Raw genomic sequence first — 72089 nt, 5'->3', positions numbered from 1 at the left:
GGTTTGGTCACAACTCACTTTAATTACCTCCAATTTCCCAGCACATTTAATTAGTCACACCACACTCCCATTTTTCAATCTGCCTCTGGCCCGCTATATACATCAAAGTTTCAATCCACAATAATTTTTGTCAATCTTTTAAGAACATTTTGATATGAAGGAATTTGGTTTCATTGCTGCAATTTGGCCTAGATGACTAATGCTCTAGTCGAGTAGCTTCCAACTGCTCTGCAACTAGGTCACTAATCAACTTGAAGTGAATCATGCCGATCCATTATTGTTCTTTTCTTTAAAGAGAAAAAATGAGGGCACAATCAGGACAACTGATGTTGAGGTCAAAAAGAGACATTAACATTATTATCTGTGTAACTCAGTCACTTCCAGAATAAGAAAGTCATTATAAACTTAATAGTATTATATATGAAGATAGCCCATTGTTATTAAGTAATGATATAAAATTAGTCATATATCATATAATATTGTCATATATGTGGGTATATGCATAATTTTGTATTTACTTATTTTGTCATGTTTATGTAGTGTATATTGGAGGTAGTATATTCAGAGCTGCATGCAACAAAATTTCGTGTCTGTGTGTACGTGTGTACGTGTGTGTGTGTGTATGTATGTATGTATGTGTATACACACACACACACACACACACAAACACACACCCAGTGTCACTGAGATAGGTTTATATTTGGACTTACTATATTTTTGGAGTATACGATGCACCTTTTTTTCCCCTCAAAAAAGAGGCTAAAAATCTGGGTGTGTCTTACACACTGAATACAGCATTTTTTTGCTTTCCGAAACCCCACCCCCTTCACCAATGGTGGTGCAGAGCCTTTAGGAGGCTGGGGAGGGCAGAAATGAGCGGAAAACGGCTCATTTTTTGCACAATTTTGCTGCCGCAGCCCCCAGGAACACTCTATAAGCCTCCTAAAGGCTCTGCATGCCCCTTTTTTTGATAAAAAACCCGGGCCCGTTTTCATGAAAAATGGGCCATTTTTTGCTCGTTTTTGCCCCCTACCCCGCAGGAGCACTCTACAAGCCTCCTAAAGGCTATTCATGCCCTTTTTTAAAAAAAACAAATGCACCCATTTTGGTGAAAAACGGGCTGTTTTGGAGAGGTCTGCAGAGTGCAAATTTTTTTTTTAATTTGCCTCTTCAAAATCTTGGTGCATCTTATACGGTAATTCAGCCAAACAATTTCATCCATGTGATGTGGAAAACCCTGCATTGGGAGGTGGGGGGGGGGGGGGGTTCAGCATCAAAATTTCAAAATCTTTCTCTGATCAGAAGTTACCCAACCACAAAAGTTTGGAGCCATTGTTTACTCTTGACTTTAAACAGAATATTCAGAAACCATGTGCATTGTCGGGACGAAACCAACAACACAGGAAGGTTTAATTCAACTGATTTATTGCTAAAAGTCTATGCACATGAATCTTCTCAACTAACAGTCAACGCCTGGTCAGGATTAGATAAGGGTACCAGAAATCAAGGGAGACTGGACTTAGTTCGTTGGTGGCTTCTAATGACTCTAAACTGACCCCACTCTTTATCCCTGCCCTGCCTTTGCCAGTCCTTCTACAATATTCCTGCATTGGGGCAAATTCAAGATCTACCTTATTATATCAACATTCGGGTTTTAATTTTAAGAGGCCTCTTTCCAGATCTCTTAAGAGGTAGATGATTACTTAGAAAATCACACCATTTCCTTCAAATTAAACCACTGTCAGAAGAATGAGGAAGTCAAGCAGTCAAGCACTGGATATCCTTGTCCCATAAGGGAGAAGTTATCTACTCATATTTTGGTATTTCTTTTAAAATTTTATGAAGCTTTTAAAATGAGAGGAAGTAAATATGCAATATTGGTGCCTGCAGATTATTGAACTATAATCGTTATCATTCCAGGCATCCTAGCCCATGTTCACCACCAAGATGGGAAAAGTTGGCTTGTACTGCTCTATGCTTCTTTCATTGCTTCCCAAATCTCTGCTTACATTTGTAAATAAGCTTTCCCAACAACCCAGCCCCATTTTTGCTACAAGAGCTGATTAGTTATATATCTAATAAAAAATGTGGATAACTGCGAAAAGTCACTGGGTGTTGAACAGCATATTTAAATTATAGTTCATCGTCTAGTAAGCCAGAGGTTTAGAATGATTTGGCATTTCTTTCCATCTATCTAGTCTTTCCGAAGGGTCTGGGCTAAGTAGATGTTATTCTTTTGATGATGTTAAAGATACTGTCACAGGATGTAAACTGTTGCAAGTAAAGCTGCCTTTTGCAATTGACTGATGGTGATTTTGTCCCTGCCCAGTGGTGTTTTGAGATTGCACCCAAGGTGCCTGTCACTATTGCTACTATCGTTGCTTTCTTTTGCCAGTAATCATTCTACTTCTATTTGCAGGCCTTTTATTTTGTATTTTTCTCCAGTAATTTCTCTTCTATTTTGCTGTCTCCAGGTACAGCCACATCCGCTCTCCAGACTTTTTCGTCTTTCTTATTGACAATTGTGAAGTCTGTAGTGTTTTTAGTTCTATATTTTTTTATTTGACATTTTCCAAAAATTAAAATCGCAATTACACGTTTACAGCTTTCTGTTATTGGTATTTCCTTTTTCTGATTTTGGGTTTTCCATTTTCTCATTTTTACAATATATACATCTATATACAATATTTCCATCTCCATTGCTTTCTAAATATATGCCATCTCTTTTCATTGTGTTTGCTATGTGTTCCTTATGCATTGATTTTACATCTCTTTTCAAGCCAGTTATACCACTTGTTCCATATTTTGTAGTACTCTGTTTCCTCTCTATCTCTTAGTTCCATCATTAGCTTGTCCAGTCTGTAGTGTTATGTGGCAAGTGTTTGCATGTTGGAATTCTTAAGAAGCACCTTAGATTCTTCGTTTTCTATTGCTTTCTCTATTTTGTGTTCCCACCAGTTCATGCTTGAAGGCAGGTGGTATTTCTTGTAGATATTTCAATGCACCATTGTTGCTACTTTGTCATGCTATTGTTTGTAGTCAGCCTGTGCAATCTTCTTGCAGTAGATAATTAGGTTGCTCACTGTTTCTTCAGCTCCTTTGAAGGGAAGTATTTGCTGTCTCTTGCCGTCCTCTTAATTCTGGCTTTGTATGCATTTATTTTTAAAATTGGTCTTTTGAAGCCAGAATTGGCTTCCGTATCTCTTTCTCCAACTTTCCTGCCCTTAACCATTATCAGGTCTTATTATCTGCTTTGCCTGCTTTTTTATTTACTGGCCATGTAATGTTTTGCCTTGCCAGGTCTTTTTTTCCCTTTCATTTTCTTCATTGGCCATTTTTGTAGGCGAATTTGGTTTCTCCAGTACTCGGTAAGCCTTTATGGTATACAAGCTTTAGTACATCGTCTTCCAACGCCCTTTGTACTCCTTCATCTGTCTGGTGTACTTGTAACATTCCCCACCCACTTATGTTCCTTGATAAGTAATATGTCAACATTACCGCATGGATGAAGGGCATGATTCATTGTCATGATTTCTCTGATCTTCTATCATCATCATCATTATTATTATGCCCATTAATATATTTAGAGAAATCCTCACAACAAACTTATAAGGTATCTGCATTGTAAAACCTGGAGAGGCCAGTGCACATATTCACTAACTGATATATGATTTGTTTGCAGTTTAGCATAATATAGACCAAGCCATTACTGTAACTTAGCAGAGCGGCCTTATCCATATAGAATAGGAGTGTGATGTGACAACAATTCAACTGTGCTTGTGCAAGCCAGACTTGTGCACACAGTGCTAAGTCAACATCAGAATTCAATTTTGGGGCCCTGAGCTCCCTGTGAGTTGCTGTGCTCATCACACAACAGCTCCACCCTGCATCTGAACTGTTGCCACTTTTCCCACAAAATCAAATATTATGAGTCTCTATGTACTGAGCTATACATTGGATCAAGATGGTAATGAAATGTTTCAAACAAGAGGATTTAATAGAAAAATACCTGTTCCCTATTCTAGTTATGTCTCTCCTGATATATCTGCTATATTGTTAAAAAAACATTTCCTCAACCTGATGTACAAAATATGTATTTAAAGTATATTTGAAACAAAAAATGGAATTTAATTGTATGCTTCCGTTAACACAGGGGTGTCCAAACTTGAGAACTTTAAGACTTGTGGACTTCAACTCCCAGAATTCCCCAGCCAGCATGGCTGGCTGGGGAATTCTGGGAGTTGAAGTCCACAAGTCTTAAAGTTCCCAAGTTTGGACACCCCTGCATTAACAGAAGCATTTTGTACTTACTGGATGTGAAAGGATTCTCACCCTTCTGCAGCTTCCTTTACTTTCTTAAAATCTGCTGTTTTGAATCCTAATCCCTTTGAAAGACTGGGGGGAGGGGGAGACTCTACAGCAGAGGAGAGATTATTCTAAGTATAAAAAGTTGGATACTAACCAATATATCCAAATAAGTCCTCATCTTACAAACACAATTGGGACTGGAACTTCAACTGGTAAACAATGTAATCATTAATTGATTTAGTAGCCGATTTTATGACCTTTGGGTGTTAGTTGTTAGTTGAATCATACAATAGTTAAGCAAATCTGGCTTTGCCCATTGACTTTGCTTTTTGTAAACTCCCTGAGAAAGTTGCAAATAGTGGTTATGTCATCCAGGAGGCTGTAACTGCTGTAAATACATGCCAATTGCCAAAGACCCAAATTTTGATCACATGACCATGGAGAAACTGTAATGGCTGTAAATGACATGACCCTTGGTAAATTCCTTTTTTCAGCACAGTTGTAACTTTGAATGGTCTTAAGTCAAGGACTATCTGTACCGCATATGTACCTACTCAAATTTTAATGTTCTGCTTTGCTTATTTAAAGAAGAAAATCATACTCTGTTTGGAACACCAACTTTCTAAGACTTTATCTTGAAGGCCTGCAAACCTCTGTATATGCCTCTTGGGAAATGGGGGATAGGACTTCAAAATGTATTCTTTTGTCAACTACTCTGAGACGATCTTAAAAGAATTGCTACTCACTGCTGTGCCTGCAAACTTCTCACTGTCAATCAAAACACTCCTGATACGAGGAAACATTTGCATATGTATAAATGTATTTTTCCGCAATGTACTTAAGATGTCATTGAATACAGATGCTAAAACTGCCACTTCAGAGCACACATACTGTGTCCATAACAACTTAGTTTGAAATCCTATAAATGCCTTTGAAGAGAAATTATTTTAAAAATATCCACCTGATCTTGTTATGCAGAAAAGTCACATAGAATATAGCAAATTGTACATCCATTTTAATGTCTGACACTTGACGCTCAGAAAGCAGAGTGTCCAACACTCCTAGAGAAAAGTAGTAAAATATGTTGGCTTACATCCAGATAATTCCTTCCCACACAAGTGGCCAAGAAATAGAAGGATCTATGCTCACACACATGAGCAGATTATAACAAAGCTTAGGGAATCTATTGTCTGCTGTGCAAATTATTCTAATAGTATGCTGTGATGGAAACAGAGAGCTGATTCACTGAACCCTTTTTAGCAAAGAGAGGCAGACATATTTAAGCCATATCACCTAACACTTCACAGACTTCTTAGAGGTAGTATAAAAAGATACAATACAAGAAATATAAATAGATATTGTTCCCATGAAACAGGGTATGTGAAAAAGCTTTGCACCTGAGTCTTAGTCCTCATACGCAGAGAATATTTACTTCTGGCAAAATATAAAATCTAACTAAGGCAGAACATACATCCATAAACATAATTCTTAATATCCTGATGAATAAAAAAGTAATCTTTGGCACATATTTATAACACAGAAGTTTACTTATTCCTGAATGAATGAATAATGCAAAGTTGAAATTTAGCAAAATGTCTTGTCTGAGACAGTCCTTAGGTCCATCTAGTTCAGTGCTGAAGTAATTCTCCAGAGTTCTATATGGGAACTAAACTTCAATTCTCAATCACTGAGTTATGGCCTTGAACCTAGCATTAACTGAAAATAGGATTATACAATAGCAGATTTGGAAGGGACCTTGGAGGTCTTCTAGTCCAAACCCCTGCCTAAGCAGGAAGCCCTATACCATTTCAGACAGATGGCTATCCAACATCTTCTTAAAGACTTCTATTGTTGGGGCTTTCACAACTTCTGAAGGCAAGCTGTTACACTGATTGATTGTTCTGTCAGGATGAGAGCAAAGGATGTTGTTCAAACTGGTTCTATAATGATACTTGCTTCAGATTTCTAGCAGACTCTCAATCAAATACTAACAAATCTCAAACTTGTTTAGTTTTAGGAAGAATGTTGCCCAAAACATTTCTCACATATTATGATTATGTTCCAACCAACCTAGGCACTGTATATCTAATGGGATTTGCACATTGATCTCATTGGCCATGATTTTTCTTACTTTTTATTCAGCTGTATTTAGTAGGAGACATGGATATGTGTAGAATAGAATAGAATACAATAGAAAAAAATTCTTTATTGGCCAAGTGTGATTGGACATACAAGGAATTTGTCTTTGGTGCATATGCTCTCAATGTACATAAAAACCCAGGATATTGTAGACCAGTGATGGTGAACCTATGGCACGCGTGCCACAGGTGGCACGTGGAGCCATTTGTCAGGGCACGCAAGGCGCTGTCCTGTCAGCTGGCCAGCGAGCATGCACGCGCTGGCCAGCTGAGTTCACCGTTTTTAAAAGCCATTTTTCGCCCTCCCCAGGCTCCAGAGGCTTTATAGGAGCCTGGGGAGGGCAAAAAGAGCCCCCCCCCCGGAGGCCCTCCGGAGGCTTCAGGGACCATCCGGAGGCTTCCATGAAGCCTTCGGAATGCTCAAAACAACCCTCCGAGCAAACCAGAAGTCACTTCCGGTTTGCTTGGAGGGTCGTTTTGAACATTCAGGGAAGCCTCCGGACAGTCCCTGAAGCCTCCGGAGGGCCTCCGAGGGGGCGGGGGGCTCTTTTCACCCTCCCCAGGCTCCAGAGGCTTTATAGGAGTCTGGGGAGGGTGAAAAAAGCATGTAAAAATGGGGGGTCTCGCCTGTTATGCACGCATGCGCACTGGGGGAGGTCGCGCATTGCATTATGGGTGCAGCACGCCCACACACGACCCCCCTGCACTCCCCCCACTTGTGGCACGCGAGCCAAAAAAGGTTCGCCATCGCTGTTGTACACATTGCATGTTGTGATTTAATTTATACCAATTTTTTTTCATTCAAATGTTCAAGATAGTTCACAAAAGACAGTGATTAATACACACGCATTAATCCCCAAAGAAACTATCAGTCCCAGGGTTTTCAACAGCTGCATCAAAATGTTGTATTTGGCAGAGGGAGAACATCAAAACTCCCTGCAGCTATTCTTTTCTGCCAACGAGTGGGGCTAGGCTTAGTTTAATTTTATGTTTTACTTTTCTGCTACATCATCTTCAGCCCTCTCTATTATTCAGAAATATTTTAATATGGCTTTTAAAAGGCAGACTATTTAAATAAACATACTAGCAATAAAGAAGTAAGTAGGTTCATAGGATTGTGCAATAGAGTGGATTCTGATGCTTCAGTAAAATGATCTCTGTCCTACTCTGACAAAGGCTACATGGGGTAAATAATATCACATATCTTCAATGTAAGAAAAGTCATCTGAATAGATTCAAATTCTCCTGCCTTTTTGTTTCAAAAACTGTGTGGTTTTTAAAATATTAATATTTACATACTTTAGGACAGGCAGAATACAGATTTGGGAACTCTATTATGTTATTTTTTTAAAAAATACTCTTCGGTTTAGTATATTAGTAAAATCTTGAAATCCAGTTGTTTAAACCAGATCAATAGAAACGGCTTAAGCAATCCAATATAGACCAAGGATTAATAACATGCATGAACATGTGATTGGTAAAAAAATACAAATTCATAACTGCTTATTCTTTTAAAATTCTTTTTCATCAACTTAAAGGAAACATACTTTATATCTGTTACCTCTTTTATACAAAATCAGATAGAAAACTACCATCAATGACTTGGGAAGAAAGCTGTATGCAGCCAGCATTTGCCTTGCGAAGGGCCAGGTCAGGCATGCTTAATCAGCAATGGAAGAAAAAGACCGTGAAGGTCAGCTTGGGTGTCAGGGGTCATGAACTGCAGGGGGGGAAAAGGGCATGGACGTGGGGAGATAGGTGGATGGAGGGAATGGCAGCACCCCTCTAGTCTGATGCGCTCTCTAGTACCTGAAGCTTGATCACATGACTGTGTTGGCACTGTAACAACCATAACTTTGGGGACCAGACAGCCAAGTGCCTTTGCAACTCACTAATGTCACTTTCAGCAGTTGTTGAGTCAATATTCATAAGTCAAGGGCTACCTGTCACCCTTTCAATGATAACACCAAATATAGATACATCATATATGGCAGCCCAATCCAAACAGTAACTGGGTTCACAAATCATACCAGGTCAAAACCAAACAAAATATACCATAGCAAGCTATATGAACCCGGATCATGTATTCTCCTCAGTGTGTTGGCAATATGTAATTAGCCTTCCATAACCTGGTATCCTCCAGAAAACTGATTTAGGACAATTTCCTTCTGGAAATTCCTCCTAGAAAACACAACATCCTGAGGAAATTACATTGATGGCATACCTTCCTTTTCTTTATCTAATGCCAACGTTAATTTTTGCCTTTGCATCTCAAGAAACAATACAATTGAAAAAGCTAAAGTGCCAAGCAGTTTCTCAACTCCAGAACCATCCAGCTTAACATAGGGTGTGGTGGTTTGATAGCCTACAGGGGTAGCTTAGGCAAGTTACCACAGATGTTTTAGTAACATCAGTATTTTCAGAGAATCTAGCAAAGAATTGCTAATATTTCCACAAAGCAGTTAAGAGTAGCTTTATGTAACGATTCATCACCAAGCTAGTTTTTCACTGAAAGAAAGCATACGCTGGTTACTGAGAAATTACGCTACTTATATTCCACAAATATCATTGAATAAAGAAAGTCCAGAAAATAAGTTAGATATGAATGAGGTAGGAGAAATTTTCAAAAGTATTTTCTTGGGGCCTCATGTAAATAAATATCAAGAGTCAACAATCCAGTCTTGCTGAATTAGTTGGGTAAATTCAAATAACTTTAATTTGGTAAATTCAGTCAAAGTGGTTTTCTTAGTAACAATATGGAACTGGTTTATTTCAGCATTTTAAAAAATATTCTTACTCTAGCCTGCAGCCTTGAGATTCTTTGTGAAATCCAGAACCAGAACTAGTTTAAATCCTGCTTTTTGAGATCACCCAAGGTCAGTTAGTATTCGGCTATGACAGAATATGTAAATCTAGCCTTCAGGTGCATTCAAATTGCCCTATATTGTTGTATACATACATGAATTAATGGTAGATGTGTTAGTACATGCAGGACCTGGAAGTGGAAGAACAGATGCCAGAAACCTTTACTGGCGCTAAGTAACAGCATTGTTCTTTCAAGTTTAACTTTTATTAAGGTACTTTCAGTAAGCCATTTTTTTTACATATCCTCATAAATGTTTCCTCTAATTGAAGGTATCATGCAAATCTTATGCATAAAAGCTGCCAATTTCCTTTTGTCTTTCCATCATATAAAGCACTTGTATTTTTTTTTTTGCCTTCTCCAGTCAAAATTCTGTTGTATAAATTGTTCACCTTTTCCCACTCACAAATTAAGTCCACCCTGAAATCATATATCATTTCACCCAAGAAATACCTTCTTTATCTAAGCTAAATATAGCATCATAAAATCATAGAGCTAGCACAGACTTGGGAGGTCTTGAAGTCTAACCTCCTGCTCAAAGGAGGAGTCATTATACCACCTCAAATTGTTGTCCAATCTTTTCTTGAAAACTTCCAGTGATGTAGCGCCCACAACTCTGTGAGGCAAACTGTTCCATTGATTAATCATTCTCACTATCAGGAAATTCCTCCTTATTTCCAGGCTGGCTCTCCCTCCAACAAGCTTCCACCCATTGCTTCCCTGTGACAGTACTTCAAGTATTGGAAGACTGATATCATGTCTTCCTTAAGTCTTCTTTTTGTTAGGCTAAGCAAGGGGGGCGTTCCACCAGGTTCGCCTGGTGTGCCAATTGCGCCCCAGTCACTCATGCGCTGGTGACGTCTCGCCTGGACTACTGTAACGCTCTCTACATGGGGCTTCCCTTGAAATGCACTCGTAGACTACAGTTGGTCCAGAACGTGGCCGCGCGGGTAATTATGGGAGTACAAGGTACTCCCATGTGACACCTTTCCTGCGCGAGCTGCACTGGCTCCCTGTGGTCTACCGGGTGCGTTTCAAGGTCTTGATAACGATCTTTAAAGCGCTCCATGGCTCAGGACCTAGCTACTTGCGGGATCGTATCCTGCCACATACATCCCTGCGACCAATTCGCTCGCACAGAGAGGGACTCCTCCAGGTGCCGTCCACCAGACAATGTCGGGGGGCGGCGTCTAGGAGTAGAGCCTTCTCTGTTGCGGGCCCAGCCCTGTGGAATGACCTTCCCCCGGATATTAGGACTACCTCTGACCTCCGCTCCTTCCGGATTAAGCTCAAGACCCACCTATTTCAAGTAGCTGGCCTGGCTCAATCATAGTTCGTTCACACTGCTCCTGACGGGTTTTTTTTAATTCTGTGACTTTGGGAATTTTATTAGGGGATTTTAAATTGTGTTTTAACTGTTTTTACTCATCTTCCTTCCTCCTCTATGTATATGTATTTGTTTAGTTGTTTGTGTATTTTTCGTATTGTTCCTATGTGTTTTGTTGTACGCCGCCCCGAGTCCTTCGGGAGAGGGTGCGGCTTAGAAATAAATATTATTATTATTATTATTATTATTATTATTATTATTATTATTATTATTATTATTATTATTATTATTATTATTATTATTATTATTATTATATCTAGTTCCTTTAGTTATTCATCATAAGATTTAGCCTCCAGACCCATTATCATCTTTGTTGTTTTTCCCTGCACTCTTTCCAGAGCCTCAGTGTCTTTTCTATATTATGATGACCAGAACTGTATCCAGTATTCCAAACGTGGCCTCATAAGTGTAATAATAGAATGGTACTATCATTTCCAGTGATCTTGATGCTATCCTTCTGTTGATGAAGCCTAGGACTGCATTGGCTTTTTTAGCAGCTGTAAAATATTGCTGAGTCATACTTACAGGGGGAGTGATGGTTCAGTGGTTAGAGATGCTAAGTTTGTTAGCTGGAAAACTAACAGCCTGGGTTTGAGACCCAAACGCTGCATGACAAAATGAGCCAACTCCTTGCCCACTTAGGACTGCATGACAAAATGAGCCAAATCCTTGCCCACTTTGAAAGCATGAAAATGAGAGTAGATAAACAGATACCATTTCAGTGGGAAGTTAACAGGGTTCCAAGCTCCTTGGCATATAGTCATGCTGGTCACATGACCACAGAAAGGTCTTCATACAATGCTGGCTCCCTCAACTAAGAAACTGAGATGTCATCCACCTCCTAGAGTCAGACATGACTGGACAGGGGAAACCTTTACTTTTACTTACTTACTGTAAACAATGGTCTACCAGGACACCTTGAACCCTCTCATGGGCACTACTGTTGGGCTTGGTACTGCCTATTTGGTATTTGTGCATTTGGTTTTTCCTGCCTAAATGAAGGACCTTCCTTTTTTTCATTGCTGAACTACATCTTTTTACATAGGGCTCAATGTTCAAGTCTCTCAAGATCCTTCTGAATCTTTGGTCTATCTTCCAAAGTGTTTGTAATTCCCCCCACTTGGCATCATCCACAAATCTGATAAGCACCTCTTCAATCTCATCTAAATCATTTATGAAGATGCTGAAGAGCACTGGGCCCAAGACAGATGTACCCTACTGTAAGTTTCCCTCCATTTAGATGTAGTTGCAGGACCACAGGCTAAATGCAGTTGGTCAGTCAACTTCAAATCAATCTGGTGGTGATTATTTTCTATCCCATATTATTCTAACTTACTAAGAAGTGGGCTGTGTTCTACTTTGTCAAATGCCTTACTGAAGTCTAAGTAAATTATGTGCACAGCATTTCTCTGGTCCACTGATTTAGTCACTTTATCACAGAAAGCAATATGGTTTGTTTAGCATGATCTCTTTTTAATAAATCTATGTTACTTCTAATAATCACCTTGTTCATTTCTAGGTGCTCACAAATCTACTGCCTGATTATCTTTTCCAGGATTTCCCCAGGTATCGATGTCAAGCTGATTGTTTGTAATTTCCTGGACCTTGTTTTTTTCCCTTTTTGAAGAAAGGAACCACATTGGCTCTTTTCCAGTCCTCTGAAGTTCCCCCATGCTTCAGGAGTTCTGAAAAAATTCATTTAGGGATTCCAAGATCACATCTGCCAGCATGCCTACACATGCTTCACTATGGAATCTTTGGCATTTTTTGAGCTTGGTTGTTGCTTACAGATGTTTCATTACCCAACTAGGTAATATCACCTGTGTCACTGATGATGTTACCTAGTTGGGTATTGAAATTCTTGCAAACAACTAAGCTCAGAGAGTACTAAGAACTCCACAGTTCAGCCATAATCTACATATATTTCTTTTTATTGGATGCATGCTTTACCTTTGAAACTCTCCACAATTTCTATTTTAAAATACTGAAGCAGACAAATCTCTGTCATTTGACCATTTCCACTAATAACTTCCCAGTACCATTCCCAGAAATATCCAGTAATCCCAGTAAATCAAGTGATCCCAGTTATGTCTTCTCTTTGCTTGCCTCAATCTTGTCAAGCATAATTTGTTATAATCCATCCTCTGCTTGTATCACATGCCCAAATAATACTAATGCTTGCTCAGAGACTTATTGATTTGTTATTTATTCCCACACTTTGCATTATCTTAATTCAAGAAAGATCTCTGAAGGAAGAAAAACTGGTTATACGCATTTTACTTTAGTCAAATGTTTTCCTTCTTAATTTCTGTATGAAAGTTGACATTAAGATCAACATGATTAATTCATTATTGCTTTTGTCTTGACCATTTCTTCCCACCATCCTGTGAGGAAGTATTCCATATTTCTTATGTAAGTACTTATTTACTATTCATTTTGGATACATCTTCCATGCCTCTGACATAGATCTTAATAATGCTGAAATGTGTTATCAGAGCTTCAGGGTATAGAATACTTTAGGGACAAACTTCATTTTCCTCCCCAATTACCAAATTAAAATCCATTGCCTTTACAGTTAAAGGCATAGAATGCAAATGTATTCAATAATGATATCTACCAACAAAGAATAAGTAAACTGCTGGAGCAAGCAACTTTTCTTGCTGGAGGGTCATAGCTGCAGACTAAAGACAGTTGCAATCATCCTGGTCAAACCATCCCGTTCAAGTCATTGGAGGCACTTTAAACAAGCCTATTGTAAACCAGCATAGGAAAACATATAGGAAGTTTTTCATTCTAAATTACCCATACAGGTAGTCCTTGTGTTACAATGGCAACTGGGATTAGGATTGCCATTACTAAGCAATGCAGTCATAAAACATGATATCATATGACCACATCGCTTAGCAATAGGAACCCCAGCATCCTGGTTGACATTATAACCCCAAGATGTGTAGGTTATTAAAAAGGAATCAGGTTATTAAAAAGGAATCCCAGTTAAGAAACACCAGAGTGCCACCGGAGGCTAGTGTAGTGCTGCAGGAAATGGAGTAGGCAAGAAGATGCACTAGCAAAGCCAGCATAGGCTACAGATGAGTCAAGGGATGCAAGGTGGGGGGAGGCTTACTGTGGGTAGGACAGGGGTGTCCAAACTTGGGAACTTTAAGACTTGTGGACTTCAACTCCCAGAATTCCCTAGCTGGCTGGGGAATTCTGGGAGTTGAAGTCCACAAGTCTTAAAGTTCCCAAGTTTGGACACCCCTGGGGTAGGGGGTGCTACAGGTGCAATTAGGTTTAGTGACATCATACTATTGGATCACAGTGAAAAATCTGCAAATGTTTAATAGGAGGATGAAATAAATATCTTGGTTCGACAAGCTAATACTTGTACTACATTTCAATATATTATTCCTGTAAAACTGTGTTTTTTTAAAAATTTGATATTTTCCATTTCAGTTGTTTTTTGTTGGTAATTGTCTGATTCAATTGTCTTTACAAAGTTATTATTAGGAGTAGGTGCTTTTTACTTTTTAAAAAATCTGTCGGTTGAATGCAAATCGAAAGTAATTCTCTATTGCCAATGTATAAAATTTTGAAATGTGAATGTAATTCTGAATTACATAGCAAAGATTTCAAATTGTTATAGGTTAGTTGAACGTAGGACACTGCAGAAAAAAAAGTACTTTCTTACAATGGAAAAATGATGCCACCCCAGCTTTGCAATCTTTGACTGATAATACAGTTCACCCTCTGCTTATCAACTCTTTCTATTGATGTAATGGAAAGACTGATCAATATTAGTATGTGGTGAAAGTTTAATGCTATTTTTAAAAAATCGAGCTACTTACATGCTTTTTACAGTTTTTACAGTTCTTTTTCATTTTTTTATCCTTTCTTTCCGAGTCTTAATATAAAAACATTTATAAGACATACTGAGAATCGCCTCAGAACACTAAGCCTTGATACAGCATTGGCTTGGAAATAAAATTAGTGGGATTTTATTTCCAAAGAAATGGAGCAAAAGGACAGGTTTTTTACTTAATGAATCTAATACTAAGCCACATACAAGGATCAATCCTTGATGTAATCCTTAAATCCACTGAAAGACTCTAGAGCCTAAACATCTGAATTCATGTAGTTACCCCCTAGACATCAATCTCTTCAAAGGCCAGAAAGCAAACATAAAATAAAAAATATAGGGGTTAGACTATTTCTGTGGAAGCTCCACTCCATGAAAACTCAATGGTTTGAACAGATATTTTTGAACAAATTTCAAAAGGTTGTGGGTGAAATATTAAAAAATGGAATTCTGGCTTGTTATTCAATATGCCCAACACAAATCGCATGTCATATGCCCACATACCTACTAGTCTATTATTAAATTATTAGCTCAAAGGCCTCCAAGCAAGATGGTACAGATAAAATACAGAGAAATATATAAAATAAATAAAACTCTTTGGAAATCAGTTCACTCTCTAAAAATAGAGTACCTAAAAGTATTTAAATATATTCCTTATTCCACTGATAATTGCAGTGTCAAACTTTAAAACACAGAAGAAAAATTCATATTACACAAAAATGCCAACAATTTTAACACTAATATTATTCAGAGGTACTCATTCTGCTAAATATTGAATTCCAAAGCCAATAAGAAAGAAAAGGTAACCTGTGTTTCTTTAGACTACAAACAATTCATTTATTAATCTAGTAATTGAAAGGTCGAACACAAAAATGTCTCCACATAAAAGATGTAGCTAAAAGCATTTGGCAGTGATGTGAATAAGCATCACTAGGTGGAACAATAATGTTTTACAGCCAACCAAGGGAAAAATTAATTTTGATTAAAATTCAGACTGCCATCAACTGAGCCCCAGCAGGTCAGTTCTCACTGCTACTCTGTACTCATCTCCACAAAGTGGAGCTACTTCCCATGGCATCTTCTATCCCAAAGTACACCTATGCAAGGTAATAAATTAAAATTGGCAAGATCTCAGGAGAAGGTAACTTGTTTTTGCAGATGATAATATCTTAATGCAACATCAGAGTGTAGGTTGTCTAAATGTTTATGGAAAAACAAGACCACATTAGAAACAGGAAGAGAAAAAGTTTTAAATGAAAGGTCAATACTATTTCACAAAGATACATCCATTGGGGTTTATATTAAATGTGCTAGAAGAAACACAGGTTTGATTAAGTCCTGTACTTGTGTTAATTAAACAGAACTATATATTACGAGAAGTTGGTGGCTATGAGATAGACTTTCATATAAGCATGCATAAAACAGGTGAAGCAAGATCCATTTTTTACCATAAAAAATGCAGGGTTTTTTTATAGACAAAAAAGTATGAATAAAGTCAAACTTCCACTGACGGGTCAACCTCAGCAAGAAAGATGTCTGGAAGCCAACTTACTCTTTATACAGAAACAAAATGCATGAATTAGAAACCAGGACTTACCATTGAGACCATTTGGGATGCTCCGGTGGTGAAGAGGAGCAGAAAGGTCATCCATAGATCTCCGGATGGCTCCAGCTTTGTTTTCAACAACTTTATGATGGTGAAGGAGATGATGGTGGTGATCTGGACTTCCTGCACTGCCAGCACTGGATGTACTACTCCCATCTCCAACATCCCTGGTTCCAGAACCCCCATTGAGGTTGGTGAGACTAGCTTGGCTATCTATGGAGCTTCGGGAGCCTGCTCCATTCCTCTCTTCATCCAGCATTAGCACAATTTCCTTCAGCTCAACATTTTCTCTCATAAGGGATTCTTGCTTGGCTTCTAATTCTTTCAGCTTCTGCTGGTACATTCCAACCTCCTTCCACATTACACCTGCAGTGTGTCTCCCAAACCTCTGCCATTCCCTGGACAGCTTTTTCCCCTTTTGCCTGTCATCATCCAAGAAGCAGCAGAGCTCCCTCAGTTCCTGGTTATCATCCTGTAGCTTCTGATTAACTTCTTTCAAACCCCTGATCTCGTGCAGGTGAACTTGGAGTCTTCTGTTCACATCTTTCATCAAGTTGCTGTGCTCCACCATCAAGTTCATTTTTTCATTCTCTACTTTCTTCAGCTTTTTCACCAATTCTTCCTTATTCCATCTCAACATATCTTCTTCTGTCATTTTGGTCAGGTCTTCCTTTGACCCTTCCACAGAATTTTTTGACATATTTATTATTCTACTTCCCCTTTGGAAGGAGAGGAGACACAAACTGTTCTTTTCAAGGAATATATTTTTAAATTCTCTGCAAGTTCAACATTCACTGCAACATTGTGGAATGTAATTTTGTATTTTAAAAATCCTACAATTCTTCAGGGAGCACAAGAACACAAAAAACTGTAAACCCACTCATTTCTGTAAAATGTTTCCTCTGCCTTAACAACTCCCATGCCTAAATAAAATAAAAATGAAAAAGAATGAGCACCCGAAGCTTCTTCATATATGTATATTTTAAAAGGCTTTCAAAAGTGAAGCAAGTCAACTTACCCAAGGCTAACACAGCCGCAGCAATAAGAATAGAATATGTTAGCTTAAAAATCAACCTGCTTGGGGTTCAGTATCCACGCCGCCGCGTAGATTTCCAATAGATAAAAGCTGTATGAGGCTGAGAAACGGTCAGGTTCCAAGCTTAAATGACCCAACCCCTCCGTCTGCAGCAATTAGAGTTGGAAAGAATAAAATAAAATGCAATTTTTTTAAAAAAACCGATCCCTTCCTCCGCTTTTTTTATGCTTTTAGTTCTAAGACAGCACACCGGATGATGTCAGTCTCTTTGTAGAACTGCATTTAAATTTTCAGAACCACCATCGGATAGGAACCCAGAGAGCTTAGAACAAGGCATCGCCTATTTCAAGCCAGAGGGAGGAAGGGAGGAAGACGGGAAAGGACATTCCAGGATGAGAATCTGCAACACACCTTGAAGAAGCAAGGCGAAAAATAAAAGCAAGGACCTAAAATATAAGAGAAATCCAATAAGCACAGCGGCTTATCTCCCCGTACCGCTCCACTCGCTCCTCCGGCACTGCTCGCTTTTATGGGAGGGAGGGGATTTACGGATTTGGCTCCTCCTCCTGACTCCTGATTGGCCAATCAGATGGTCCGGGCTCGGTTCTTCTCCATGCCCCCAGTCTGGCGCGTTCAGGTTGCATTTCATTTTCCGCCTTGGGGTCGGGTTACGGGGAGAAGGGATGATTTCTCCCGGAACCAATGAGCGGGCGGCAAGGGCGCATTTCAAAAAAGCAGGTACAAAGGCAAAGGTAGAGTGCCGCGCCTCTCTTAAAGGGGCCGCGTCTCTTTTCCCATCCCTGCCTGGAACGAGAGCTCTCCGTGAAACCACCCCGCACCCCCTCCCTTGCCTGCGACTTTCCCTCGAAGTCGGCTCTAATCCGCTTCTTATTTAGGAAAGGGAAGTTTAGGCGAGAGGATTCAGAGCTCGGGGGGGAGGGCGGAAATAGCGAGTTGCCCTACGGAGCCAAAAGGTCCACTTCAGTTCTTATTGCGGGGTTTTCTTTGATTTTAAGGCCTACCCACCCACCCACCCACCCCGGCTAAGTGGCACGTCCCCTCGTCCCCTGCGTCTTTCTGCCCTGGCGAGCCTTCACGGGTTCCATTTTGAGGACGAGGAACGCGTGAAGCCAACAGTCGGATGGCTTTGTCGGAACCTGCCTTTCACTCGGGCTTCGTCGCGAGCGGGAGAAGCGTTTGGGAAGGCCCAGGGTTGGGCAACGGTTGGAGTTCCCGAGAAAGCCCCACGGGGCGAGCGCTTCCCTGGGCGAGAGCCGATATACCTTTTGCGAACTGACAGGGGGCGCTTTTCCAGAAGGGCTTCAGTGGCTCTTCGGTGGCGGGAAGCGATCTGGGCGACTGGCGACCCCGAGAGGGCGGCGAAAAGAAACCGGGAGCCTGGTAGCTGCACTCCTTAGGCCGAAGCGACTCGGAACTTGTGTGGATTCCTCTGGAAAACCCCGCCAGAACTCAGGAGGTTATTTTTGGGCGAACTCGTGTGGAAGGCTAGGCTGATGTGAGGTAGAAAAAGGATAAAGGTAAAGGTTCCCCTCGCACATCTGAGGTATTCGTTCCCGACTCTAGGGGGGGAGGGTACTCATTTCCGTTTCAAAGCCGAAGAGCCAGAGCTGTCCGAAGACGTCTCCATAGTCATGTGGTCGGCATGATTAAACACGGAAGGTCCACGGAACGCTTACCTTCCCACCAAAGTGGTCCCTATTTTTGAACTTGCATTTTTACATGCTTTTGAACTGCTAGATTGGCAGAAGCTGGGACAAGTAGGCAGTACTAGGGATTCGAACCGCCAAACTGCTGATCTTTCTGCTTGACAAGCTCAGTATCTGAGCCACCGTGTTCCTCTGTGAGGTAGAAAGAAAGAGCCTTTTTTGATTTGGACACCTACACCTGAGGGAGGGAGAGGGAGCCTAACCATTGAGGGCCCTTTATAGTTGGGTTGTGCAGAGCCCAGCGAGAAGGCTTCCTCAGTAAACCATGGTTTAGTTAACCATGGTGAAGCTCCTTTTGACCAGCAACAGCTTCGTAAAATGCTGTGAACTCAGACCACCACCACACCCACCTTCAGTCACCTTCGAGTCTCAAAGACTGCCTGAACAAATCCCTGCAGTTTCTTGGTAGGTTTTTTCAGAAGTGGTTTGCCATTGCCTCCTTCCTAGGGCTTGAGAGAAGGTGACTGGCCCAAGGTGACCCTGCTGGCTTTGTTCCTAAAGCAGGACTAAGCTCATGGTCTTCGGGTTTCTAGCCTGATGCTTTGATCACTACACCAAACTGGCTGTGGTTATGAACCTAATGTTCTTCAAAGTAGCAGGAGACTGGCAATGTTACTGATCTACTGGAGGCATTGGGGATTTGGAGAGATTGTCATAGGTACTGACACAAAGTAGATCACAATTGACTATTTCCAAAAGGGCTGTCACTGACAAAAGTCAGTCAGAGAATAAAGCTCTACCAGAAGGCAAACTAGCCCTTGTTCCCTGCCTACCCACTCATGATAGTTGTGTATTTACTACCGCATTAAAATGGCCCTGTTTTCAGGCATAGGGCAGCCTTTCAAACAATGCATTTCTAAGAATGCCTTTGGGGCCTATTTGGATCAGCAATTTTGCACAATAAAGATATTGCTGGGGGTGCTGTGCTTTGATTTGCAGCAGGTTCTTGTACCTTATTTTAATTAATATATTTTAAAGTATATTAAGATAGGGAAAGCCTGGCAAACATCAGAAGTATTCACTTCTTTCACATCAGAAGTATTCAGAAGAAATGTTTATTGTTGTCAAATTGCCAATCATGTTCTTAGGGGATTAAGCTCCTCCAATTGATGCTGTCCACATATTGTCCAGTTTGCACACAACCACTAAGCAACAAATTAGCCAGCTTGTAGTTACTGTTTCAGCATGCCATACAAATCCAGAAAATCGCTCCATTACATGAATGGATAACTCTTTCAGACTTCAGTTCCCATTATACGGTATGTCCTTGTTGGCTGTTCCAGTTAAGGCTGATAGGTAGTGTAGTTCACAAATATGTATGTTACCTGAATGGTTTGATCTTGTATATTTGCACAACACAATCTGAAGTTTTGTAATCACAAAATTGGTGATTTCATAATTCTGAAGCCAGTGTATGTATAAGATTAATATTATTAAAATTAAGGAATGATTCAAGAAGTTTCTTAATTCAACTTTTACCCAATGCTATTATTCAAGGGGAAATTCTTTACAAGTAGTTCTCAACATATAAATATTCGTTTAATGGCCATTCAAAATTACAATGGCACTGAAAAAAGTGACTTAAGATGTTTTTCAACTTATGACCACTGCAACATCCCCATGATCACATGATCACAATTCGGATGCTTGACAAGTGGCATGTATTTATGATGGTTGCAGTGACTTGGAGGTCATGTGATCACCTTTCTGTCACCTGACAAAGTCAATGGGGAAGCCAGATTCACTTAACAACCGCAATGATTCACTTAACTATGGCAAGAAATGTTGAAAAATGAGGCAAAATTCATTTAACTGTCTTGCTTAGCAATGGAGATTTTGAACTCAATTGTGGTTGTAAGTATATATAGTTTATGTCTAAGTAAATATGTATAGGAAAAGAAGAGGCAGAACGGGGGGTGCAGTCAAGAGAGGAATCAGCCTGGAGTCATTATGTCCCTGCAAACAGTCCAAGTCCAGCTTTAGATGACAGGCTGAGCCTGTGGGAGTATTAAAAGCATCATAGTCCAGTCCACCTTGAATACCTTCTTATTCCTGCTCGTTTCCCTTGACTGTTAATAGATCAGATTCTTATAGAGAGCTTAAGTTTGCAATAAATCTTTGTATTTATTTGAACTGCCTGAATCTCCTGATTTCCCCAACACTTGACCTCGACCAGAGGAGGTATTCTACTGGTTCGGACCAGATCCCCCGAACCGGTAGCAGAAATCGTGGGTGACTCCACCACCGCGCCGGGCTCTATGGCATCCCATTTAGCCCCCTTTTTTCACCAAAAGCGCATGTGTGGAAGGATTTGCGCGTGCGCGGTCACATTTGCGAACCGGTGGGGAAGGTAAGCATATGCCACCCTGACCTCAGTCCCCCCCCTCTTGAATTATGTTAATACTTACCTAGCACTAAATTAGTGTATAAAATGTGCAAAGGTATGAGCAGTAAAATCAGCTTAACTGGAACCTTAGTGTGGTTCTGATTCTTTTCCCTGACACTACAGTTAGCTTTTAGAATTTGTGTAAAATCTTGGATTTTATTTATTTGGAAAGTTATACAGTGATCTTTTGAACCAATTATTTTTAATCGGAGCACTCAAAACTATAAAATTTAAACTTAGGAAATTAAAACAGTAGCTGGTATGCATGCTGTAGGTAGTAAAGCAGGAAGAAATGATGATTTAAACAATTTAAAAATTCAATGATGTTATTGTGATATCAGCATATTAAAAGGTTTAGAAGATTTTAATTATTACTGGGTTGTCTATGTGTGATGGTAATACCCTATTATAGAGAGGTAGATCATGCAGGGTCAATCTTTAGTCTTTTTTTTAAAATACAAAAGTGGTTAGACAGTATATAGACAAACATTATTTTCCATATCATATATACTGATTTCCTTTGTTTCACTATAATATTTTAATCTAACAAGCTTTACAGATTTTTTTAAAGTGAAAATACCATGAAAAGAAACAGTGGGATAAAGTGCAAATGTTCCAAGCAATGTGCCTCAGCTATTCCATCTTTAGCACTCTGGAAAAATCTGTTTTCTGTCTTTGAAAATACCAATCAAAAATGATCTGCACACATCTCTAAAGAATAGAAGACATGTATGTCATTTGAAGACAACAGAATTCTTGTAAGTGGGATGCATGGTTATGATAAATGCATGCATCCTGTTTCTACAGCTAGCTAACAAAGCCAATTCCTGCCTTCTCTCAAAGGAAATTGCTTTTTTCTGTGCTAATTTGTGACAGGGAAATAAGGCTGTTAATAAACAATAGATCAAGCATTCACATTTAGCCAGGGGACTTTCATCAAGCTGTGAATGTAAGATTTTTAATGTGCATACCACACTAAGCTTTTTATATCCACCTAATACAGCATCAATGCCTATAAAATTGACTATATTTAAGAAGACATTTTTTCTTCTCTGCTAATGGGAAACAATTTTACTGAGTAATACTTAATATGACAAGATTTATGGAAAGCTCACAAGGCTGGATTTTCTCTGCAGCTGATTATTATTTTCAGGATTATGAATTAAACTAGACCTGTTCTTTTTATGTATGATCTTCCATACAAAAATTAACACACAAAAAAGCATTTTAGCATTGTATGAATGCAATTTTCCTAAACAGGTTTTAAGATCATTTCTAACATCTTCCTTGCTAACCTACCATAAGTATTTATAAAGCTAGTAGGTCTTAGAAAAAAATAACTTTTCTGAGGCGTATTCATAGTTAATTATAGTAAATAATTAATTACAGAAATAATTAAAGAAAGAAACCCAGATAAACTAAAAATACAAACTAAGAAAAAAGAATACATGTTTATACTTAATAGACAGTGGTTTAGTGTATTAATAAATACACTATTATAATTAATACAAAATATTACTGTAAACTATAAAATCTCTCCCACAGTAAACACACATCAAGTTGAATTCAAGGGTTTTATTGAGGCTTTCCAAGCCCCTCTAAGAGTCTTCCCTAGAAAATACCCAGTCCAGCCACAAGGCAACTTGTCAAGTTCCCAGCTCAGTTCTGGAATGAGTCCAGCACAAATGCACAAAGCTGGAGCAGTCTACAAGGCAACACCAAGGTCCACTGCCCGGGGTGTGGAGAACAGGGTTCAAGGCAAAGGCAGCTCAAAGAGTTGAGTCATGAATCCAGGGTCTAAAATCAAGGTGTCAGGGTGACGAAGCTCAATTAAGCGATAGGCAAACACTAGGCACCAAAACGGACGTTGTGTTCCCAGCATCATTTCCATCCTCCTGCTGTGTTAAGTTACGCCTGGTGTAGCCAATCAAGAGAGGCAAAACTGCCACTTTGCAAGTAGCCGGGCTGGTCTCCATTACGCCAGTCTGTTCTCCACCCTGTGTGCTCAGAATGGGTGGAGGAGGCAGTTCCTCCTCCTCACTGTCCGACTGCAGCTGCATGCTCTCTCCACCTGAAGCTTCAGGGCTGTCCTGCTGCAGCTATGTCTCAACTGACCCATGCTAAGGTGGCTGTTCATCTGATTGCTCCCTGTGCACCTGCTCCACTGCACTTGGGCTCATCACTCCCTGCTCAGAGCCACTGGCCACCTCCGGACATGCTGCCACCTCCGCTCCCTAACATGCCTGGGACCGGCTCATCTTCCTCCAAGCTGGCATCCAGAGCGGCGTCCAGAGAAGCATCAGAGGAGGCTGATCGGAGCTACTGGCCACCTCCGCTCCCTAACGTGCCTGGGACCGGCTCATCCTCCTCCAAGCTGGCATCTGGAGAGGTGTCCAGCGAAGCATCAGAGGAGGCCATCACATCCTCTAATGATTTCTTCATTCCTTTTTCCAAAATAGATCTCACATTTCTGACAACCATTCCATGATATCTAATATAACATCAACATTTATTTGCCATTTGTGACTTTATGTCAGGCAAACTTTAAACTTTGATTTTTCTGGTAGTTTATTGATAAGTTTTTATACATGCTTCTCATTCCCCCTGTGAAGTAGACATAATAGCTACATTGTTGACATATAGTAATGCTGGAATTGCACAATCAGCTAAAATAGGTGATGGACTAAAACAGGAAGCGCTTGGATTACTGGATTTAAATATAAATTAAATAGTAATGGACTTAATATGTAAACTTGTCTTTCATCTCTATAAGTTGGCATCACTTTAGATAAATGATCCTAAGGTGTACATATTATTCTCTGGAAGATATTTGAGTAAAGTGGCTAAATAAGAAAAAGCAGCCTTTTTTCTATAAAAGACTACCTCAGACTGTCCCACAGTCTCTCCTCATTAGGTTAAAATCTTTCTTAAAATCATCAAAAGTTGCACATAGGTAATGTTGGGCTTAGAATATTTTTCTGACAGTACCACACAACAATCTAATGCTGATTGTTTCCCTCTAAATCCACCCTCTTCTTCAGCAATGATATTTCCATTTGTAGCCAATACACTAATTTAAGATAAATTAATCTGGTATAAACTTTATTATGTTTAATAAACTTAGACTTATAATTTGCATGGTCAAATGTATTTCCTTTATTTTTGTGTAAAAAGGGAATTGGCCTGTGTTAATATGCGTGAATAAAGTGGCCAAAATCAGTGCTCACTAATCTTTTTTTTTTCCTTATTATTTTGTGTGTGTATAAAATCACCTCTAGATATTAATTTGGCTATAAGGTCTTTAGCCTCAGTTATGAACACTGATGGCCAATGCGTGAGCTCATAATGAGAGGGAATCAGAGAGATTACAGCAGATTCCCTTTTAAATATTTTATAGAAATAATCCTTCCATTTATCTGCAGATATTTGTGTGATAGGGCTAAAATGTCTATCTGTAAGGAAACAACTGATTAAGCGCTAAAACCAAGTGGTAGAATTCTCTTCAGTTCATAAGTGATATTCAGTGGCATATTAACATTGGTAAGTGGAAGCAATCTACCAGTGATTTACCCCTATCTACCCCTCCAAGACAGAGTGGCTGTGGCTTCCGGCTTCCCGGTTCAACCAGCATATGCCATCGTTGGCCATCGGGGACGATCAATTAGCCCCGGTGGAAGGGGCGCGCAATTTGGGCGTCCTCCTTGATGCCCGGCTGTCTATGGAAGATCACGTGGCAGCCGTGGCGAGGGGGGCGTTCCACCAGGTTCGCCTGGTGCGCCAATTGCGGCCCCTTTTGGACCGGGAGGCCTTGCGCACAGTCACTCACGCGCTGGTGACGTCTCGCCTGGACTACTGTAACGCTCTCTACATGGGGCTCCCCTTGAGGTGCACCCGGAGACTGCAATTGGTCCAGAATGCAGCCGCGCGGGTAATTATGGGGAGATCGAGGTTCTCCCATATAACACCCATCCTGCGCGAGCTGCACTGGCTTCCTGTGGCCTACCGGGTGCGCTTCAAGGTGCTGGTTACCACCTTCAAAGCGCTCCATGGCACAGGGCCTAGTTACCTGCGGGATCGCGTCCTGCCCCATACATCCCTGCGACCCGTCCGCTCACACAGAGAGGGACTACTCCGGGTGCCGTCCTCCAGAGAGTGCCAGAGGGCGACGCCCAGGAGTAGGGCCTTCTCTGTAGTGGACCCCACCCTTTGGAATGACCTCCCCCCAGACATCAGGACAACAACCGACCTTCGCTCCTTCCGTATGAAGCTGAAAACCTACCTGTTTCGACTAGCTGACCTGGCATAATACTACAACCTCTCCAGCCCAGGGCATTTTTAATTGGTAATTTTAGTTTTTAAGGGTTAATTTCACTGGGGTTTTAACTTTTTTAGGTATTGTAACTTATTTATTTATTCTTACCTCCTCTGTACGCTATATAATACTTTTGTACGTCGCCCCGAGTCCCTGTGGGGAGAGGGGGCGACTAATAAGTTCAAGTAATAAATAATAAATAAATAAATAAATAAATTTATATTTTGTACAACTTTTTGATGAACCAACTTTGGATACTAGCTATAAAACAAACATTCAAATAAGTCTCATCAATTATTATTGTAGAATAATGTCACCACTGAACATAGTAAAAGAAATTTCCATATAAAAGGCAGGAATATCTGCATAATTTAGTCAAAAAGATGATAGCCACAGCAGTCTGATTGAATTTCTGCTTTTTTATGTGCAACAGTTTTTAAAAAATAATCAGACAGAGCCTTGATTACAATATTCATGGCCAACATTTAATTTTTTAACCACTTCCTGTGGACATCTCTGGTAAAAAAAGTAAACAGTTTTTATTTCTGAATTTATATATCTATTCTTGACAGAAACATAAATTTGTGATACTTTAAGAACAGACAAATTTTATAAGCTTTTGTGTTTCACATTAACTAAGCTACACCTTAACTTTGCTACTATAAATTCTTATGAAAATATCCCCTCTACAGGACAAAATCAGAATTGCAAACATTTTTCTCCCAAGTCGTGACAGGTAATAACTTTTACCTACTAAGTTTTACTCCTATACTTAAAGTAAAAAAAATCACAATGCAGTTGGACTGGCATTAAGAACTAGATAACCATTCCATAGACTAGTAAACCACTAGTTTCGGTTCTCAAGTATATACAAATGTATGTTTCCGACATACTCGAAGCATACTAAGCTGCAAACTCACCTGCTGTATTTATTTATATCTATCTTGATTATTAAACCATCATTCATTAAATATGCTAATGTTCTAATTGCAGTTGGTGAAAAATTAATGTAGGTGCAAGAGCATATGAGATTTCTTATCACGCCCAAAAACTGCTGGAGTGATCAGAAGAAATGAAATCAGAAATGAAACCATAAGAGAAAGATTTGGCATAGAACCAGTCCTAAACTACATCCAAAAAACAGCAAATAAGATGGTTTACTCATCTGGAGATGATGTCTTGCGATTCCATACTGCAAAATATACAAAAACATATACCATGCATATGCAAAAAGATGAAAATGTCAAAGAATATGAGGCAGACCCAGAAGATGGAGAGACAACATCAAAGACACACCACAGCAACAACAATTAACAATGGTTGAGGACGCCAGGAGAGCAAGCGCCAGAACTTTATATCTCCCTTGACACCTGAAGCAGTAAAAGAGAAGATCATGCCCAAAGTATTAACAAGTAATTACACTTTTGCATCTCCTAATATCTAATGATATTCTAAATCTGAGAATCATTCAGAGAACAGAAGTTTAGTTAATGTTTACATGTTGTCTACTTAAACCACACCAATAATACAATAGGCATGCCAAAAGTCAGCAAATCATTTTTTTTCAGCCTTGAATCAAATCAAATTCTTTTTTGAAGGACATAGCAAAATACTTAAAACTATGTAAAATGATGTATCACTATTAACTGTAGCAGTACATTATTGTTTTCAGATACTATTAAGTAACTGTTAATGTCCTGGATACTATTTCCTGTAGCAAAATTGCTGACTTTCTTTTTTCCATTTAAACCGTTGAGTCAAAAAAAATCTCAATCACACTCTTAATATACTTTTTCTTTCAAGATCTGGTATTAGTACAGCCGCAATTTTTCTCTTATTGAGACATATATATTATTCTGCATAAACTATTTCTGATGGATGTCTGTGTCTGGTTGAAGATTTCCAGTGAGAGACTATCAGAAGGTTAGGTATATTGAGCAGGATGGTTCTCTTAATGTTAAGAAAATGTATTATAAATTAAGTCCCTTCTATTTAGTTCTGTATGAAGATTTTCATGTAATACAACCAACAATACCATAGGATAATTTCTCCATAGTGAGGGGGAGGATTATCCAGACTGGGTTAACCTTGTCCTCTCATTAATTGGACTGAGTCAGATAAGCTCTTTGGATACGCCCACTGATCACCAGGTACTACCCAGTTATCGACTCAGTCCACTCACTGGATGGTTGACCATTCTGGATCTCCAGCAATTTACTAGAAATTAAGGGGAAAAAGACTTGGACCCGCGAATTTTGCCTCCCAGCACTGCGCTATAACCTCCTATCTCCAAAAAAAGGACTGCCAGAAGCCCTCTGGGGCGGCACGCTGCCCTGGCCACTGAGTGTCTTTGTACTATTTTAACTGTCCTGTCCTGTCCTATTTTAAGAGTCTGAAGTCTGAGCAAGAAACAAGAGGAACCAATTCTCCATAAGCAGTCCAGAATCAACAGTGGATCTCAATAAACTGAATTGGGATCTAAAGGAAAAATTAAGGTTTAAAAAAAACCCGAAATATCAGAGCCAAGCAACCAAACAAATTTAAAAGAGCAACTTTTGGAATACAGTGTTGTTGGTATTACATAGAAACTGAAGCAGAAAAAATGTTTCAGTATTTGGAGGATAGTACCAAGTGGAAATATATTATTTGTGTTCCTTGGGTGCTTTAGTCATCTTACTAATGGAATATAATACCAATGTGGATAATGTTTAATTCATGAGTATATGTACTGATTTAAAGGAAGCTTATCTCTGGTTATCTGAAACATACCATAACTAAATTTCTTTAAATAGTTTTAATCCCATTCATATCTTTTACATTCATTTGCTGATATCAATTTTCCTAAACACATCAGACATTTGTGGCTGAGAAGGAAGCACATCCCAAGGGCTCAGTGTAACAGCAATATATGTTTGGGTTTTTCTTTTCTTTTTAAAGTTGCTGGTTCCAAATACAGGCAACCCTGACAGTGATTGAATACTGTTACCATCTGACAGCTGCTAACTAGCCAATATGAAATAAGTGAGTGTTTTCAGTCCACAGGGAGCAGATGTCAGCTCTAGAATAACTTATTCTTATACCATGAGAAATTCAGTTAACACAACAATAAAGGTACAGTCCAAACAAAGATGGAAGTAATCTCTTCTACCTGAGTCTCACTAATTTGCTAGATTTTAAAAGTTGTTAGCTAATGATATTGTTTACAAACTGCTTCCTAGTTAAGATCGCCCATAAGAGAAAATACTGTACACAGATGGAGTTGTCTTTTAATTAAGAAAAGCCAGAAGCTTCAATCAGCCATGCATTTCAATCAGACAACTCTTGGCAACTTCCCCAATGCAATTTTTCTGGAAATAATATGGAAGTGACATGCCCCTCCTTGCAAGTGCTATATTTTTTTCTTTCTGTACATCTTCTCAATTTTTTGACAGACCTGGCATTTCCACCCCAAGTACTAACTAGGTCCAATCCTTCATCCTTTTTTTAGTTCAACTGAGGTTGGGCAAGTGCTATACATTGGATATTGTGATCTACTGACTACAACATTTCGATAAATGAAGTATCTTTCTGTTTTTCCTGATTCAGTGTTTATCTTTACCCTCAAGCTAAATCTAGAATTTCTTTTACAATTTTAAATATAATTTCTATAATATCTAGTTGCTTGTCTTTAATTTCTTATTTATTCTTTTACTATTTCTTTCAGCTTTGTGTTTATCCTAAAAGTGAATATGCTGCCAAGACCGTCTAGTTTAGGTGAGAATATAAATCAGAACCTGTTATGTTGAATACAATTGAAATCTAACATTGTTTATTTCTGAATATAGAGGTTCAGAAATAATGATAAATTGTAGCCAGCATAGGCAACACTGGTGTACAAAATAAAACAAATATAATGCAAAAAGTTCTGAGAGTATAAGCAGTTTGTGTATACCTTCATTTCCAAAGGAAGAAATTGCATTCATACATCTGAGAGTAACTTCCATTAAACTCAGTAGGTATGTATCTGAAAAAAGACACAGAGACATCATTGTCATTCATCATTACAACTAAGTGTACTGTGGCAGCATCCTTGCCATTAGTTATTTCTGCTGGACATCTTAATTCAGAAGCTTCTTGAGGGGCAAGATTCTAGAGGCATCTCGGAGGATAAAATCATTCACATACACTTAGCATTGGATGCTGGCTGAACAACTCTACAGGGAATAACAGAGACAATGTTCTTTAAAATTATCTGGAAATAATTTGGCCCTATCTATTTTGAAGAAGTAGACAGGGTTCTCTGTCATCAGTCAAACCACTGTTAAATAGGAACCCTGTCTTTAGATAATGGGAAGAAGGAATAAATTTGAGGAAATGTCATCAAGACAATAGTCAAATAAAAGGGATCTCAGTCCAGGCTATGGAACATGAAGTACCTCCATAGTTCTCATAAAGATAAAAGTGAAGGAAACACATTCAGACTTGGAAGATTCTGATATCCTGACCTTATAATAAAAGGCCTTCATGACTGGTTTCTTAGTCTGCTCTACCTTGAAGTGCTGATGACATCTGCTGAGGAGGATAACAGGAAGCTGGCAAGGATAATGTTTCATGCGTCCGTGGGTGAGAGATAATGCCACCAACCTTGAAGAGCAATATGTCTCATCATCAAGAACTCACTGCTTGGACAACCCTCAACTTGTCTTTAACCTCCCCTTTCTAAATACAATTGTTGAGATTATAATGAACCTGCAATTGTGATGAATACTGGATGAAACAAATTACTGGAATCTTTTTTTGTGTGTTTTAAGGTTAGACATTGCATTGAGATTACACTGATCACTTCTGTGGATGATATATGGTAGAACCGAGATGGAGGAAGTGCAGCCTTCCTGGTCTTACAGGATCTTTGAGTTGCATTGAATACCATTGACCATAGTATTCTTCTGGATTGACTGCAAGAGCTGAGAAGTGAAGAGCGCGGTGTTACAGTGATTCTTTTTCCTGTGACCAGGACTAAATGACTGTAGATGAAGGGGAGAGATCTCTTCATGCGCTTTCCAATGTGGCATGCAACCACAGTCAATTTTCTCCCATCACCTGTTTAATATCAACATGAAATTACTCTTCATAACTTTATAGCCTCCCTAGACTTGTATGCCATATACTAAATAAATAAATACGCTGAGAGGTAATTTGATGCCATGTTTATTACATTTATATAACTCAAAGGCTAAAAAGGAGATGTAATTGTAATCTATTCTAATGCCTAAAGGCTGTAAGGCCTAAATGGGCAGAAAGAGGCTTAGATTCAATCTCATCCAGATACAGTGACTGTGCACATTCCAGCAGAATTTAATATTTAATATTGAATAGGATAGTTCTCCCTAATACAGAGCAAGTTAATAGTTTGGGGATCCCTTTTAGACTCACAGCTCCTGCTGGAAAAAGTGAATAACAGCTTGTAAACAAGGAGGTCTTTGCCCGGATCTCTCTTGTTTATCAGTTGTAAACGTTCCTGGATTAGGAAACTTTGTTGAAAATTACTCATGCTTTTCTCACCTCATGACTGAACTACTGCCTCTTCTTTTATATGAGGCTACTCTTGAAGACCAACAGGAAGCTACAGCTGCTCCAGAATATAGTGGCTGAAATAGTAATGGCCAAGTCACAATTTATCCACGTAACATCATTATTTATGGGAACTGCAGTGACTTGAACTGCTTCTAGGTGCAATTCAAGATGCTGGTCATCATCCTTTGTTTGTTAAATTCATTTTCTGCCCATCTCGCCATGGGATCACTCTGGACAGCTTGCAACAACAAAAGGGGGGGGGGGGGAATGATTAAAAAATGTAAATGTAACAATACAAAGGAATAAAATAGTACAATGAAATCTAAAATATGAACAGAAAAGGACCAGAAAGTGCAGAGAGGGTGGGGTCTGCTAATTAGTCCATTAGCCACCTCCACTGATGTACTCCCCTAGTGGGTTCCTTTTATATCTTAGAACTTGGGTATTTATGTGATTGTCTTCTCTAAGTTGATTTTCCATGTCCAGTAAGATCTAGTAAGGAAAGTACATTGTGAGTTTTTTCTCCCTTCTTAGAGCATCTTGTCATGAAAGATGTTGGACATTCATCCCTCCGTGGGCAGTAAACTATCAGATATAAGTTTGTCTTATTCTCCCTGCAGCTCAATCAAGAAAGGCAAGCCCTCTGTTTTAATTATACATAAAAGAACTGTTCTCTATTATAACAAAATTCTCATATTTTCCTAATAAGAATCATGTTCTAAAAATTAATAGTTGCACCATTATGTAGCTCTATATTTATTTACTATTAAGAGAGAACTATTAATGAAAATTAAAGGCACGATCTTCAATCAACATCATCCTAAAGAACTTGAGAGATGGAGAAACCCTGCTTATAACTTAGTGATGAACATATGAATTAGTCTATGTCAGCAGCTGGTTGTTTATTTTAGCTGTCACTGATTTGAAATTTTAAATCAGGTAAAAACTCCAGGAAAGCAAAATTGTTGGCATTGCATCAACACACTGCTTTGAAAATAGTTTTGAATAAAACATCAGGTGGGGGGGAGGGAGGATGTCCCAATCTACTCCAACGAATTATTTATAATGAGAATCCTTGTAGCTGCTCAGCACAGCTATCCTACAGCACATATAAGCATTCCAAACACTGAAGAATTCCATTTGGTTTTTCATCTAGGTAGTTGGATGTTAGAGAAAAATGCAATCTGTTTAATGTCGTGTTGATTTAGATGGTGTTTTCCTTGATGTAATTGGCAAAAGACTTAAGTTTGCATGCAGAGGAAAATCACATTTTTGACACCTTTATACATTATCTAGGGAGAACTACAGTGCAATAGTTATTCTTTAAGACTTTTTACAAGGCAATTTAATTTTGTATACAATTTTGACTTACTGCATAGAGTCTTTTTTTTTTATGAAGCACATATAGGTTGTCCTCATTAAATTGCTTTTTTCCTGTTTCGCCTTGATTCATTTGATTGCAAAAGTCTGATTTTTTAAAAAGGTAAAAAAAAAGATCGATTTAATACTACCTATAATTTAAATACAGATTATGTCATAACGTACTGAGTGTAGTGCAGGGGTGTCCAAACTTGGGAACTTTAAGACTTGTGGACTTCAACTTCTGGGAGTTGAAGTCCACAAGTCTTAAAGTTCCCAAGTTTGGACACCCCTGGTGTAGTGTATCTTTATGCTCCTGTTGCCAATCTAGTGCCTTCCAGTAAGTTTGGACCCCAGTTAATATGTTTAATCATGAGGCTAAGAATTCTGGCACCTCCAGTGTCAAGACAAAAAGAAAATGCCATATTATGTGCATTTTAAAGTGCAGCTTTAATATTACCTTTTCCAAATCCTCAATTTTCTCCTTTTTAAATCAAGCTTTTAATCTGGCTAAAATGCCATACTGCGCTTATTTCTAATGAAATGAGAAATATTTTAGTACAAATAAAAATTTTGATTCAAAAAAATCCATTTCAAATTAAGAAATTTTTGATCACCTAGACTAGGGGGGTCAAACTGGTGGCCCACAGACCAAATGCATCATGCGCAGGCCACGCCTGCCCTGGCTCCACAAAGGCACAACAGTCGTGATGCATCATGATACATCACGTTTGACACCATGACCTAGGGTCATAATCAAAACACTAAATAATTAATCCTTAAAAGCTTTCCAAAAGAGCCATGTTTTCATCTTGTTTCAGAAGTCCATAAGAATGAAGGAAATACCTTCATTTCAGGGAGCAAGCTATTTCAGAGGAAGGGAAAACATATCCTGTTCACACACACCCCATCAAGTATCCTAATATTTTATTATTTCAAATTTATTATGGCCACTATATTCCAATGGACTCTGGGTGGGGTACAAAATAGCCAAGACTAAAGCAATTCAAAAAGCATCACAAATAAAACAAAATGGGAACCCCCAAAATACAATAATACATTAACCCCAGGCAGGTTTTAAATACTTTCCCAAACCCTAGGAGAATAAGTGCTGTCCTTATTTTTGGAGGGATGCTGTTCCAGAGGGTGGGGAGCAAACAGAGAAGACATGCTTCGTCTGGCCCACAAAATGGCATTGTTTAATAGAAGGGTCCTGGAGCACACCTTCTCTTTTGAAACATGCTAGACAGGCAGAAATAATTGGAAACATATCCAGGCCCTATGCCATACGGGGTTTCATAGGAACTAACCAGCACCTCAGATTGCATTCGGAAGTTGAATGGCAACCAATGCAGTTCACGTAGCAAGAGCTACATGGTTAGAATGCAGTACTGCAGGCTACTTCTGCTGACTGCCGGATGACTGCAATTTCACTCAAGGTTGACTCAGCCTTCCATCCTTCCGAGGTCGGTAAAATGAAGACCCAGATTGGGAGCAATATGCTGATTCTGTAAACCGCTTAGAGCGGGCTGTAAAGCACTATGAAGCGGTATATAAGTCTAAGTGCTATTGCTATATGGCACTACATTATTGAGAGAAAAATACTGATTTGGCGTTTGATGCAATAAATTATCTTTTAATAGCATGCACAAGTCATAAGAATGTAAAGAGCACCCAACTAAGCAAGGTTATGGGTTATATAGGTCCCAGAACTGTTACATAGAAATTAAAGAAAGGAACATAAATCATGCTGTGAACTTTACAGCCAGAATCTGATACTGCTATAAGATTTCACATTCCTACAAAGGCTCCAGGCTCTTCTTGTAATACTAGCACCGTCTAACATATACATTATCATTTATTGTACTCATTTGGGCTTCGTTTTACACCAGGAAATGGACAACAATCTGGTTTCTGTTATCTGTCTCCTTGTCATTCAGGGTCATTAGGCTGATTCAGTTCTTCTGTTCTAATACACACTTCAGAACTATATGGAAAAATTTCCTACATTCCTCCCATTTCCTTCCTCTACAGGTAGACAAAATGGTAGGAGAAGCCCAAAATAATAAAGCGCAGATCTTCCTAGGACTCTATGCAAATAAGTTTTACATATTTGATGGAAGGAATTACAAACAGTACAACAAGCATCAGAAGAAAGCTCAAGAGATGGCTTTCAAGGGCAGTCCCATGTAAATCAAGAATAATCTAGGCAAGAGATGACCAGGCATTAGTAACTTATTTTATTTTTATTTTATTTATTATTCACACTTATAGACCGCCCCCTCTCCCGAAGAGGACTCGGGGCGGTGTACAGTCACTAAAATACGTTGTAAAATACATACATAAACAGTTAAATAATTAAATACGTAGGTGAAGGAGGTTGTGAGACTGTAATAGAATAATAAATATAATACGTTAAAAGCCTATTAAAACCCCAAACCCAATTAAAGTAAATGAATCCCGGGAGGTAAAACTAAGAAAGTGCCAGGCCAGCTGATTGAAATAGGTGAGTCTTTAACTTTTGCCGGAAGGAACGGAGGTCGGTGGTAGTTCGAATGTCTGGGGGGAGGTCATTCCAGAGGGTTGGGCCCATCACAGAGAAGGATCTACTCCTAGGTGTCGCCCGCTGGCATTGCCTAGCAGACGGCACCAGGAGGAGCCCCTCCCTGTGTGAGCGGATAGGTCGCAGGGACGTGTGTGGTAGGATGCGATCCTGCAGATAACTAGGTCCTCTGCCATGGAGCGCTTTAAAGATGGTGATCAATACCTTGAAACGCACCCGAAAGGCCACAGGTAGCCAGTGCAGCTCGCGCAGGAGAGGTGTTACGTGGGAGTAACGGGTACTTCCCATAATAACCCGCGCGGCTGCGTTCTGAACTAGCTGCAGTCTCCGGATGCGTCCCAAGGGAAGCCCCATGTAGAGGGCATTGCAGTAGTCCAGGCGAGACGTCACCAGCGCATGAGTGACCGTGCGCAGGGCACTCCGGTCCAGTAGGGGGCGCAATTGGCGCACCAGGCGAACCTGGTGGAATGCCCCCCTTGCCACGGCTGCCACATGGTCCTCCATTGACAGCCGGGCATCAAGGAGGACACCCAAATTGCGCGCCCGCTCCACAGGGGGCAACTGTTCACCCCCTATGGCCAGCGATGGAGTCAGCTGGCTGAACCGAGGTGCCGGCAACCACAGCCACTCGGTCTTGGAGGGGTTGAGTCTGAGTCTGTTGTCCCCCATCCAGACCCCGACGGCTTCCAAACACCGGGACATCACTTCGACAGCCTCGTTGGGGTGGTTTGGGGTTGAAATATACAGCTGAGTATCATCAGCGTAGAGATGGTACTCAACCCCAAAACCACGGATGATCTCACCCAGCGGCTTCACATATGCGTTGAACAGGAGAGGCGAGAGGACCGACCCCTGTGGCACCCCACAAGTGAGTGGCCTCAGGGACGACCTCTGTCCCCCTGTCAACACACATTGCTTCCGGTCGGAGAGGTAGGAGCCGAACCACCGCAAAACGGTGCCTCCGACTCCCATCCCCTCCAACCGGCGCAATAGGATACCATGGTCGATGGTATCAAAAGCCGCCGAGAGGTCTAATAGGACCAGGATAGAGGAGCAACCCCTATCTCTGGCCCTCCAGAGATCATCGACCAACGCGACCAAGGCTGTCTCGGTGCTGTGCCCGGGTCGGAAGCCGGACTGGCGTGGGTCTAGATAGTCGGATTCATCTAGGTGTCGCGGGAACTGCTGCGCCACCACATTCTCAACAACCTTCGCCACGAAGGGGAGGTTGGAGACAGGACGATAGTTAGCTAGCTCCATTGGGTCGAGCGAAGGCCTCTTGAGCAAGGGTCTCACCACCGCCTCTTTCAAGGCGGTTGGTAAGTATCCCTCACCCAGTGATGCGCTCACCAGGCCCAGGAGCCAGCCTCGTGTCACCTCCCAGGCTGCCAGTACCAGCCAGGAGGGGCACGGGTCCGTTAAACAAGTGGTGGGTCGCAGCCGTCCACGCAACCTGTCCAAATCCTCGGGGGCAACAGAGTCAAACTCCTCCCAGAATGGTCTCTCAAGACTCGCTGTTGGCGGCTCGTCTGGTCCACTGACGGAGGTCCACCCGCTCCGGATCTGATCGATTTTGTCCTGAAGATAATCCCCAAACTCCTCTGCTCTACCCTGTAAGGGTGTCTCCCGCGCCCTCTGCGATAAAAGGGAGCGAGTCACCCTAAACAGGGCGGCAGGGCGGTTATCCGCGGACGCAATAAGAGCAGCACAATGCCTACGTTTGGCCGCTCTTATTGCCACAAGGTAAGTCCGCAAATAGGCTCTTACCTGTGTTCGGTCAGATTCGGAGCGTGAGGACCTCCACCTGCTCTCTAGACGTCTCCTGTGGCGCTTCATCACCCTAAGCTCCTCAGTGAACCAAGGAGCCCGGGTGGGTCGATGCCGCAGGAGAGGTCGCAAAGGCGCAACCCGGTCCAAGGCCCCAGTCGTCGCCCTATTCCAGGCAGTCACTAGGTCCTCGGAGCGGGAGCGGGACAAGGCTACAGGAATTGGCCCAAGCTCCGTCTGGAATCTATCAGATTCCATCAGGCGCCTGGGGCGGTACCAGTTTATAGAGTCTGGTTCCGCCTCCTCGCGGTGGGGGATAGCGCCAGGGAAGTCCAGCCGGAGGGATGAGTGGTCTGACCATGACAGGGGCGTGATGACTAAATCCCCTATTCCCAGATCACTCGTCCACTGTTCAGATACAAAAATGAGGTCCAGTGTGTGGCCCCCTTCGTGAGTGGGGCCCTGCACTAATTGGGTCAGGTCCATGGCCGTCATGGAAGCCATGAACTCCCGGGCCACCTCGGAAGCCGCTCCCATTGACGGCAAGTTGAAGTCCCCCATGACCAAGAGTCTGGGAGTCTCAACTGCCGTCGCTGAGATTAGCTCGAGGAGCTTGGGCAGGGCTGCTGATGCATAGCGAGGAGCCAAGTATACAATCAGCAAGCCCCACTGCCTCCCTGGGCCCCAGTTCACACCAAGGGACTCACACCCGGGTATCTGAGGGACAGTGAACTCCCTCGGCTCCAAACATTCCCGCATAACCACCGCCACCCCTCCACCCTTACCCAGGGCCCGAGGCTGATGGAATGCACGGAAACCCGGTGGGCACATTTCCACGAGGGGTAAACCACCCTCGTGGCCCAGCCAGGTCTCCGTTATCCCTGCAAGGTCTAGCTCCCCCTCTGAGATCAACTCATTAATGAGGGGGGCCTTGTTGGTGACAGACCTTGCGTTGCAAAGCATCAGCCGCAGGCCCTGGCTCTGTATGACCTGTCCACCTAGACTGCAGGGGTTGGTACAAACGACCGGGCGTAACCAACAGCCACGGTCTCCCAACCGACCTTGAGATCTTATCCTGTCCTCGCATCCCCTCCTCCCCGCGACCGTTGTAATAGGACAACCCTCTGCTTTAGTGACCTTTATATTCCCCCCCTCCACCGCATCCCCGTCCTTCCTGGACTCACCTGTCTGTCCGGCTCTGGCCCTCCTCCCGGTCTGATTAGCCCTCCCCCCACCCTGGGACCCCCTAAAAAAGATAAAAAACATTTTACTAAAAATCCCCTTAGCTTCCGGTTCCTGCACCTCTCGGGGTCCACGAACCCGTCATCAAGGCGGGCCCTTGAAAGAGCCAAGGGCCATGCCTGCGAGAGAGGGGCCTCCCGCAGGCGGAGCAGGTCTGACCTCGAATAGATTGTTAAAAACCCAGTGGGGTAAGGGTGCTGATGATAAAAAGTTGGTGAACGGGGGTAGAGTCTCAATAGGAGACTGTCTTCAGTGCATCATGTTTCTGTTACGCTGTGCAGCAGCCATTTTAACTAAGTCTCTGCCTGCTCTGTGAGCAGAAGTTAAGAGGCTAGGAGGACTTCAGATTGAAGTTTGGTCTTTCCAAGGGAAGAGATGCCCATCATTGAGCCATAGATGGCACATCCCTAAATTATATCTGTTTTCTACATCCAAATCCTGAAAGCTTCCAGACTTCTACCATACCAGTGGGCCAAAGGTGCAGACACAGTGGTTAGAATGCAGTATTGTGGGCTAATTCTGCTGACTGCTGACTGCCAGCAGTTCAGCAGTTCAATTCTCATCAACTCAAGGTTGACTCAGCCTTCCATCCGTTCAAGGTCAGTAAAATGAGGACCCAGATTGTTGGGGAAAATATACTGACTCTAAACAGTTTAGAGAAGGCTGCAAAGCACTGTGAAGCAGTATATAAGTCTAAGTCCTATTGCTATACCACTGCTTATCATGCGGTTTACTGATGATACTTCAAATAGGTGACTATAAATAAATAACGCAGAATATAAATAAAATAAATCATTTAAAGCATTTTAAGTTAGAAATGTAACAAGTAATTTTGCAGAATTAAAAGAGTAATGTTTTAAAATACGTTTTCATGCATTGTAGATGATCTCTTCCATATGCACACAACTGTGGCAGATCCATTTTTATGGAACATATTGGAACACACATAAAACTTTCTACAGCCCTATAAGTGCATAAATCCAGTTAAAATTCCCCAGTTTACAGTAAAAGGCTTTTGATTAAATAGGTAATGTCAGTCTAGAAGCATCCATCGAAGCATTTAAATCAAAATCAAAATGGAAGTAATATGCAGAAAAATTCTACCTGTAAATATATCTACATTCTACATACGGGTATTAATCTACCCATACAAACATACTTAGAATCTGTCCAATAACTGAAGTGCTCTGGAAGTATTACCAAGAATGCTTTCAGATGATATTTTTTTTCATTAGACAAAGGCATTCTAAGTAAAATAACTATATCACCATGAGATGGCAGCAGTCTCTACAAGCATATTGTAATACTTTGATATAGCTAGCTTACTTGAGGAACTTAATAGTTTTTGGGAAGTAATTATTTAAATAGTATTTTTAAATGAATTTTCCCAATTCAGCATTTCTTAAACCTATATAACAGCATTCTGTATCCTCAAATATGCATACAAAGATGGACAGCAGTACCACCAGACAGATTAGTATATTTGCTAACTAACTGTACTTAACATATAGTCCTTAATGGAACAGCATCTACATGCAGGAAAGTATGCAGTGGGATACCCCAGGGTTCTGTCTTAGGCCCAGTATACTTCAGTATTTTCATAAATGATTTAGATGAAGGGATAGTAGGAGAACTTATCAAATTTGCAGATGACATCAAGATGGCAGGAATAGTCAACACTCCATAAGATAGGCTCAAATCCAGGAGGCTCTCAATGGACTTGAACACTGGACACTATCTAACAAAATGAAATTCAATGGTGAGGAAAGTAAGGTTTTACATTTAGGCAAGGAAAACCAAATGCATAGCTATGGAATAGGTGGTATCTGGCTCAATAGTAGTAGTTGTGAGAAGGATCTAAGAGTCCTTATGGACAATCACTTAAATGTGAAACAATAGTGTGCTGCAGCCACCAAAAAAAGATAATTCAATCCTAGGCTGCACTACAGAGGAATAGAATCAAGATCACATGAAGTGTTAGTAGCGCTTTATATTGCCTTGATAAGACCAAACTTGGAATATTTCATCCAGTTTTGATCTCCACTATATAAAAAAATATGTTGAGACTCTAGAAAGAGTGCAAAGAACAGTGACAAAGAGGATCGAGGCTAAAACATATGACTAAAAGTAGGAATTGGGTATGTTTAATCTAATAAAAAGAAGGACTGAGGTGACATGATAACAGTGTTCCAATATTTGACGGGCTGCCACAAGGAAGAGGGGGATCAACCTACACTCCAAAATATCTGAAGGCAGGACAAGAAATAATGGATGGAAACTAATCAAGGAGAGAAGCAATCTAGAAATAAAAATAAGTTTCCTCAAAGTTGGAACTGTTTGCTTCCAGAAATTGTGCATGCTTCATTGATGGATGTTTTAAGAAGAGATTGGACAGCCATTTGTCTGAAATGGTATAGGGTCTCCTTCCATAACATGGGGTTGAACTAGAAGACCTCCAAGGTCCTTGAAACTCTGTTATTCTTTTAATTTTGTTAGTTCATTTTTGGGTTCCTAGGAATGACCCATGGAGTGAGGGAGAAGAGAAGAAGCAATTGCGTTGGCGAGGTTCCCACCTGTTAGATTTCGGCATCTTTTTTACCAGCATGAACGCCGATTCCATTTCCACCCTCTTTCTAACACGCGCAACGTCTGACTCCATTCACGCGCTTCTCCCGGCAGTAGAGTTGCTGCTGCCGCTGCTGCCGCCGCCGCACGTGCCTCCTTCCTGGCGTTCAAGCGAGCCTGTTGGGTGCTGTTCCAGCGGCTATTTACACGCCCCGCGCTGGAGGAAGGCGGCGCCTCCACTTTCCTTCCCCTCTTTTGGATCTGATGTGCTTTGGGAAGCTGAGGGCGGGGCGGGAAAGGGGAATCTAAGCTTCGCTTGTCCGCTGGGAGAACGCCACCACTTCACTGGAAAGGCCGTGAGGAAAATCGCAACGCTGGGCTCTCGCTTGACTTCACTGAGCGCGTCTCTCTCTCTCTCTCTCTCTCTCTCCCTCCCTCCCTCCCTTCTTTTCGCGAAGGGCCCCACTCGCCGTTTCCGAAAAGGCGCTTCCATTCCAGCGCCCATAAAGCCATCTCTAAACCGGCTGCGGGATATAAAAGGCCCGACAGGATCTGCCGAGGGGAGTGGGGCGCCTTCTGAAGGCGGCGGGCCGAAACCTTAGCTGGAGAGAATCATGCTCAGGACGGCGCCTGGGAAGTCCCGCTCCCTCGTTCTCCCCCGTAGCTGCACCGCTGGACTGCGTCTATCCTAGCCCGAGGAAGCATGACGAGGGGCCCTGGCCGCCGATCCTGGGCTCTGGTAGCCTTGCTGGCCCTGTTCACAGAGCTGGCGTCGAGCCACCCACAGTGCCTGGATTTCAAACCGCCTTTCAAGCCTCCTCGCCCGCTCACTTTCTGCGTGCAGTACTCAAACTTCGGCTGCTGCGACGCGGGGCGGGATGCTGCCCTGTTGGAACGTTACTATCGCATCAGCGAGCATTTTGGCCAGGCCACCTACACCGCTTGCGCCAGCCACCTGCAGAGCCTCCTGTGCCAGGTGAGCGGAGGGCGGGCGCGGGCCAGATCCCACCGTACCACCACCGTTGCATCCATCCATCTCTTTTTTCCCCCCCAGCCACTTTTGATGGAGCTGGCACTGATCCTGCTCCACAGGCAAGACTGCCTGTGTGTCCATCTCACTTTGTCGGTACAATCCATAACTTGGTCTATCTACCTGAAGGAGATCTCTTCCAACTTCAGTGTTAGGCATAGTTGAAACTTTGGGGCTGCTGTCCTTGGGATTGTTGGACTTCAGTTCCCAGGCTTCCTCAGTAGGAAAAGGAGTGAGCTTGTCCTGCAAACTATCTTGAAAGCATTTATTTGAAGACTGCTTGAAATAGAAAGTGTGAAAAAGACCTTTGCTGTCAATCAGAATACTGGAGTAGATAGATCAAGGAGGTCACCTTGTGTACGACAGATAATGTTCTAGACTCTCTGCTGCTGTTAAAGGAACATTAGGGGTGTCCTTCATTTTAATATAGTTCAGCAGGTACGAAGACCCTCAGACAGAAATACCCTCTTTCCCTACTTAGGCAAAACATTATGCAATATCAGTTCATTATTTTCTTATTTATAGTTCCTCTTTTTTTCTGCCAACTTCCTAATTATCTATTTTTAGTTAAAAGAAAGCTTTAAAAAGTTAAATGGGAAAGAGATCTGTTAAGAATCAAAATGGATATTCAAGAATACCATGATACTTTTGGGCACTCTGGTGTTTACTAATTTACTACCTCATATGAAATAGAATAACAGTTGGAAGGGACCTCGGAGTTCTTCTGGTCCAACCCGTTGCTCAGGCATGGGAAGGGGCAGAGAACAATTTTGGTGGTGTTTTTTTTCATTCTAATTAGAATAGAATAGAATAACAGAATTGGAAGGGACCTTGGAGGTCCTCTAGTCCAACCCCCTGCTTAGGCAAGATACCCTATACAACTTCCAGTGTTGGAGCATTTACAACTTCTGGAGGCAAATTGTTCCTTTGATTAATTGGTCTAACTGTCAGGAAATTTTTCCTTAGTTCTAAGTTGCATCTCTCCTTGATTAGTTTCCACCTGTTGCTTCTTGTTCTACCCTCAGATGCTTTGGAGAATAGTTTGACTCCCTTTTCTTTGTGGCAGCCTCTGAGATACTGGAACACTGCTATCATGTCTCCCCTAGTCCTTCTTTTCATTAAACTAGACATATCCAGTTCCAGCAACCGTTCTTTATATGTTTTATCTTCGAGTCCCCTAATCATCTTTGTTGCTCTTCTTTGCACTCTTTCTAGAGTCTCAACATTTTTTTTACATCATGGTGACCAAAACTGGATGCAATATGTGCTTGTGCCACTTGATTTCCACTATACACATTGAAGACGATCCTCTAATCATCCCAGATGCAAATACTAGTGACACCTTGAAGAACTTCCTCATAATATGAGGAAACAAACACATTGTTTGTGAAAGTGTGAAAGTTTCTGGACCAAGGTCATGCAGATGCCTTTTTATCTATGTCATAGATTAATAAAATCATTTTGTCTATTCTTAAGCCATGAGCTTTCCTCCAGCACAAGGTGTTTTGGACAGGTCTGATGAATGTGCTGTGTGCTTCCTATTTCTGTAAGATTATTACACCTGGTGATTTACTATGCCTCCTTTCTCCACGTGCCCTTTCGGCAATGTGATTTTCCAACATTAAACAAAACAAGAAATTAAATGTTTTCTTGAGTTTCACTGTCCTACACTTTTCTGAATTTGCTGAGAACTATTTCCATTCAAATGCTATTGGTAGCTTTGTCTCATATTAGCTATATTATATGATTGGTTATGCCTTATCCCTTTTAAATGCAAAAAAGGGCCTAGAACCATGCAGCATATTTCCTGCCTTCCCACCCCAAGTTTGTAATTCAATATTTCTATTAATTGCAATGTTTTTTTAGAGAGAAATGGTTTGAGATGAATCACATAAGCACGCTCGTTCAGACCTGCCTATAGAGAGCAAATATCTAGCTTTGAAGAATTTTACTCAATAATTAAGTATGAACAAATATGTTTTTGATTCATTTGTTTAACTCTGTTCTCTTTCTCTAATTTTAGAACTTGTTGAAGAACAAATCATGGTTCAGATCATGTATATGCAGAAATATTGAAAATTCTAAAGGGTTCACAAATTTTTAAGCACCACTTTATAAACTAGGTTGATATCATTCCCTGTGTTTCCGTCTTCAGGTTGGGAGGAGCACCCACTCAGAAAATGCTGAGCTTTAGGAAGCCTTAAAATTAGAAATACTGTAGCACCAAATCTTTAAAGATGAAAACATCTTAAGGAGGCAACCCGTTCTAAATAACCTGAAAAAGATCCCCTAAACTGAATTGGTCTATATACCACAGACCAATATAGTTAAAATGTTGGTAGCAGCAATGACAGTTATAGTTTGCTTAGAAAGCATTTCTAAAGGAGAACTGAAAGCAGTAGTTTTCCACTAAGAGAAAATTATACCAGTTTTTAAGACATGTATGATTATACATAATAGATAAACAAGTCACCCTTTAACAATGCAAATTCTTCTATTCCAGCTGTTTTCACTTATTTCTTAAGGGTAAGAAAATGGAATTTTGTACAATCACAGTTGTTTATCTTTTATTCACTAATCAACCTAATTTTTTGTCAGTAAAAAACTTTTCCTGATCCTAATGCCAGTGTGGTCTTTTGACCTCAGTGGTCATTGAGTCAAAGAAACTTTGAAGTTATAGTAAACCAGATGTGATTCTTCACTTGGTTATCATAAGCAAAGATGTTTCAGAAGATGCATTTAAACTCTTAGAGGTTTTTAATTTGTAACAAAAATACAAAAATGGGATTCAGTATTGTGTGCAAATCAAAAACCCAAATTCTCCTCTTCCATATTTATAGTAAGTGTTTCTAGTTCTTTTTTTGTGGGGGTAAGGATTTGTTGTTTTCTCTTTGCAAATAGGCCCTAAAATTAGAGCTGCCATATCTGGGCTGCAAAAATGTAAACAACCACTAGGTTGTTGTAAGCAGTTTCAAGTGTCATTTTGCTGCCATCTACTGGTAGTCTGGTTCTTTGCAGCCCACATATAGCACTTAGACTTATATACCACTTCATAGTGTTTTTACAGTCCTTGGAAATTTTCTTGTGATTACAGGAAAATTTTATGAGGATACACTATGCAGTAACCAAACCACTTTTTCAACATTACTTGCAGAGTTGTCTATTGAACAAGAGAACAATAAGAGGATAATCCTAGCAATAGCAATAGGACTTAGAGTGATATACCGCTTTATGGTGATTTTACAGCCCTCTCTAAGCAGTTTACAGAATCAGCATATTGCTCACAACAATCTGGGTCTCATTTTACCCATCTCGGAAGGATGGAAGGCTGAGTCAACCTTGAGCCAGTAAGATTTGAACTGCTGAACTGAAGCTAGCAGTCAGCTGAAGTAGCCTGCAGTACTGCACTCTTAACCACTTGTTCCACCTCCTAAGCTTTTTTAGGCAGTTATTATCCCTGACTTTATGTAACTCTGTATTAGAACCAGCTGTAGAAATGTATTGGATTATCAGATTGCACAGAAACATTCTACTGAAGTTTTGGATAGGGTAAAGTAACTACTCAGATTTTTCCCAACTATCTTGTTACTACTGCTTTATCTCAATGTGGCTAGACAGATGGCCAATAGACTTTCATTTTGAATATCAACATTCAAATCTAACTGCAAAAAAGTGCACTGAAAAAACAGAGTAACTTATTCATTTTTGCAGATATAGAGAGGAACTTTAAGGTGCAGTCTATTCTAGGCATGTACTATTTTGCAGTAACCTGGAAATATTAGAAATCAACAGTTTATTATTTCTTTTTCAATCCTTCACAGTCTTTTTCATAGGTCTTTTTGATATTTATTCTGAAACTTTCCAAAATATTATAAAATACTTGTCTGTACAGTGCTATAATTTTAAATGTTTTAATTCTCTTGCATTCTTAAATCTTTCAACACTTAAGTAATGGCTACGCTGCCCTTTGCAGGTTCAATTATCTAAAGATAAATACCATAATATGGCAGGTTTCTGATTGGCCCAGCTTCTAAATAGACTGGATTTAATCTTACTAAATGGCTGCACTATAATAGACTTAAATGGGCAACTATCCTTCTGAGGCTCCAAAGGAGCAAATGTGCTTCATTATATTACGGGCCCACATACAGTACTTAAGTTTAATAGCCAGAGTCACGTCATTTGAATGAATATTCAAATGTTGAATGAATATTTCCCATTTTCCTACTGCAGGTTTAGGTCTCTATTGAGAAACACCTTCCATTCACCTATTTTGTTTAAAACAAAGGCAGATCTATTACTGAAGCATATGGGGGAGCCAAAACAACTGATGCGAAATCCTCTTTTATATTTAGGAGTGTTCTCCCTATGCTGCTCATCTGTATGATGCTGAAGACCCTTCTACTCCAGAGAGAACTGTTCCTGGACTATGCCAAGATTACTGCACACAAGTATGGCAAGATTGTAGGTCAATGTTTCGTTACTTCACTCCTGATAAAGAGTTACTGGCCCTGGAAAATAACAGGGTTAAGTTTTGTCGTTATTTGTCCTTGGATGACACAGACTACTGTTTTCCTCACCTCTTAACTAATGAACGTCTTAATCAAGACCTTGGGTTAGTGACTGCGGATAAAGAAGGTTGTCTGCAGTTATGCTTAGTTGAAATTGCCAATGGGCTTAGGAATCCTGTTGCTATGGTACATGCAAGTGATGGAACTCACCGCTTCTTCATTGCCGAACAAATTGGTTTGGTCTGGACCTACCTTCCTGATCTGTCACGGCTTGAAAAACCATTTTTGAACATCAGCGAAGCTGTACTTACCTCACCATGGGAAGGGGATGAGAGAGGATTCCTAGGCATTGCCTTCCATCCTAAATTCAAATTTAATGGTAAGGTATATGTCTACTATTCAATTGAAGTTCAGTATGAAGAGAGAATCCGAATCAGTGAGTTCAGAATTTCTCCTGGTGACATGAATTCAGTGGACCATGGTTCTGAAAGGTATGCCCCTTTACATGTCCAATATATTTAAGACATTTAACGGCAAATATGTACAGTACTTCTAAGAATTGGCAATACTGTCTAAATTTAATATCTGCATGTTGCAGTCCAGTGCATATGTATACTAATTATCTGTGCTACATCTCAAGTATCAAGAATAAATATATGTTTCTTAGGTGGCTTTTGGAATTCATTTTACCTTTAATCTAAGTAGCATATTATAATATCATTTATTGAAGAATATTTATTAGCCAGCCATTATCATAGTACAATCTTAGGCAATAAGATAAATATTGGAAAATGTAAAAAAAAAATCCCTCATGAAAATTTTATTTATTTGCTTCTTATTAAAGTACTAAAGATCCTTTCCCTGCTGAATCACATTTGCTACCATGTTTCCCTGAAAATAAGACAGGGTCTTATTTTCTTTTGACCCGTGAAATAAGCACATGGCCTTATTTTTGGGGAAGTCTTATTATTTTTGAAGTGCAGGAGACAGCGAGCGTCGTCACCTCATGGCTGCTGATGTGTTGCAATATTTTCAGGGAGGGCTTATTATCCGGGAAGGGCTTATTTTCAGGGGAAAAAGGGTAGTAGTCCAGAAGATTTCCGCAAGTAACTTTATTGCAACATATAGTTTCAGTGCTTAAGGAAAATGAGGTCCAGGTTTTCTGAAAGTCACATACTTATGGAAGACAGATCCAGATTATTTGTGCCAGAGGTAACAAAATGTTGAATAAGTAAAATGCTCTATTTCACAAAGATGTGAAAGACACAGCAGAGTCTAGTAAATACTTCCCATGCTGATATTACTAATTGTTTGTCTGAACCATCGAGAATTCTGATAGTCAGAATAGATAATACAGTAGTGGATTAGACAGACCAGTAGTCTAATTCATTATAAAATGGTACAGGTTCAAAAAATGCTGAGATGGAACAATAACTGAAGTGCTACTCCAGATTGAATTATTATATTATCCTTTGAAGTTCCCCCAAAAGTATTACTGTATTGACTTCCATAAATTCTCTCAGTATTGTTCTGGTCCAGCTAGCTATCCCTTGGCAACAAGAACTGTATTATAATTATACTGACTGGCTGAAATAAGTGGCACTTCTTAAGCCATTGCTGAAGGGAGATTACACTCTCTACATAACCTGGAACAATCCAATATTTTTGTTTGTCAGGAAGCCCATCAACCAATTTACTGCCCCAAGTTAGCCATATGGACAAGTATCAACTTGCTTTCTTCATATTTAAATAATAGCAAAGCTGTCACTTGCAAAGATTCCAAGCAACTAATCCAGGATTGGACAGTACACTTCAATAGAACATTTCAACATTCCATGTTGTCTGTATATCCACATGGCAAATAGTCACTGTGTAGAACAGATGCTGTGCAGTTTATGTTCATGTTTCTAGCATTGAGCATATAGTCTTAGAGAATGTTTGAACCGGGGGCGGAGGGGGCAGGCATTAAAATTAAGTGTAATCCTATATGTCTCTTCAGAAGTAAGCAACATTGATTCCAATCAGAATTACTTCTAATTAACTATATGCAAATGGTAGGTAGGTATGTATTTAGTATAAAGTCTGAAGTGTTTCATTGTTCTCTGAGAATAAAATATTACTTGGTACATGTGGAATATATAGTATTTCCCATCACAATTTTTAAAATCTTCTTAGTGAAAATTATATATCTTCGCCAGAACCTATTTGAACTCTTCCATAATCTGCTTTTGAAAGGCATTGAAGAGCAGGCCACCAATCAAGGTGTTTTATTATCCTGCCATGTGATATTGATGGATGAAGTGTTTTTAATGAACTTCCCTATATTATCATTGTTATTTTTATGCCTTCTACATTCTGATTGTTTTTAATGAGAAGCCACTTTGAGTCTTTATAATTTGGTAGCCACATATAAGCCAAAGAAATATTTTTAACAAAGCCATTTCAGAAAACTTATTACACCCACTTTATTTTTGCAAGAATTTGCAAGGTGGTCTGGTTTATGTCTTTAGTAAAATAAAACAAAAGTCAACACTGGATTGATTTGCACCAAGCTCAAAATAGGAATGTACAAATATGGGTATACTTGATTTAAGTTACATTCAGGCAGTTGGGCAGTTTTGAAAACTTGGTTTTGTTGTAGTTGCACAGTACTGCTTGTATAAGATTTGTGCTTTCTTCTTTTATACTCCCAGGATAATTCTGGAGGTAGAAGAGCCAGCTTCCAATCACAATGGAGGAGAACTACTGTTCGGAGATGATGGCTATCTTTATATCTTCACAGGAGATGGAGGAATGGCTGGTGATCCTTTTGGGACATATGGAAACTCTCAAAACAAGTAGGATTTTAAATTCATAAACTTTGTAAAAGAGGGAACAAATACATTGTATTGTTTCTGTTTATAGATTTGAAACTAGGCCCAATACTGGCACATATTTTATTGCTTTCTTAGATTGGAGCTTGGTATACATTGCAAAAAAATATATGGTTATATCAAGGGTTGGTTGGCAGTGTTGGCTCTTTAGTGATATTCTCCATGATGACAAGAATAGGTTGGGTGCATCTAAGTCCCATAATTTTTAATAGGAATTAACTTAAATTAAAACTAAAGTGTATTGGCCAATTTCAAATCAATTATGTTCAAATAATTTAGTTTGGATTAAGGCCATGTATCTGTGTCCTTAATGTCACAATCTCTAGTATTTCATGATTCAAATAGTTTTGCATGTATTGACAATCATAATAACAGTTGAGCAAATCATCTTCCACATTCTCCCAAAAGGTTTAGTTCCAAATACCAGATGTAGAAGTTGATCCTTAGACTTAGGTGCTTCTACATTTTTAACTATTTTTAAAGCCGAGATTTTCCAAGTGTCAAGAAATGCCTAATGAGTTACTTCACTGTTCTTATTGTCACATGGAAAAATGGAAGTAGGTTTATGAGCACACAAGTAGATTTCACCCTGTAGGTTTCCCAAAAGAAGTTCAGAACATATTGTGCCTAAGGCAGGGGTGTCATACTCGATTTTATTGAGGGCCGCATCAGGGTTGTGTTTGACCTCAGGGGGGCTGGAGTGGGCATGGCCAACTTGACATCACTTGTGTCAGGGTTGCCCTTGGCGGCCCGAGCGCTCTGCCAGAGAAAACAGGCTCCTAAGCTCTGTTTTTTGCTGCGATGGCCTCCTGCAACCCTCTGCCAGTGAAAATGGAACTCGGGAGGGCCACAGGTGGCCTGCCCAAGCTCCATTTTCTCTGGCAGAGGCACTGCAGGCCAGTCCTTTGCTGTTTCTAAGGTGGCCTCGTAAGCCAATCTAAGCATCCCATGGGACAGATCTGGCCCCTGGGCCTTGAGTTTGATACCTCTGACCGAAGGTATGATATATTTAAAATCCAAATACTGAATTTGCTAATGCTCCAAACTGCATTTGCCTTGCTAGTACTTGGATAATTCAATCAGTGGCCAATGATCATTTTTAGCTCTTAACTACCAATTTAGTCTTTCACACACTTCCAGCTGGGTGACTTTCAGCTAGTCATTTTCTCTCAGTCCTAGGAAGGACGCAATGGCAAACCACTTCTGAAAACCCTTTCCAAGAAAACTGCAGGGATTAGTCCATGCTGGCACCAGGAGTCAATATTGTCTTAAAGGCGCACATTTAGACCCACAAAAAAATTCTCTTGCCTTAGTTCTGAAAGGTTTTTTTCTTTCTCTTCGCCTTCTCACAATATTGAATGAAGGAGATATGATTTCAGATCTTTTCTGAGGAAGAAAAAGAGCAGAAAGGGCAAAACGTTTGTCCCCAAGGCAGTTTTGTACTTTTTCTTTGCCCTTATAAGATTGCAAGGAGGTGCTGAGAAGTAAGCATCTTTCAATTTAAACTTCCATCTCTTAGAAAATAAAGAATATCTTTACTAATGTGTTTACTATGTTTTGTGAGAAGAATTTATTCCCTGTGGTTCATTTCTGACTCAGTTCAAATATCAGATGCTATAGTTTGCAAAGTTGCTGCTTCAAAAAATGTGAAGCGTGCCCCTTGGTTACCAAAAATGCCAATCCCTGATTTATCTAGCGATTGAAAATGCAACTTAAATAATACAACTAAGCAATAAGAGCCCCTCCATCCCAATATTTTTTTAACCGCATTTCTTCTGAAAACCTTGAACAAGAATGGGAAAAGTTTTATGAAGTGAAGGATAGGAAGAATCTAAATGTTTTGTATAAACGATTGAAACCCTTTCTTTCTTGTACTGTTACTAGTTCTTTATTTGTGTTCAACAGGTCAACATTGTTAGGCAAAGTACTCAGAATCAGCGTGGAAAACAATGAAGTTGGTCCTCTCTATCAAATCCCTCCTGACAATCCCTTCATCAATGAATCAAAAGCCCGACCTGAAGTCTATGCTTATGGGGCAAGGAATATGTGGCGTTGTTCTTTTGATAGGGGTGATCCCAACACAAAGGAAGGGAAAGGGAGGCTTTTCTGTGGTGATGTAGGACAGAATAAATTTGAAGAAATTGACATTGTGGAGAAAGGGAGAAATTATGGCTGGAGAGCAAGAGAAGGATTCAGCTGTTACGACAAAAAACTTTGCATGAATTCTTCTTTAGGTAATTATGGGGTTTGACTAACTGAAGTAAATAATGTATGGGTGGAAATATTTTCATTATTGTTTTGTTCTCTTTTATAGCTGATACCTTTAAAAAGTTTATACTTGACTATAAAAATGGTTCCTTTGCATGATTTATGTATGATACTACCTTTTTCTCTTCTGCAGATGATGTCCTTCCAATATACGCTTATCCCCACAAAATGGGGAAATCAGTTACAGGAGGTTACGTCTATCGAGGTTGTGAGTCTCCAAACTTAAATGGGCTCTACATATTTGGTGATTTTATGAGTGGGTAAGTGACAGTAGGTCTGCTATTAGGTAAACGATGAATTAGATGGCATCCTGTGTTACAGTATTTATGATGGCTTTAAGCTTGTCTGGTAAGCTTCTTCCTGGCGTTTAGTAGAATGCCATCTATTGCTGCTCTACTGTGTTTTATATGTCCATCACATTATGTCTCTGCTATATGAATGTACATGTGTATAAATATTAACAATTGGATGAACTATTAATGAACCACTAATAAACATGTACCACAAAATATTTCAGTAAAATGCCACTGTTCAGAAACTGGATGTTCATTTTAAAAAGCTTTATATGCTATTGGGGACTTCAACTTGCCGTCAACGGGAGCGGCTTCCGAGGTGGCTCGGGAGTTCATGGCTTCCATGACGGCCATGGACCTGACCCAATTAGTTCAGGGCCCCACTCACGAAGTGGGCCACACACTGGACCTCATTTTTGTATCTGAACAGTGGACGAGTGATCTGGGAATAGGGGACTTAGTCATCACGCCCCTGTCATAGTCAGATCACTCATCCCTCCGGCTGGACTTCCCTGGCGCTATCCCCCACCGCGAGGAGGCGGAACCAGACTCTACAAGCTGGTACCGCCCCAGGCACCTGATGGAATCGGACAGATTCCAGACGGAGCTTGGGCCAATACCTGTAGCCCTGTCCCGCTCCCGCTCCGAGGACCTAGTGACTGCCTGGAATAGGGCAACGACTGGGGCCTTGGACCGGGTTGCGCCTTTGCGACCTCTCCTGCGACATCGACCCACCCAGGCTCCTTGGTTCACTGAGGAGCTAAGGGTGATGAAGCGCCACAGGAGACGTCTAGAGAGCAGGTGGAGGTCCTCACGCTCCGAATCTGATCGAACACAGGTAAGAGCCTATTTGCGGACTTACCTTGTGGCAATAAGAGTGGCCAAGTGTAGATATTGTGCCGCCCTTATTGCGTCTGCGGATAACCGCCCTGCCGCCCTGTTTCGGGTGACCCGCTCCCTTCTATCGCAAGGGACGCGTGAGACACCCTTACAGGGAAGAGCAGAGGAGTTTGGGGAATATCTCCAGGACAAAATCGATCAGATCCGGAGCGGATGGACCTCCGTCAGTGGACCAGACGAGCCGTCAACAGCGAGTCTTGAGAGACCATTTTCCAGGGCGCTGCTCTGGAGAGTCCAAAGAAGGGTTAAACACAGCCAATCTGCCCAGAACTGAATTGAAACTTTAAGCCACGCCTCTGGTGCCGACTCTCCCCAGATTTTTTCAATTCAGCTAGCCCAGTAGACGCTTTAAGATTTTCTCCAGTTCTAAGATTGATTCCTTGGACTCTCCAGAGGAAGAATAATTTTTTAAAACAGCATATTTAAGGATTTTTAGAGCAGGCTGGTGAGTTTAAATTTAAGTTTGTTTTTTTCCCTTTTTAATTGGGTTTTTCTCACCCTTTCGGCTCTCCTGGAGTCCGGGGCTTTGCTCTGGCTCCTAGAAGCCACAGGCAGCTGTTGGGGGAAGCGTGTGGGTCGGAGTGCCAACGCCAGCGCTGTTGGGGCACCCCTACTGGGGGCCGATTCCCACTGGAAGCCCTCCGTTGCAATTTGTGCTTCTAGCAAGTCAAATTACTGCGTGGGCTTCCAGGGCAGCCATTTTGGCTTCTTCCCTCTTTAAATTTGGCGCGCAGAGCTCCGGTGAGTTCCGGCCGCCATTTTGGATTGCGCAATCTTCCGGCTTTACTTTTAAAAGTTTTTTGCCGCAGCTGCCTGGTGCCTGGCTCTTTGCAGGAGCCGCGTGGAGTCAGACTTGGCCGGTGTGACCGGCGACCTGGGCCCCAATCCAAGCAAGTGATAGCGGCGTGGGATCGTGGCCTGCTGGGTCGCCTCCCTTACTCTCCTGCAGGCGCTGGGAGCGAATTCTGCTCGCGCCTAAAAGATTCCAAGCTACTTCAGGCCTTGCAGTTTCTCTGTCTCCTCAGGAGCATCGTGCTGCGGTGGGCTTTCTGGAGGTGGTGAGTGGTGGTTTTCCCATCCCCCTACTGCCCCAACCAGTGATTGTTACCATGGCAGATCAGGCCCCTGAGACTTCTGAGGGTGTCTCTTCCAGAGCCCCTGTAAGACAGGCTGGGAAAGCTGCCAGGGAGGCCATTAGAGGGAATAAGCCTTACTCCAGGCATGGCCCCAAGCAGGGCTCAGGCCTAGACAAAGATGCATTAAGGCAACAGAAGGCCTTAGAAAAACAGTTTTCCAAAGCCCAACAGCAGGCCCAATCTTCCCTTTCGGTGTCTCCTGGGGAGCCCTCCAGGGAAATTCCTCCAGCCCAGGGAGGCCCCATTTCTGATAGTGAAGAAGAAGGGGATTCCTTGGCCATGGCAACTTCTCCAGGCCATTCCATGGCTGATCAGGCTGATCTCTTTGCCTGTCCCTCTGATATGGAGGAGGGACCAGCTCCAATGGGGCCCTTAGCCCCTCAACAGCCGATCCCCGGGCCCACTCAAAGGGTTCGCCCCATTGAGGACCAAGGGCCTAACCTATCCACTGAAATGCAGGAAATAATTAACAGGGCCATTTCCCAGGGCATTGAGGCAGGCATGCGAAAAGGTGGCAAGCGCACTCGCAAGACCCACCATTTGCAACCCCAGGAGGATTCCAGAGAGATGACTCCTAGCCTTCCACCTCCGTCCCTGCATTCTTCAGTGGCCTCCGATGAGTCAGACTGGGAGGAAGAAGAGGAATTTCTTCCTAGGCAGGAAGCTGAATTCTCTGGGGATGAGGCAAGCCCCGCCAAAAAGCCGGCCTTTTCAGGCTTATTTAATTTGGATAATTTCAAAACCATTTTAGATAAGGCTAAGATCTCAACTCACATGGGGTCCACCCCCCCAGCTCAGGTGGTTGTAGACCCTGATGATCTATCTGGGGATCTCTTTGAGGAACCCATTTCGGTCCAGGAAATAGTTCCTGTACCCAAGATGTTCCTCAATTTAGTTCAAAGACAGTGGGCGCAGCCAGCTACCATGGCTACCCCCAGCAGCCATGACAAGAAGCTATATACGGTGGATGCCAGCCTGGAGGAGCTGCTCAAGCTCCCTCCTATCGATCCCCCTGTAGCGGCTCTTACCTCCTCTTCTGTGCTCCCTCCTGACCTGTTGGAGGGGCTCAAGGCTGAGGACAAGAGAACCGAAACTGCTTGTCACAAGACCCATCAGGCAGCTGCATGGGCCATTAAGTCCTCCGCTTCAGCCTCCTTTTTCTCCAGGGCGGCTCTCCTGTGGCTGAGGCAGTTGTTGAGGAAGATACCTGCCAAGGACGTTAAAGTCAGGCAGGATATCAATAAAATCATGGCAGCCACAGAGTACGCTGCTGATGCCACTCTGAATGCTGCTAAGTTTGCCTCGCGTGCCCTAGCGTCTAATGTTACTTCCAGACGCCTCCTGTAGCTTAGGCACTGGAATGTGGATATGCGCTCCAAATGGAAGCTTGTTACTGCCCCCTTTAAAGGGGACAAGCTGTTTGGTGAGGTCCTTGATCCAGTCCTTGTGGAAAACAAGGACAAAAAGAAAGTGATGCCATCAGTCACCAAAAAGCCTGATCGTAAAGGTCCTGGCTCTTACAGGAGGCAGGCCTTTCGGAACAATGAGCCCTCCACCAGCTCCACCCCCTATCATCGGGCGTATCCCCAGCAGGGTGAGCGGTCTCAGGACCGTCAGTCCTTTCGAGACAGAGGTCGCCAGCAGCCCTTCTCCAAGCGGCCATTTCGGGGGGGCTCCGGCTCCCGACCCTTTAGGAGGTATAAATGACCATCACAGGTCAGCTCCCATAGGAGGGCGGTTGCAGTTGTTCCATGCCAAATGGGAGCAGACCACGTCGGACCAGTGGGTTCTTCAAACGGTCCGCATGGGTCTCACTTTAGAATTCTGGTCCCCCCCTCCCCGCCACTTCATCCGGTGTCCAGTTCCCTCAGGGTTAGTCAAAAGATCCCTCATGGAACAGGAGATAAGGCACCTCAAGGAGATCAGGGCCATAGAACCTGTCCCAGCAGGCCAGGAAGGAAGAGGGTTTTACTCCATCCTGTTTCTGGTCCCCAAAAACTCAGGAGGGTGGAGGGGGATATTAGATCTAAAGAGGTTCAATCACCACGTGACATATCGCAGGTTCAAGATGCAGTCCCTCCAGTCCATCTTGGGGGCATCAGGCCAGGCGATATACTAACGTCCATAGACCTCAAAGAGGCCTACCTCCACATCCCTATCCGCAAAGCCCACCGCAAGTTCCTGAGGTTCTCTTACGCGGGCCTCCATTACCTCCGGGACCACGGGTTCACCATCAACCTGGAAAAAAGTCATCTCGTTCCCATGACCAGACTGAAGCATCTAGGGGCCGTCATCGACACCACCTCGGGCACAGTATCCCTGTCCCCGGAAAGGGTGGCCAGCCTTCGGGAGATGGTCGTTCAGGTGCAGCAGTCACGTCTAGTCAAGGTGGTTCAGCTCTCACAGCTCCTCGGCAAGATGATCTCGTGCCTGTCAATCGTGCCTTGGGCGAGACTTCACTCCCGTCCCCTTCAGTGGCTCCTGCTCCCATATCAAAGAACAAACGAAAGCAGCTCAACAAGACTGATTCCAGTTCCAGCAGAGGTACGTCGCTCTCTAAGTGGTGGTTGTCTCCGGCCCTGTTAAAGGGGTCGCCATTCAAGGAGCCAGTCAGGCTCACCATCACAACGGATGCCAGCCTGTTCGGTTGGGGGGCGCACTGCCACAACCAGCTCGCACAGGGCAGGTGGTCCCCTTCCGAAGCCGCTCACAGCATCAACTGGCTGGAGCTGAGGGCAGTCAGGCTTGCGCTGAAGCGCTTCCAGAGCACCGTTCAGGGCCACCACGTGCGCATCATGACAGACAATGTCGCCACCAAGGCGCACATCAATCGACAGGGGGGAACGCGCTCCAGATCCCTGATGAAGGAGGCGGAGCTCTTGGGTCGATGGGCGGAGAGGTATCTCCTTTCTCTTCAGGCGGAGCACATCTCGGGCACGAGCAACACCCAGGCGGACTGGCTGAGCAGATCCACAGTCGACCACTCGGAGTGGCGTCTACATCTGCTGCTGTTCCAGCAACTGTCCCAGAGGTTCGGCCTCCCGCTGGTGGACCTGTTCGCCACCGCGGCCAACACGCATCTTCCGCGGTTCTTCACAAGGTTCCACGACCCGAGGGCGGAAGGAGTCAATGTGCTGCACGGCCCGTGGCCGAAAGGTCTGCTTTACGCTTTTCCCCCGCTACCTCTTCTTCCCAGAGTCATCAGGAAGATCCTAGCAGAGGAGGCGGAGGTGCTGCTGGTAGCACCGTACTGGCCCAGGAGAACCTGGTTTGCAGACTTGGTGAGTCTCTCGATCACACCACCGTGGCAGATTCCTCCACAGGACATCTCTCTCAGCCAGGGGGCCCTTCAACATCCAGAGCCCCAGTGGCTTCAGCTGGCCGTCTGGCACTTGAGAGGGATCTCCTGAGCAGAGGCAAGTTGTCAGACAAGGTGATTGGCACCATCCAAGCGTCACGACGGCAGTCCACGACGCGCATCTACGATGCCACTTGGAAATCCTTCGCCAGCTGGTGCACTGCTCATGGTACGTCTGCGCCCTCTGCTTCGGTTCCTGTCATCCTGGACTTCCTGCAGGAAGGTTTGGACAAGGGCCTGGCACCTAACACCCTGAGGCGCCAGGCAGCAGCCCTGTCAACCATCCTCTCAGTTGAGGGCTACGCATCTCTTGGCCGGAATCTGACCATCCGCAGTTTCCTCAGGGGAGCGACCAACCTGAGACCCCCAGTGGTCCACAGATCCCATCTTGGGATCTCAGTGTAGTGTTGCGGTCCCTCATCGGGCCCCCGTTTGAGCCCATTAAGACAGCCAGTCTCAGACACCTCACATTCAAGACGGTCTTTCTGGTCGCTATCACGTCTGCTCGTCGCATATCGGAACTGGCTGCCTTGTCAGTCAGAGAGGACTTGTGTCTCATTCGTAACGACAGAGTAATCCTGAGGCTGGACCCTTCCTTCATTCCGAAGGTCAATTCCTGGTTTCATCGGGCGCAGGAGGTGGTCCTTCCGGATTTTTGTCCGCATCCTCGGCACCCGAGGGAAAAGCGCTGGCACATGCTGGATGTGCGCAGGACTATTCGCAGATACATCAAGCGCACGGCCAGTTTTCGGAAATCCGAATCTCTATTCGTCTCCTTTCAACCAGCTTCTCAAGGCAAGAAGGTCTCTTCATCTACCATCGGCGGATGGCTGCGAGCCTGCATTGCTCTTGCCCACGTTTTACAGTCCGTTCCTGTGCCTCGCAATATCACAGCACATTCGACTAGAAGCGCCGCCACCACAGCTGCCTGGTCTACACAGGCACCGATTGAAGAGATCTGCAAGGCGGCCACCTGGACTTCTCTGTCTCCATTTGTCCGAAATTACAAACTGGACAGTTTTGCATTGGCGGAAGGGGCTTTTGGGAGGCGTGTTCTTCAGGGCATCCATACCAGCGGAGCGACCCTGATGGCTGAGCCTTCCCGCCCTAGTGACAGTTAGCTTGGGCATGTCCCTTCTTTGGACTCTCCAGAGCAGCGCCCTGGAAAATGACCATTGTCTTACCTGAAGGGTCCTTTTCAGGGCGCTGCAACGGAGAGTCCACCCCGCCCTGGGGTCTATTCTCCGCTGGTGTTTGTGAAGTCACAGTGTTGTTGTTTCTGTTATTGTTGTTGGACTATTTTTGACTTGTTCCATATTAGACTTCCAGTTGAAGTTTCAGCGCGCAACTGTTCCACGTCTTCATTGAATAAATCTGGGGAGAGTCGGCACCAGAGGCGTGGCTTAAAGTTTCAATTCAGTTCTGGGCAGATTGGCTGTGTTTAACCCTTCTTTGGACTCTCCGTTGCAGCGCCCTGAAAAGGACCCTTCAGGTAAGACAATGGTCATTCTGGGAGGAGTTTGACTCTGTTGCCCCCGAGGATTTGGACAGGTTGCGTGGACGGCTGTGGCCCACCACATGTTCAATGGAACCGTGCCCCTCCTGGCTGGTACTGGCAGCCTGGGAGGTGACACGAGGCTGGCTTCTGGGCCTGGTGAACGCCTCATTGGGTGAGGGATACTTACCAACCGCCTTGAAAGAGGCGGTGGTGAGACCCTTGCTCAAGAGACCTTCGCTCGACCCAATGGAGCTAGCTAATTACCGTCCAGTCTCCAACCTCCCCTTCTTGGCGAAGGTTGTTGAGAATGTGGTGGCGCAGCAGTTCCCACGACACCTGGATGAATCCAACTATCTAGACCCACGCCAGTCCGGCTTCCGACCCGGGCACAGCACAGAGACAGCCTTGGTCGCGTTGGTTGATGATCTCTGGAGGGCCAGAGATAGGGGTTGTTCCTCTATCCTGGTCCTATTAGACCTCTCGGCGGCTTTTGATACCATCGACCATGGTATCCTATTGCGCCGGTTGGAGGGGATGGGAGTCGGAGGCACCGTTTTGCGGTGGTTCGGCTCCTACCTCTCCGACCGGAAGCAATGTATGTTGACAGGGGGGCAGAGGTCGTCCCTGAGGCCACTCACTTGTGGAGTGCCACAGGGGTCGGTCCTCTCGCCTCTCCTGTTCAACGCATATGTGAAGCCGCTGGGTGAGATCATCCGTGGTTTTGGGGTTGAGTACCACCTGTATGCTGATGATACTCAGCTGTACATTTCAACCCCAAACCACCCCAACGAGGCTGTCGAAGTGATGTCCCGGTGTTTGGAAGCCGTCGGGGTCTGGATGGGGGACAACAGACTCAAACTCAACCCCTCCAAGACCGAGTGGCTGTGGGTACCGGCACCTCGATTCAGTCAGCTGACACCATCGCTGGCCATAGGGGGCGAACAACTGTCCCCTGTGGAGCGGGCGCGCAATTTGGGCGTCCTCCTTGATGCCCAGCTGTCAATGGAGGACCATGTGGCAGCCGTGGCAAGGGGGGCGTTCCACCAGGTTCGCCTGGTGCGCCAATTGCACCCCCTACTGGACCGGAGTGCCCTGCGCACGGTCACTCATGCGCTGGTGACGTCTCGCCTGGACTACTGCAATGCCCTCTACATGGGGCTTCCCTTGGGATGCATCCGGAGACTGCAGTTAGTTCAGAACGCAGCCGCGCGGGTTATCATGGGGAGTACACGTTACTCCCACGTAACACCTCTCCTGCGCGAGCTGCACTGGCTACCTGTGGCCTTTCGGGTGCGTTTCAAGGTATTGATTACCATCTTTAAAGCGCTCCATGGCATAGGACCTAGTTACTGCAGGATCGCATCCTACCACACACGTCCCTGCGACCTATCCGCTCACACAGGGAGGGACTCCTTCTGGTGCCGTCCGCTAGGCAATGCCAGCGGGCGACACCTAGGAGTAGGTCCTTCTCTGTGATGGGCCCAACCCTCTGGAATGACCTCCCCCCTGATATTCGAACTACCACCGACCTCCGTTCCTTCCGTCAAAAATTAAAGACTCACCTATTTCAATCAGCTGGCCTGGCACTCTCTTAGTTTTACCTCCTGGGGATATATTTTAATTGGGTTTGGGTATTTTAATTGGGGATGTTTTTAGGGTTTTTATGGTATATTTATTTCTTGTACAGCCTTATCTCCTCCACCCAAATGTATTTAACTGTTTTATATTATTGTATTTTTATCTGCATTTGACTGTACACCACCCCGAGTCCCTTTTTGGGAGAGGGGGCGGTTTAGAAATCCAAGAAATAAATAAATAAAATATTGCTATGATATCATATGTTAAACCTACAACAATATTTTGATATTCTTGAAGTATTTAATAATTGGATTCAGAATCTAGTTGATTTTTATAATTTATATAGCCCTGTGTCTCATATGGTTAACTTTAAAGAAACAATTATACCTGAATCAGGTAGTCCTCACTTACCAATTGCAATTAGGATTGGCAACTCTGTCACTAAGCGATGTGGATGTAAAGTGAAACATCTTTTCACCATACCAACTTATCATGTGAGCTTCAGATGCAGTCATGAAGCAATTTACTGCAGGTCATTAAGCACAATGTCAAATGGCTGCAACTTGTGACTTCTTGCCAGTTTCCCATTGGCTTTGCTTGTCAGAAACAGGCTGTGAAGATTTCAAATGTTCTGTCTCAGGTTGCAGACATGCAGAGACATAATTGCTAAGGAGTTATACAGATAACAGTGGACAAGATCGTAAATCAAGGCCTGTGCAAGGGGAGCTTGGCTGAATAAGTTTGAAGTTCAAGCAGCCATAGAATGGTCCAATTCCAGAAGTCACAGTGCCAAGTTGAATAGTCAGCCAGTCCAATAGTCAAGGGTTCAAGAGCAAGTAAACACAAGAACAAGAATTACAAACTAGGATTCTAAACAGTTGTTTCCAACGAAGATAGAAGGCAAAGCAGCTACCGTATTTTTCAGAGTATAAGATGCACCTTTTTCCCTCAAAAAAGAGGCTGAAAATCTGGGTGTGTCTTATACAGCATTTTTTGCCTCTTGAAACCCCGCTCCCTTCACCAAAATGGCTGTGCACTGCTTGAAGGAAGCTTTTAGAGAGCTCCTGGGGGCTGGGGAGGGCAGAAATGAGCAAAGAACAGCCCATTTTTCGCTCAATTTTATCCCCCCAGCCCCCAGGAGCACTCTATAAGCTTCCTAAAGGCTATCCATGCCCATTTTGTAAACAAAAAATGGGCCCGTTTTTGAAAAAAATGGGCTGTTTTTTGCTCACCCCCCCCCCCCGGAGCACTCTGCAAGCCCCCTAAAGGCTATTCATGCCTTTTTTTGAGAAAAAAATGGGCCCGTTTTCGCAAAAAACGGGCCGTTTTTGGGAGGTCTGCAGAGTGCAAAAACTTTTTTAAAAATTTTCCTCTTCAAAACCTTGGTGCGTCTTATACTCTGGTGCGTCTTATACTCTGGTGCGTCTTATACTCCGAAAAAATATGGTACATAATCTTTGCAAATCTTTCTGCAGGCAGCTGGCTGCAGTCAGGAGTTATCCTAATGTTCTGGTGAGGAGGTTCATTGAATGGCATTGCTTTGCTCATGTGTTAAGACTTGGGCTTGGGGATTTTTACCTCATAATCCAACTGCCCCAGCCAACCAGGAAATGCCTGTGATTGCTCAACCTCCTCAGATGAATCATGGCTGAAGATTCCTGAGGCTGACAATCCAAAAGACACAGCTGGACCACCACTGTCAGAAATGAAGTCAGAGTCCTAGCTGAATCATGTTTCATGATAGCAAATGTTGATCATGTGATGGCTACAGCCATTGTACATAAATGCATGCTAATTACCAAGTGCTCAAATAGCAATAGCATTTAGACTTATATACTGCTTCATAGTTTTTTACAGTCCTCTCTAGGTAGTTTATAATGTTAGCATATTGCCCCAAACAATCTGAGTTCTCATTTTTCTGAGCTCGGAAGGATGGAAGGCTAAGTCAACCTTGAGCCATTCAGAACTGAACTCATTGAATGAGCAGTGATTTAGCCTGCCGTACTGCATTCTAACCACTGCACCACCATGGCTCAAATCACCATCACAACACTGCAGGGATGTGGCAATGACCACAACTTCCAGGGCCAGACATAAGTCTCCTTTTTCAGCACAGTCTTAACTTCAAACGATTGGTAAGTGAGGATTCTCTGTATTTAATAAGAATTGGTACATATCTACGGGATTTGTCTGCAACTATTTTAAAAGTCCTATAGTATAACAGATGTGCTTGTTAAAGTGAACAACTGCCAACCTTTATGTTTTTAAATTCAGCTTCTAGCACTTACAGTTAAGGTACAATCAATTAAATATTGATTACACTCAATCTTTTAGAATAAAGTCTAACTTTAGCTATACTATAATTTCTACCTTGTTCTATATGCAAATAAATGATGTTAATCATACCTCCGTTGAACAGTAATCTGGCTAAGGGATTGATTTAGTTCTCTCTTTGCTCAGTAAGCTACTAGCTTTTATATATTACTCTGAATTGGAGTAGGATAGTTAAAAGCTGTTCTCCTTGATTTCTTTCATACCAATTAGTGTTTTTTTTTTCCTTTTTCATCTTTCAGGCGTCTCATGTCCTTGAAAGAGAATCACAAAACTGGGGAATGGCAGTACAATGAAATATGCATGGGAACAGGCCAAACATGTATGTTTCCTGGACTTATCAATAACTATTATCAATACATCATCTCTTTTGCTGAAGACGAGGCAGGTAATAACAGGATTCTTTAAATATGTTGCTAATATTCTCAAGGGTGGGGAAAGCATAGAATTATAGAGTTCAAATGACCAACAGAAAACATAAGTTTCCAACTTTTGGGCATAGGAATAATTGAAATTTTGAAAACGTGTTACAGGCAAAAAAAAAACCCAAACATGCTAACAAATTAATTCCTTTTGCTTTCTGTGCAAATATAGACATTTTTAAGATTAGATATACAAATACACACACACACACACAGTATTTCCTTGAAAATAAGACCCAACCATAAAAATAAGCCCTAGCCTGATTTTTAGCATGCTCCTAATATAAGCCCTACCCCCAAAATAAGCACCAGTGAAGATCTTCGTCAGTTGGGGGAGAGCACAGGGGGCAGAGAGCATGCAGGGGCAGACAGTGTACGGCAGCAGCCACAGCCCATACAGCATAGGTCAGTCCCAGTGCTGCAACCACCAGCCTGGGCCTCCAAGCAGAGGCACGAGAGGAGGCAGGTGATTCCGTTGTGAGGCGGCCCTGGCAGCAGGCAGAGCTGGGTGGGAGTGAGGCAAGGGATTCCAACGCACCTCTGTCTGCTGCTGGTGCTGCTGCGTGTCGGAATGGCCTGTCTCCATTCAATCGGGTGTCAATCCATCCCACCGTCTCTCGACTTACCCATGTTACCTGTGTTTCCCTGAAAATAAGCCCCAATGCATCTTTTAGGGGGCCAAAAATATAAGACCAGGTCTTATTTTGGGGAAAGCATGGTATATGAAATTCTTTTAATTTTTAAAGAATGAATATTAGCATGTCAGCTAAATGGCCGACTTTTTGCAAGATTACTCTTGTTAGTTACTAGTTCTCCCCAGCCGCTCAGCTTTGTCATTGCCTATCCTTTCCATTCAGCATGCTAAAACTTGGCTGGGCAATGTGGAATTGACATCCTGTCCATCCTGACCGCATAAAATTAGAGAAGGTTGATATATAGTTTGAAGTTATAAGTGACCGCGGACTACTGTGTTTCCCCAAAAATACGACATGTCCTGATAATGCCATGTCACATTTTTCTGGTGGGCAAAAATATAAGCCGTCCCCCACAAATAAGCCCCCTGGACAACCCCCCACCTCCGGCCAGGCAGAGCACCGCTCACCAACCTAGCAGTATCCCAATGGTGCCATGCCACGGGAACCGGGGGGAGGCAAAGGTGATTGCGTTGCTTGGCGCCTTCGGGATACCACTAGGTTGGTGAGCAGCGCTGTCCCTAGCTGAAGAGGGGGGTTGCCAGGCAGCTACTCTTTTTGCGAGCGGGCTCCCAAAGAGCCGGGCACAGCCTCATGGGCGAATGGTTGTGTTGTGCTGTCGCAGCAGTGCAACACAACAGCTCACAAGCAGCCACCCGGCAAACCCCCTTTCCAGCTGGGCACAGCACCATTCACTGACCTAGGGGTATCACCAAGCCACGTGAGCACCTGTTCGTCGCCGCCCGGCTCCCGCGGCTTGGTGCCTTTGAAATACCAGTGAATGGTGCTCTGCATGGCTGGAAAGGGGGGTTGCGTGAGCGGCTGTTCTGCTCCACAACCATAGAGCGTACACCCAGAGCAGCCACTGCTGGAAGACTCAGTTTGGAAGCTGCCGAAAAAGCCATGCTGGGATCGCGGTGGTGATGGCGGCGGCAGCGTAGGTGCCCTGACTCTGCAGGGAGAGCTGGGCCAGGGCATCGTGAGGCTGGGAGGAGCGTGAGCGAGAGCAGAACAGCCACTCATGCAACCCCCCTCTCCAGCCATGCAGAGCGCCATTCACTGGCATTTCGAAGGCGCCAAGCCGCAGGAGCTGAGTGGTAGCAAACAGGCCCTCACGCGGCTTGGTGATACCCCTAGGTCAGTGAATGGCGCTTTGCCTGGCTGCAAAGATGGTTTGCCAGCTGGCTGCTCATGAGCGTGGTCGCTTCATGGCTGTTGTGTTGCGCTGCTGCGACAGCGCAACACAGCCATTCGCCCATGAGGCTGTGCCCCGCTCTTTAGGAGCCCGCTCGCAAGAGAGCAGCCACTCAGCAACCCCAAAACTTCCTCATAATAAGGCCCAAGCCATATTTTGTGGGTAAAAAGAAAATAAGACCCTGCCTTATTTTCGGGGAAACATGGTAGGTCTGTATTATTCCTGGGAGAATAGATGATTGAGTGGCTGAGGAAAATCCATTGGCATGATCATATCAAAAGCAATAGAGATTACATTCTCTTGGAACTGGGACTGATTCTTTTATTTATTGTGCAATTATTTTGGTTAGCAACACAGAAGTGATATATCATTGCCTCCTTTGAACTCTTCAGTTTATTCCATAGCTCTGGGGTTTCCTAGTGGATTCCCATCCATGAATTTCATCAGATAATTCAGTGTATGTGAAGTCCAGGTATGCGTCCACCTGATTATAATTGAAAGATGTGAGTAATGTGTTAGAAACCTCTATGCATTGTCTTAAAGATTGGCTTCTGAAGTTTTTTGTGATGTCATACTTTCTTTGCCTATTGGACTCAAAGGAATAAATATAAACAATTTGTGTCTTTTTTGTTGTCGTTTTCTAAGGGGAACTTTATTTCATGTCAACTGGAATACCAAGTGCCACCGCTCCGAATGGAGTCATTTACAAAATAGTTGACACATCACGGTAAGACTTGGAACATTTTTGCTCATAAACATGTAAATACTGTTATGAAGAAAAATTTGGCCTTATTTACTGAGTTTGAGTCTTTCTCATCATAGTTAAACTGTCAACCTTTTGTTGAATCTGCAACAAGTACTGCTTATCACAATACCTCTATGAGTGAATTTCCTCCATTAGAAATGACTATTTGGCCATTTACGTAAGTTATTTGCCGTTATTTAAGTTTGTGATACTCTGTATGTTTTTCTCTTATTTTCATCAGGAGAGCACCACCTGGAAAATGCCATGTTGACCCTTTGCCAGTAAAAGTGAAAGGCAGGCCCATTAAATTTGCTCCAAAGGAAAGTGAGTAATGGAGATACCTTATTTTTCAGAGTATAAGACGCACCGGAGTATAAGACGCACCAAGGTTTTGAAGAGGCAAATTTAAAAAAAGTAGGTAGGTAGATAGAGGGATAGAGAGGGAGAGAAAGAAAGAGAAATACAGTAGGTAGGTAGGTAGGTAGGTAGGTAGGTAGAGAGAGAGAGAGTAGGTAGGTAGGTAGATAAAGGGATAGATAGATAGATAGATAGATAGATAGATAGATAGATAGACAGACAGACAGACAGACAGACAGACAGACAGACAGACAGATAGATAGATACAGCAGGTAGGTAGGGAAATAGAGTGTGTAGGTAGGTAGGGAGAGGGATAGAGAGAAATAGAAAGAGAGAGAGAGAAATACAGTAGATAGGTAGGGAGAGAGAGTAGGTGGGTAGATAGAGGGATAGAGAGAGAGAGAAATACAGTAGCTAGGTAGAGAGAGAGAGAGTAGAGTAGGTAGCTAGGTAGGTAGCTAGGTAGAGGGATAGAGAGAGAGAGAGAGAAATCCAGTAGGTAGGTAGAGAGAGATAGAGTGGGTGTATAGGTAGGTAGGTAGGTAGGTAGGTAGGTAGGTAGGTAGGTAGGTAGGTAGAGGGATAGAGAGAGAAATAGAGAGAGAGAGAGAAATACAATAGATAAGTAGGGGGAGAGAGAGAGAGTAGGTAGGTAGGTAGGTAGGTAGAGGGATAGAGAGAGAGAGAGAAATACAGTAGGTAGGTAGGGAGAGAGAGAGTAGGTAGGTAGGTAGATGTTTCCAGGTGTATTTATCCATGTGCTGGAGAAGACTTCGTTCCTGCTGGCACAGTACTTGATCAATGTAATTCTCATCAGTTAAAGAACTTTCCAAAAGGGGGAAAAAAGTTTTTGCACTTGCAAACTTCCCCAAAACAGCCCGTGTTTCGCGAAAATGGGCCTGGTTTTTTTTTTCAAATAAAAGGCATGAATAGCCTTGGAGGGCCTTGCAGAGTGCTCCGGGGGGGGGGGGGGGGGCAAAAACAAGTAAAAAACAGCCAGTTTTTCGCAAAAATGGGCCTATTTCCTGTAAAAGAAATTGCATGCATAGCCTTATGGAGGCTTATAGAGTGCCTCTGGGGGCCGCGGGGGGGGGGAAACACTTTTTGCTCATTTCTGCCCTCCCCAGCCCCCAGGTGCTCTCCGAAAGCCTTCATAAGGTTATGCACAGCCATTTTGGTGAAGTAGGCGGGGCTTCGGGAGGCAAAAAATGCTGTAATCGATGTATAAGACACACCCAGATTTTCAGCCTCTTTTTTGAGGAAAAAAGGTGTGTCTTATACTCCGAAAAATACGGTACATATTATTGAGTATTAACCTTGGGAAATTCTGGGGCTAAACAATTTGTTCATACAAGGCAGGGGTGCATTCCGGCTTCTTCTACTGCCGGTTCGCTCAGAGATGCGCTTCAGGTGCATGCGCGCATGCGCAGTAGGTAAAAATGCTTCTATGCATGCGCAGAAGCAAAAAACAAGATGGTGGCCCCTACAGTGATGCTGATAGAACCAGTTCGGGGGCATAGCCGACTGAGTTACTACCTACTCAGCCAAACCAGTCCAAACCGGTAGGAACCCGCCTCTGATGTAAGGAAATTAAGCTAATATTCTGATTAATTAAAAAAAGTGAATCTTTTTGCTTTTAAGAAAATGAGCTGATTGACTACAAGGTAGATTGGACATGCAGTACAAAAATTGAAAGAGAGTTCCATTAAAGCCAGCTTGGCATATGCAGGCTATTACCATGGGCAACTCCAGTTTATTATCATGATTTATTTATTTTTATCTTTAAAGGGTCTACTTTTGGTAGTCCAGAGAACAGGAAACCCCTTTATATTGCACTGAAAACAGAATTGACATTGTGGTAAGGGACAGAAGGGCAATTCTATGTTCAAGTATCCTGCCCCTCCCATGTTTTAATAATTAAGACAGCAAAAATAGGGTCAGTCTTGCTCTGTAAAAGCACTCACTTTCTCCGCCCCAGCCAACTAGCCCTCTCAATCTGAAATAAATTACATACCAGTTTCATTTGCTTTTCAACTGGTTATGAAAGACAGCAATCCTTAATCTGTTAGCAGCTTCTCCTATTGCCATCAGCAGTTCAGATAATATGGTTTGGAGGACCTGTTAAAAATATTTGTCTGTGTTATTCTTTGCTAGAACTGATAGTGAAAATGCCATCACAGGATCCTAAGATAAAAGCCACAACCAGAGTCCCAGCAAGGAGCAAAGTAACTACAGAGTCTTCACAAGGCACAACTCCAGACTGGATGGAACAACTCTTGACTCTGCTTAGGAATCAGAACGGATTGCAGATGACTACTATAGCACCAAAACCCAAACCTTCAAAGCCCAGGAAAGGAGGAAGGCCTGGGAGGAGACCACATCAAAGGAGGAGGAATAGGCCTTCCAGTGTTTCCCGACAGCCACAGAATGGTGCAGTCCGACTCCTGAATGGCAGCACAAGAGGGAGAGACCAAGGAAGGGTTGAAATTTTTATCAATGGCGAGTGGGGCACTGTGTGCGATGATTTGTGGACTTCTAAAGCAGCTGCAGTAGTTTGTCGCCAGTTGGGTTATGCTTTTGTAATCCGGGCCACCAAGAAAGCAGAGTTTGGGGAGGGACGTTCACTTTCGATTTTACTTGATGATGTTCAGTGCATAGGACATGAGAAGACCCTGCTGGAATGTTCCCATTCAGAGATCGGAAAGCACAATTGTTCCCACAAAGAGGATGCAGGAGTGATATGCAGCCATGAAGAAGTTTTTGAGTAGAAACACCTACAACATAGCATGAGGTTGTGCTGTGACTTTAAAAAAAAAACAAGACTACAAAAATACACTGTTAAGGTTATCAGATTAGCATATGGTTTTGGAAAGATACATGTCCATAGGGCAGGCCGGGATGGTAAGGCTTCAGTATGCCCATGTGATACCCCTGCTTCACAAGCTGCAGTGGTTAACAGTATGGTTAGCCAAATGTTAAAACTTATTGGGAATTTTTATCCACCTATCAAGACCTTCCCGATGGCTTGACATAGGCAGGTGTGGGTGTTTGATGATGTTAAAATAGCTTACACAGGATGTAAGCTATTCTGAGTGAAGCTGTCTTTTGCAATTGACCAATGGTGATTTTGTCAATGGTGTTCAGATGATGGTCCAGTTGTTTTGGGAAATTGTTTTGGGATTTCACCCAAGGCACCTATTATTATTGGTGCTGTCTTTGTTCTCTTTTGCCACAATTATTCAATTTCTGTTTGAAGGTCTTGGTATATTGTTATCTTCTCTATTTCTTTCTCTTCTACTTTGCTGCTTCCAGACCCTGTCACATCCACTATCCAGATTTTTTTTTGTCTTTCTTCTCAACAATTGTGAAGTCTGGGGTTTAGCAGTTCCTGTAGGTTTGAATTTGAATTTTAAACTCCCAGAGCAATTTCACTTCTTCATTTCCGATTATTTCCTCTACTTTATGATCCCACCCAGTTCCTTCTTGCAGGCAAATGATATTGTTTTTCAGGCCCTTCCAATCCACCATTGTTGCTACTTTGTTGTGCTATTGCTTGTAATCAGTCTGTGAGATTATTACATTTATTTGCCACCTATCTGCAGGACAAAGTGGCTCTTAGCAGTATGCTCAGTGTGCTACCAGGTGCAATTGAAGATCCTGGTTATCACTCATAAAACTCTCTATGGCATAGTACTTGATTATCAGAGGGAACGTCTCATGCTGCTTGCCTATCCAGTACAAGCCAATAGGTCAGTGCTCTCAGTCCTATTAAACAGTCATCTACCAGCACCCAAGAAGCATGCCTTCTGGTCATGGTACCTGCTATCTGATATGGTCCTCCCTGATACTATATGGCCCCTACCTTGATGGGATTCAAGAAAGCCTAAAAATCTGGCATTCTCCCAGGCTATGGGATAATGTGGTTGGGACTCTCTGCAAATTTTGTTTAGGAATCTGGATGTGGAGTCTGTTTGCCAGACTTATCAACCATTCTAATTCTCCATACTGCTCAGTTGGGTGGTAACTAAAGTGAATAAATTAAATTAAGGGGATATATTATAGTAAATACTATATAGAGAGAGCAAGTAATTGCTTGCCATTTGAAAGTGGAACACAAACTAAATAATATAAGATTCCTTCTGTAAATAAGAAAATATATTGTGCTGAATGTTTTGAATTAAATTAAGCACCAGATGTCTATGGAGATTCTCAATCATCCAGGTCATGGTTGTCCCAAAGGTGCTTTTTTCAAGAGGCAACTGGGCCTTCTTGTTTTTCTTTTAAGGCATTTCGCTTCTCATCCAAGAAGCTTCTTCAGCTCTGACTGGATGGTGGGGAATTTGCACCTTGATGACCTTGAAAACACTGATAAACCTCCAGGTGGCCTTAAGGACTAGCCAAAATAATGCAAATGATTAGCTGTCTCGGAGGAGTATCCATTCCCCACCATCCAGTCAGAGCTGAAAAAACTTCTTGGATAAGAAGTGAAACATCTTCAAAGACAAACAAACAAAAAAGTCCAGTTCCCTCTTGAAAAAAAGCACCTTTGGGTTAAGCACCAGATATTTATCTTCTGTTTTCATTTTTTTTGTTACTTATAAGAATGTATATTATCCTTTGTTTTACAAAAGGAACAGAATTATTATGGAGAATTTTAAAAAATGAAGAACTGTAATCTCAGAGAAAAAAAAAGAAAGCCAGTGCTACCCTATTCTTCTTTGTTCTGAAATAGGTGCTGCTAAATTTAGCCCCGTATTGAATTATGTAATTGCAACCTCATTGATTAACTTCAATTGTCATGTGGCTTAAGGATTTCTATTCATATTCTAGTCTTAAATAAGACTAGAATATAATTTATTTAACTTTGGAATGCTCCATTGCATGAACATAAACTGTGGTTCATTCAGTAATGGGTTTTAAACCTTATATTAAAACAATGTACAGGTAATGTTCATTTTATGGTCATGATTGGAAGCGGAATTTCTGTTGCCAAGCAAGGTGGTTAAATGAGCTTACCTGATTTTACAACAGTTTCTTGCTAAGCTTAAGTTTAGTTAAATTTATTAAGCGAATCACTGTTGTTCTTAAATGAATCTGGTTTCCCCCATTGACTGCTTGTCAAAAGCCAGCTGGGTAGGTCTCAAATGGCAATCGCATGAACCCAGATGCTGCAACCGTTATGAATACGGTACATGCTGCCTACCAAGGCCCTGGATTTTGATCACATGGGGATCCCAAAAACCGCGTGGATGCTGCAACAATGATAAGTGTTAAGCCACTTTTTTTTTAGTACTGTTATAATTTAGAACAGTGACTAAATGAATAGCTGTAAGTCGACCTTACAGCTAAGTAAAGCTATTAAGAATAGCCTAAAACACATACATCATTGTGCAATTAGGTAACTGAATCATATTCAGAAAAATCAAAACTATGTATTTGATTAGAATGTAATAAGATAACTGAACAGATTTTTTAATATGAGTTAAAAACCATGATACTATAAATAAGGAACTTTGCTTTCTCTATTTGCTGACTGCATTTATACACATTTGCATACTCATTATTTCTTAGAAACTACTAGCCTTCAATGAAATGAAATGCTGGTTACAAAATGCTACTAAAATTCAAGTTTCAACAAGATTTTATTAGGTTTTAACACCTTAAAAATATTGATATATCACAGTAGATCGATCTTGTCAAAATGAATTGAAAACAGGAGAGCCAGTTTGACCTCGTGGTTAAGGCTGTAGGGTAGAAAGCGTAAAACCATGAGTTCAAGTTCCGCTTCAGTCATGAAAGCCAGCCGGGTGACTTTGGACCTGTCACTCTCTCTCTCTCAGCCCAATCCACCTTACAGGGTTGTTGTGGGAAAAACAGGAGGAGGAAGGAATGTTGAATATGTTCGCTGCCTTGAGTTATTTGTATAAATGATAAAGATAAAAGATAAAAATAAAGAAATTATGAATGCAGATCTTCAAGCTTACAGTATCATTCCCAATGATTTTCTTTTTATGAAAATATGCTATCATTTAACATGAAAGTAAGTTATCAATGAGATTCCACTTTTCTTCATTTTTGTAACAGCTGTTATGAGCATAAAAATAGCAATTGCCTTTCTCTATAAATGGATATAGGGACGCGGTGGCTCAGTGGCTAAGACGCTGAGCTTGTCGATCAGAAAAGTCAACAGTTCGGCGGTTAGAATCCCTAGCACCGCTTAACAGAGTGACCTCC

General features: G+C 42.3%; 2 protein-coding genes and 1 long non-coding RNA gene across 4 annotated transcripts in view; 2 read left to right on the top strand and 1 right to left on the bottom strand.

Moving 5' to 3' along the window:
- The window catches only part of CCDC85C (coiled-coil domain containing 85C), a 192732-nt gene extending 174057 nt beyond the window's left edge, over positions 1–18675 (bottom strand). Inside the window, exons 1-3 of one of the 2 annotated variants that reach the window (XM_081969342.1) lie at positions 18478–18675; positions 17177–17340; positions 16150–17081 (exon numbers count right to left, since the gene is read on the bottom strand). In XM_081969342.1, coding sequence (XP_081825468.1) covers positions 16150–16858 — 709 coding nt within the window. In that variant the 5' untranslated portion in view covers positions 16859–17081; positions 17177–17340; positions 18478–18675. Of the gene's footprint in view, positions 1–16149; positions 17082–17176; positions 18002–18477 lie in introns of those variants that run through there. The other variant, XM_081969343.1, reaches the window with a different exon arrangement.
- Positions 18625–31992, top strand: LOC309400723. The gene is made up of 3 exons (XR_014176698.1): positions 18625–18732; positions 29323–29372; positions 31707–31992. It is a non-coding gene; the product is annotated as an uncharacterized lncRNA (long non-coding RNA).
- Positions 31993–40951: 8959 nt separating this feature from the next.
- HHIPL1 (HHIP like 1) lies at positions 40952–71820 on the top strand. Its single transcript, XM_081957029.1, has 9 exons — positions 40952–41644; positions 46054–46700; positions 48903–49046; positions 50988–51316; positions 51484–51610; positions 62687–62832; positions 65399–65480; positions 65740–65822; positions 68010–71820. Exons 1-9 carry the CDS (start codon positions 41372–41374, stop codon positions 68621–68623), a joined length of 2445 nt encoding a protein of 814 aa, XP_081813155.1. The 5' UTR covers positions 40952–41371; the 3' UTR covers positions 68624–71820.
- Positions 71821–72089: the final 269 nt, after the last annotated feature.

Source organism: Natrix helvetica, assembly GCF_964273705.1.
Source record: "Natrix helvetica genome assembly, chromosome: 1".
NCBI lineage: Eukaryota > Metazoa > Chordata > Lepidosauria > Squamata > Natricidae > Natrix > Natrix helvetica.
Note: the sequence above shows the minus strand (reverse complement) of the source record. Positions and strands in the feature narration are given on the sequence as shown.

Bases quoted from the DNA above. Each gene is read 5' to 3' on its own strand.
- HHIPL1 (XM_081957029.1), top strand. From the start codon at position 41,372: ATGACGAGGGGCCCTGGCCGCCGATCCTGGGCTCTGGTAGCCTTGCTG. The intron at 51,611-62,686 runs GTAAGTGACAGT...TTCATCTTTCAG, and splicing joins TTTGGTGATTTTATGAGTGG to GCGTCTCATGTCCTTGAAAG. The intron at 62,833-65,398 runs GTAATAACAGGA...TCGTTTTCTAAG, and splicing joins TTTTGCTGAAGACGAGGCAG to GGGAACTTTATTTCATGTCA.